General features: G+C 50.8%; 2 protein-coding genes across 3 annotated transcripts; both read right to left on the bottom strand.

The window, feature by feature from the left end:
• Positions 1 to 3,425: 3,425 nt before the first annotated feature.
• kdm5c (lysine demethylase 5C) lies at positions 3,426 to 31,371 on the bottom strand. Of its 2 annotated transcripts, XM_066710164.1 has the most exons (29): positions 30,071 to 31,371; positions 29,481 to 29,626; positions 28,662 to 28,739; positions 28,442 to 28,564; positions 28,017 to 28,187; positions 27,702 to 27,836; positions 26,235 to 26,288; positions 23,990 to 24,113; positions 23,696 to 23,880; positions 23,435 to 23,593; positions 23,199 to 23,318; positions 22,882 to 23,040; positions 22,574 to 22,755; positions 22,256 to 22,418; positions 21,520 to 21,639; positions 20,986 to 21,180; positions 20,576 to 20,757; positions 20,123 to 20,247; positions 19,869 to 20,016; positions 19,642 to 19,726; positions 19,158 to 19,525; positions 18,930 to 19,068; positions 18,629 to 18,808; positions 8,543 to 8,695; positions 6,908 to 7,807; positions 6,773 to 6,827; positions 6,473 to 6,681; positions 4,755 to 4,940; positions 3,426 to 4,422 (listed from the first exon to the last, which is right to left on the bottom strand). In XM_066710164.1, exons 2-29 carry the CDS (start codon positions 29,622 to 29,624, stop codon positions 4,414 to 4,416), a joined length of 4,851 nt encoding a protein of 1,616 aa, XP_066566261.1. In that variant the 5' UTR covers positions 29,625 to 29,626; positions 30,071 to 31,371; the 3' UTR covers positions 3,426 to 4,413. The 2 variants fall into 2 exon arrangements, with proteins under 2 accessions (XP_066566261.1, XP_066566262.1); XM_066710165.1 differs by lacking the exon at positions 26,235 to 26,288.
• A 6,737-nt stretch (positions 31,372 to 38,108) lies between these two features.
• On the bottom strand, positions 38,109 to 63,046 carry LOC136753780 (IQ motif and SEC7 domain-containing protein 2). The gene is made up of 13 exons (XM_066710156.1): positions 62,615 to 63,046; positions 49,207 to 49,456; positions 48,669 to 49,106; positions 47,404 to 48,488; positions 46,241 to 46,402; positions 46,009 to 46,131; positions 45,712 to 45,878; positions 45,157 to 45,296; positions 44,942 to 45,067; positions 44,008 to 44,107; positions 43,655 to 43,816; positions 43,304 to 43,486; positions 38,109 to 38,225 (listed from the first exon to the last, which is right to left on the bottom strand). Exons 1-13 carry the CDS (start codon positions 62,677 to 62,679, stop codon positions 38,212 to 38,214), a joined length of 3,015 nt encoding a protein of 1,004 aa, XP_066566253.1. The 5' UTR covers positions 62,680 to 63,046; the 3' UTR covers positions 38,109 to 38,211.
• Between the last annotated feature and the right edge of the window lie 9,043 nt (positions 63,047 to 72,089).

The following is a 72,089-nucleotide window of genomic DNA, read 5'->3' as shown; positions in this document are numbered from 1 at the left end:
GGAGATTGAGCCGTACGAAGAATTCTTTTAAAGGACTTTATTAAATAAAGAACTTTACAGACTGCGCTGCCCGCCTGTGCCCACCTGATCAGTGGAGTTTTACAGCTGGACAATTGACTAAGTCGACTGCAATACGAAAGTGTTCAGTCATTTAAATAACTATTTGAGTTTTAAGAAACTTGACCCTCGGAACCGAACAGGGCCCTGCTTTCCTCAAAGACTTTGTCTTCAAGTAACTACGGTGGAACCCCTGCTTGCAAAGAAGATTTTGTCCACAACCTTGGAGCCTTCAAACCAGTGGAAAATCTGTTTGGAAAAGACTCTACATTCGCGAAACCCCAACTTCCAGGTGCATCGACTGAGTGGAAGTTCTTGGACAAAGCCGAACCTGACTGCCTTTGTTCCAAACCACACGGACCTCGTGCCGAGTGCTGTTATCTGAGCCCGAAGGCAGAGAGGCCTCTCTGCGACGAAGTTCAGATAAGTTTAACAGTTTGGAGTTCATGATTCATGACATTTGAGAAATCAATTAGAAATGTTATTCTGCGATTCATAACTCTAGAATGTGTAATATTTAGTTTTCTTAAATATAAATGTGTGTTGCATTAAACTGTTTTGTTTGACAATTTTAGAAATAAAATCTGTCAACGCCGAGAAATATCTTCTCATTCCTGTTTAACTGTTTAGTCTGAAATTGACACAAGTTAATAGACACCAGATTATAGGTGGCCCTGCCTATCCTTAATCATTGAACAGTAATCAATTAATGAGAATTGTGGTAACAAGAAATGATATGATTTATTTGACATAAATACTAACCTGCATTAGTTATTTGATGTCCGACTAACAATACTAATGAGAGACTCACCTTCGTCTTACTAACCATGGTCTTTGATTTGGTCACGGAAGTGATTTGTCTTTGATTTGTCTTTGATTTGTTGATCTTGAGTGAATTTTAATTAATTTTTTCCTTTTTGTATAACTAGTGTAGTGCTACATTTTATCTTTGTTTTTAATACATTTGAGAATTTATATCTTTGGAATTGGTGTCTGCGTCCAATAATTGCAGATATTGAGTTAAACAAGATTCTAGGATTCTTGATAAGGTGATACTTAAATTCACTTCTTTAACTGAAATGTATAAGTGTACCTTACCCTACAGCAGCTACATCGAGTTGCCTGGAGTAGCAGAGGCGCAGGACATGCATTGCCAGACACAGCCACCTCGTTGGGGTGTGCAGGTCCACCCAGTGCCGAAGCGGTGGCAACACGGGACGCGCCTGTCAGACACGTTGCATAGAGAGTCGTCTGCAGCCCAAAATGACATCTTGTCATCAGAATAATAATAATAAATCACAATAAAATAATTAAACCGTTACTTTAGCCTATGATTATTTGTATTATAGTAGGCTACTGACACGTTGTAAAGAGGTTTTAAAATGATAAAATACACCTACTTATAAATACAACAGCTTCTTAACATGTAGGAATTCAGCACTTTTTTTATTATAAAATAATGTTTCTGGTGTGACGACCAGACAAGGCTTAAACGCATTGTCTCCTGGACCTCTGCAGAAAAGGAGACACTTGTCTCTTGCTTGTGCTGTCTCAGCCACAGGGAGCCGTGTCCGCCTCGGGTCTGTGACGGGTCCATCATGTCTAAACAACATCCATTTGTACACAAGATGTTATTTCAGGCAGAATTGAATGTACGGGGCCAGAGGAATAAAAAACACTCAACCCAGGCCTCTTGACTGTTCTTGTAACACGTGCTCTTCTTCCACATTTCCGACGTTGTTTGAAAGCACAAGCCAGTTATGCGTGTCTTGGGTTTGGAAGGGAAGCTCACAGACACAGAGCCGGGCATCGAGCTCCGACCTCAGACTGCTTCATGTCCTTATGAGTCACATTAAATACACACAAGTACATTGTGTTAAAATGGCTTTAATATCGGTATATAGGTAGGCTAGTTAGTAAAGTTTTAAATAGCTTTAATACCGATATACAGGTACATAGTAAACTATATCATACGGTAAATATGTTTAATACCGGTACACAGGTACTTAGTGAAATATATCATACGGTATATATGATATTTAATATCGGTACACAGGTACTTAGTGAACTATATTGTACGATATTAATACCGGTACACAGGTACTTGTTCTTCGCTCGGCCAGACTGGCGCCAATTCCGCTGCGCTCGTGTCCTTCCACGTGCACCAATGAGAGCAGGGCACATGCGGACATTTACAGGAGGGCCTATATAGCGCCTTTCACACCCAGTGGCTATTACAATATGGGCCAAGCACCCCTCGGTGCCATATCGGACCCCAAAGAGCCATTTGTTCTAAGAGTGTGCAGCACAGTAATTCAGGAACGCACACTGGTTTAGGCTAAAACATTAAAACGCGTCACAGGCAGTGACGTGTGAGACTTGACTGACGGGGTGCTGCGTACTCACTCGCCCCCTAGTGGTTCTTCTTATTATTGACAGAACATTGTTGCTGCCTCGACTGCTGTGATTATTGGTTTTTAAATCTGAAATACTCCAACCCAACAGCCCGTCAGAAACGATACCACACAGACCAACCCATGCGTCTCCATGCATCACTTCACGTAGACAGTCTAATGCAAGTTAGTCAGTTGCATAAAATAACTGACGAAGACTGAGCCTGAAAAGTCAGCATCCTCAACCCCCGGCTGACTGAGACTTGGAGTCCATCTTTCCATTGAAACTGATGCCCTCAGACACTGTCACTGATGCTGACAGGTGGAGCCTGCCATTGGCTCACACACTCCCCGCTGTACCTCCCATTGGCTCACACACACCCACATCCCTCCCATTGGCTCACACACCCCTCTGTCAATAACCAACTGTTTCTGTCACCTGCGCTTCTGTACTGTTTGATTACACTTTTCCTTGTCGGTCATATCCTGTAAGGCCCCGTCTGCCACTACAGAAATCACACATGTGCTGCATCTGGGTTTTCAGGTGGTGCTCCAGTAGGCTGCTGTTGCTATGCCTGTCACAGAGCACACCGAGCGGGTTGACGTGCATTAGTGCAAGTTTAAGAAAACGGCCCCTAAGTTATATATTTTCCTGCATTATATTTCAATAACTTAATAGATTTTCAGGTAACTGGGATCATCGCTGTTTCAGAGAACCATCCTCCATGTTTTTCTTCAAGTCTTCAACTTCCCAGAATGCATTGCATGATTGACTAAGCCCAGTCTAAGGAGAGACTGTTCTATGCAAGGGTTTCAACTGATTGTCTCTGGTTAGTGTGACTCATTATACTAAGATAGACAGTCCTGGTGCTTAAAGTGCTAATTAGTAAATGTGTATGTTCTGATTTTTAATACTGGACCCATTATAGATTAAACCTTCGCCACAGCTTCACTGACCCACACAGACACGGCAGGGCTGCTAAAACAATTCTGAACCTTTATTTCTAACAAGAAAAAATAAAACTAGGAAATAAAAAATAAAATAAAAACAAAAGGCGACATTGAACTGAAAAGTCTGAACACAAACCCCCCAGAGAGCTGTGCGTCTGTAATAACAATACCAAGAACAACAATAATAATAATAATAATAATAATAACAACAATAATATAAGTCAACGGTCATCAGAAACCAGAACAGGAAATAATAAAGTCAATGATCTGGAGCCGAAGAGGAACGAGAGTCGAGTCTTTGTGAGGGAGAGGGAGACCTGTTAGAGGAGTAAGTAGCACCAAATACTGCACTGCGCCGCTTCGGCAAGCGTGGGGCCCTCGAGCCGCCTGCGCTGCTCACTGACCCGTGAACTATGTACAACATCAACAGACACGGGAATACTGCATCAACACGGGAGTCTGCTGCGCATCATGGCCACACGCAACACGCCTGTCCCAGAGTGCGGCCCGGTGGAGCGTGTGAGTGTCAGTGTGTGAGCATCAGTCAAGTGAGGGGTGAGTGTGTGTGTGTGAGTGTGTGTGTGTGAGTGTGTGTGTCAGTCTGTGCTGTACACTCCCTGTACAGAGTAACACCAAGCCCTCCTGCTGGACACTGCAGGGCCAGTCAGCGACACAATACATCTCCAGCTCTCGCAGGGAGGAGAGGGAGGGAGGGAGCAAGGGATGAGCAGGAGGTTAAGAGATACAAAAAATAAAAAACATGGAGTGCCAGAGGGAGAGAGGAGGAGGGTTCGAGCGTCATTCTCCCAGACGTCCATCCATCGTCCGTCCGTCTCAGCAGGCGGTCGCTCAGCCCCTCGGGGCTGCAAGTCCTCGGGGCGACGGAGGGGGAGGGAGGCTGAAGGCTCGTCTGTGTCTTAGTCCCTGTACTTCTCCGTCCGTCCCTCCCCCTCCCTCTCCTCTTCCCAGGTCTCTGGTCTCCAGAGCCACCAGCACTGCACCCTCCCCTTCATCACAAGATCTGCGAGAGGGAGAGATAGGGGTGAACACACGAACACCGCACTGAGGGGCACACACGCACCCGGGACACAAATGGAAATTGGGCTTCAAGGCATTCAAGACAGAAAACAGGAGACACTTCTTCACACAGAGAGGCGTCACAATCTGAACAAACTCCCCAGCGATGTGGCTGAAGAGACAATTTGGGAACATTCAAAAACAGACTGGATAGGATCCTTGATCACTTAGTTATTAATGGACACCAAACGAGCACAATGGGGTGAATGGCCTCCTCTCGCTTGGACACTTTCTTACGTTAGCAGCCTGTACGAGTGAGGGGGAGAGAGACTGTACCTCCACAGGCTGTGTTTGGGAGGGGGGAGGGTGAGGGGGCTGGGGGCGAGTTTTCTTGGACTCTGATGCGTCGGGCGACAGTGCCAGCCCTCCCCCTCCGCTCCCTCCTCTCTCGCTCTTCCTCTTCCTGCGGGCGTCCTTCCCTCGCCCCCCCCGGCCCGCACTGCGCTGCTCCTGCGCCTCGATCTGAGAGAGGGAGAGATTGATTATGGACATGTTCTCCATGTGTTTCCGGGCGCTAGAGGAATCCAGGGACGATTTTCCACCCACACTTTAGAATTGTAAAAAAAAAAAAACGTTTTACCAGCAGCAGAGCTCTGCTGTGAGTTTTACCCAGGCACAAAGCTTTTCACTGGTTAATGCAACCCGTCTCGTACAGAAGATTGGAGATGGCGCAGTCGAAGTGCTCGCTACATGATCTTGTAAAAGAGTTGGGTGGGGATGTTCTGAACATTTTACTGCTTCTGAGGCCGATAACTTTAAGCACTTTGTTCAGTACTGTAGCGTTTTAATTGGGCACACTGTTCACAGTTCTGACAGCGGCAGGAAGAGCGAAGTTTATCAGGAGCATGTACATGAGGGGTGAAGGTGCAGATGAAGACGTTTCTTGTTCATTTCGAGGGTCAGCCTCAGTATCAAAATCGCCTTTTCAACCAAATTACAGAACTGACACAAATGGCAAAGATGAATAAATACACGGAACCTGTAGTCCAAGATGCATCTCAACACGGCAAACCCCACCGGCCGATCTCTCGGCAAAGATGACAGACCTGCACCGAGCCGGACGCGCGCGGTCACGCATTTATCATCCCTCATGATTACACAGACTGGCAGCAATAACCACAGTGACCGGCACGCTCCAGGTCCTGGAGAAACTGTGTGCATCTCACAGTATGTTTGAGTGCAGTAAGCAGTACGTCTCAGTGTACATGCAGTACTGTAGTAAGTACAAGATACTACAGTATACAGCCGTGTTCTATAGTATATCACCAGTTACTACATATAATATAGAACACGTTACAGGGAATTAAGGTAAACAGGTTGTTGTAGTAGTGAATCATGTGGAATAATATATTGGTTATAAGCCCCATATTCACGTATTTAATGTGGTGTAATTATTATTAGTAGTAGAAGTGATATAGGTATTAGTATAATACAGTATTTTATTGTATGGGAATCCCGGAACAACCCGGACACGTGGAGAGAGCAGCAGAGACAGGGAGGCGGAGTCTGACCGCCGATTGGGCCGTAATAACCAGTGCTGATTGGCTGCTGACCTTCAGCTTGGACCGTGCGCACGAGAATCCGTTCCACCATTGAAATCTGTGCAATTTTGGGGTTTCAATCGATCATAACTCAATAACTATCGATCCCAGCCGTGCACAAAGCACAAGCAGCCTGAAGGGTATCAGGACGAATGAGTATGTGAAGCCTGGTTTGTGTGGAGGACTTTAGAGGAACTGGAGGAGTTTAGAGGAACAGCAGAATAAAGACTGTGCCTGTTTTCACATGCAGACTGATCTGTGCATTCGAAGATGATTTTATATTTATCGACGGGCCGATTGAGGTTGATTTTACCGTCTGCTGGTTTACAGACTGATGCGTCTCAGTGTTTTTGAAAACAGTGGCGTCTGTGGGGAGGAGGCGCAGGTGAGCGGTGAGGGTTCCTCCCCGACACGGCTCCCGACATCACACAGGCCCCTCCTCCCCAGGCCCACCTGTACAAGCTGCTGCAGTCGGCGCGTATCGGGGGGGCTGGCGGCCTGCAGCAAGCGGTGGATGGTGGCGGCCTGGTCCAGAGACACCTCCAGCAGGTCCCCCTCCAGCTGCAGCTCCTCCAGCTGTGCCCGCGCCGCCTCGGACAGGCTAAGCACCGGTGCGGCTGAACCCCCAAGCCCGGCCAGCTCCTCCTGCAGGCGCTCCACTCCTGAGACACAGAGAGGTTAGATCCACACACCGCTGTACACTGCAGGAGAGGGACAGATGGACACAGAGATGGACAGACGGATGGGACTGACCTGAAGCTGTGGAAAGGGGGGGCGTTGTCCTGCTGTGTCCGTTCTCACAGGCAGTCTGCAATACAGAACACACGTCACGCGCAATCACACACGCAATCACACACGCAATCACACACGCGCTCAGGTTCCACCCACCTTGCCCAGCGTCTCCTCCCGGCTTGGGCCGCGGCCCTTGGGGGGGCTGTCCTGTGTGAGGTCGATAACACCCCCCGCGCCGCCGCCTCCCTCGGAGTCCGACAGCACAATGACCGAATCCTCCTCCTCCTCTTCCTCCTTGTCCTTCTCCTCCCCCCTCTGCTCTCCCTCTGTCTTGGCGCTTCGCCCCCCCGGGCCCCGGCGCCGCCGCAGATCCTGCAGACGGTCCAGCGCCCCCCGCAGCTCGGGGGAGGCCAGCGCCTGCCGTGCCCGGTCCTGCCACTTGATGGCGCGCTCCGTCAGGCACTGCAGCGCCTCCCCCTCGGGCAGCCGTACGGGCAGCCGCTGCAGCGCCACCAGCAGCGCCAGGATGACCTCGAGCCGCGGCCGCCGGCTGCGCTGGCACAGGGGGCACAGGAAGCGCGAGTCCCAGTCCCACCAGCAGGGCGGGCGCGAGTCCGGGGGGCTGCCGGCGTTGCCTGTGCCGGGGGGGGGCAGCAGGCTGGGGAAGGGCACGCAGCCCCCGTGGAACCAGTCCTTGCACAAGTCACAGCGCGCTTGGGGGGTCCGCGGGGGCAGGGCGGGGCTCCCACACACGCACACACACTGCGAGGAGGGGGAGGGCGGGGTGGCGCCGTCCACATGTGCCATCTGTGCGCCCTCGACCTCTCCTGCGCCACCCTCGGTCTCTCCTCCTCCTCCTCCTCCTCCTCCATCTTCCTGCCGCCTCCTCCCTTTCTCTCCCTCCTCCTGCTGCTCCTCCTGCTGCTGCTCCAGCCTCCTCTCCCAGCCCTCCTCCCGGTCCCTCCCCTCCTCCGGCCCCGGCTTGGCTAGGTTGGCCTCCTGCAGCCGCCGCATCGCCTCCTTCTCTCGCTTCTCCCCTTCCCTGAAAGCTGACACCTGACAGAGAGAGGGGGATGAAGAGAGGACCGGCACAGGAGCACAGTTTGCTACAGTTTTTATTAAAATAAATATTTAACATTTTATTTAAATGCTGTACACGTGAAATAGAGCTGAAAAAACACCCGCTCATTGTCCTAAAAGTGATGGAGCACTTATCACTTATTTCACGAGTCTTCTGCCTTTTGAATTAACTGTTCAGATGCGAAAATTACAATTCAACATGGTTTCTTTAGTTTTAACATGCATCTAGTAACACTACTTACGTGTAGTTTGTGCTGGTAGTTGTACATTACATTTAGAAACACAAGCTGCTCTGAGCATCACAGGCAGGGTTAACTGTGAAATGGTGATGCGCAGCACGTTGGGCATCAGTTATACATCAAGAAAAGACACCCAGAGAAGAGCAGGGTCATTTCCAGTCATCTAAACGCAATCACTGTTCATTTAGTCTACTGTGCTTCAGTAACCATGCAGACACACAGAAGCACAGTTAATATTTAATTCTTAACAGATGCCTTATATTCTTATATAGGTGTTCATTGCTGTGAGGGTTGAAAAAAAATAAGACTATTCTAATTGATCTCTCTAGTCATTGTATTGTCATGAATAGTGTCTCTCTACAGTGATCAAGTGCATAAGAGCAGTTACTGTAAAGACACGCAGCGCAAAGGACGCGCACGGACGCAGCGCACAGGACGCGCACGGATGTGCACAGACGCAGCGTTCACTCACAATGGCTCCCGGGTCGCGCAGGTCCTGAGCGGAGAGCCCCAGGCTGTCGGTGTCGGAGCGGTAAAGCCGCCCTTCTCTCTCCCGGCGCCGGCCACGGTCCGCCCGGGGCCCCCCCGCTGCCTTCCCGGCCACCTCCACACATGGACACAGCACCTGCAACACAATCACACACTGAGCCAAAGCACAGTAACACTACTACACTCTCACACACACACACTCAGCACAGTAACACTACTGCACTCTCTCACACTCACTCAGCACAGTAACACTACTGCTGTCACACACTCAGCACAGTAACACTACTGCACTCTCACACAGTGCACAGTAACACTACTGCTCTGTCACACACATTCAGCACAGTAACACTACTACACTCTCACACACACAGTGCACAGTAACACTACTGCTCTGTCACAAACTCAGCACAGTAACACTACTGCTCTGTCACACACTCGGCACAGTAACACTACTGCACTCTCACACACACACAGCACAGTAACACTACTGCACTCTCTCACACACACTCAGCACAGTAACATTACTGCACTCTCACACACAGTGCACAGTAACACTACTGCTCTGTCACACAGCACAGTAACACTACTGCACTCACACGCACAGTAACACTACTGCACTCTCACAGTGCACAGTAACACTACTGCACTCTCACACACAGTAACACTACTGCACTCTCACACACAGTGCACAGTAACACTACTGCACTCACACACAGTGCACAGTAACACTACTGCACTCACACGCACAGTAACACTACTACACTCACACACAGTGCACAGTAACACTACTGCACTCTCACACACAGTAACACTACTGCACTCTCACACAGTGCACAGTAACACTACTGCACTCTCACACACAGTGCACAGTAACACTACTGCACTCTCACACAGTGCACAGTAACACTACTGCACTCTCACACAGTGCACAGTAACACTACTGCACTCTCACACAGTGCACAGTAACACTACTGCACTCTCACACAGTGCACAGTAACACTACTGCACTCTCACACACAGTGCACAGTAACACTACTGCACTCACACACAGTGCACAGTAACACTACTGCACTCTCACACACACACAGCACAGTAACACTACTGCTCTGTCACACACACACTCAGCACAGTAACACTACTGCTCTGTCACACACTCAGCACAGTAACACTACTGCTCTGTCACACACTCAGCACAGTAACACTACTGCTCTGTCACACACTCAGCACAGTAACACTACTGCACTCTTACAAACAGTGCACAGTAACACTACTGCTCTGTCACACACTCAGCACAGTAACACTACTGCTCTGTCACACACTCAGCACAGTAACACTACTGCTCTGTCACACACAGTGCACAGTAACACTACTACACTCACACACTCAGCACAGTAACACTACTGCACTCACACACACAGTGCACAGTAACACTACTACACTCACACACTCAGCACAGTAACACTACTGCACTCTCACACACAGTGCACAGTAACACTACTGCACTCACAGTGCACAGTAACACTACTGCACTCACACAGTGCACAGTAACACTACTGCACTCACACAGTGCACAGTAACACTACTGCTCTCACACACACACAGTGCACAGTAACACTACTGCACACACACACTCAGCACAGTAACACTACTGCACTCTCACACACACAGTGCACAGTAACACTACTGCACTCACACAGTGCACAGTAACACTACTGCACTCACACAGTGCACAGTAACACTACTGCACTCACACAGTGCACAGTAACACTACTGCACTCTCACACACAGTAACACTACTGCACTCTCACACAGTGCACAGTAACACTACTGCACTCTCACACACAGTGCACAGTAACACTACTGCACTCTCACACACACACAGCACAGTAACACTACTGCTCTGTCACACACTCAGCACAGTAACACTACTGCTCTGTCACACACTCAGCACAGTAACACTACTGCTCTGTCACACACTCAGCACAGTAACACTACTGCACTCTCACAAACAGTGCACAGTAACACTACTGCTCTGTCACACACTCAGCACAGTAACACTACTGCTCTGTCACACACTCAGCACAGTAACACTACTGCTCTGTCACACACAGTGCACAGTAACACTACTGCACTCACACACACAGTGCACAGTAACACTACTACACTCACACACTCAGCACAGTAACACTACTGCACTCACACACAGCACAGTAACACTACTGCACTCACACACACAGTGCACAGTAACACTACTACACTCACACACTCAGCACAGTAACACTACTGCACTCACACACAGCACAGTAACACTACTGCACTCTCACACACAGTGCACAGTAACACTACTGCACTCACAGTGCACAGTAACACTACTGCACTCACACAGTGCACAGTAACACTACTGCACTCACACAGTGCACAGTAACACTACTGCTCTCACACACACACAGTGCACAGTAACACTACTGCACTCACACACACACAGTGCACAGTAACACTACTGCACTCTCACACACACAGTGCACAGTAACACTACTGCACTCACACAGTGCACAGTAACACTACTGCACTCACACAGTGCACAGTAACACTACTACACTCACACACTCAGCACAGTACAGCACAGTAACACTACTACTCTCTACTACTACTCTCACACACTCAGCACAGTAACACTACTGCACTCTCACACACTGCACAGTAACACTACTGCTCCGTCACACTCAGCACAGTAACACTACTGCTCTGTCACACACAGTGCACAGTAACACTACTGCACTCTCACACAGTGCACAGTAACACTACTACACTCGCATACAGTGCACAGTAACACTACTACACTCACACACACAGTAACACTACTGCTCTGTCACACACACTCGGCACAGTAACACTACTGCTCTGTCACACACACTCGGCACAGTAACACTACTGCACTCTCACACACAGTGCACAGTAACACTACTGCTCTGTCACACACACACTCAGCACAGTAACACTACTACACTCACACACAGTGCACAGTAACACTACTGCTCTGTCACACACACACTCAGCACAGTAACACTACTGCTCTCACACTCAGCACAGTAACACTACTGCACTCTCTCTCACACTCAGCACAGTAACACTACTGCTCTCTCACACTCAGCACAGTAACACTACTGCTCTGTCTCACACTCAGCACAGTAACACTACTGCTCTGTCTCACACTCAGCACAGTAACACTACTGCTCTGTCTCACACTCAGCACAGTAACACTACTGCTCTGTCTCACACTCAGCACAGTAACACTACTACACTCACACACACAGTGCACAGTAACACTACTGCTCTGTCACACACTCAACACAGTAACACTACTACACTCTCTCACACACTAAGCACAGTAACACTGCTACACTCTCACACACTAAGCACAGTAACACTACTGCACTCACACACAGCACAGTAACACTACTGCTCTCACACACACTCAGCACAGTAACACTACTACACTCTCACACACACACTCAGCACAGTAACACTACTGCTCTCACACACACTCAGCACAGTAACACTACTGCTGTCACACACTCCGCACAGTAACACTACTGCTCTGTCACACACTCCGCACAGTAACACTACTGCACTCTCACACACACTCAGCACAGTAACACTACTACACTCACACACACAGTGCACAGTAACACTACTGCTCTGTCACAAACTCAGCACAGTAACACTACTGCTCTGTCACACACACAGTGCACAGTAACATTACTGCTCTGTCACACACAGTGCACAGTAACACTACTGCTCTGTCACACACAGTGCACAGTAACACTACTACACTCACACACACAGTGCACAGTAACATTACTGCTCTGTCACACACACAGTGCACAGTAACACTACTGCACTCACACACACAGTGCACAGTAACACTACTGCTCTGTCACACACACAGTGCACAGTAACACTACACTCACACACAGTGCACAGTAACACTACTGCTCTGTCACACACACTCGACACACTCAGCACAGTAACACTACTGCACTCTCACACACACAGTGCACAGTAACACTACTGCTCTGTCACACACACTCGACACACTCAGCACAGTAACACTACTGCACTCTCACACAGTGCACAGTAACACTACTACACTCACACACAGTGCACAGTAACACTACTACACTCACACAGTGCACAGTAACACTACTGCTCTGTCACACTCGGCACAGTAACACTACTACACTCACACACAGTGCACAGTAACACTACTGCGCTGTCACACACACACTCAGCACAGTAACACTACTACACTCTCTCACACACTCAGCACAGTAACACTACTGCTCTCACACACTCAGCACAGTAACACTACTGCACTCACACACACACAGTGCACAGTAACACTACTGCTCTGTCACACAGCACAGTAACACTACTGCACTCACACACACAGTGCACAGTAACACTACTGCTGTCACACACTCAGCACAGTAACACTACTGCTCTGTCACACACAGTGCACAGTAACACTACTACACTCACACAGTGCACAGTAACACTACTGCGCTGTCACACACACACTCAGCACAGTAACACTACTGCACTGACACACTCAGCACAGTAACACTACTGCTGTCACACTCAGCACAGTAACACTACTGCACTCACACACACAGTGCACAGTAACACTACTGCTGTCACACACTCAGCACAGTAACACTACTGCACTCTCACACACACTCAGCACAGTAACACTACTGCACTCACACACACTCAGCACAGTAACACTACTGCACTCACACACAGTGCACAGTAACACTACTGCGCTGTCACACACACACTCAGCACAGTAACACTACTGCACTCTCACACACACAGTGCACAGTAACACTACTGCACTCTCACACACACAGTGCACAGTAACACTAGTGCACTCTCACACACTCAGTGCACAGTAACACTAGTGCACTCTCACACACTCAGCCCAGTAACACTAGTGCACACTCACACACTCAGCCCAGTAACACTACTGCACTCTCACACACTCAGCCCAGTAACACTACTGCTCTCTCACACACTCAGCACAGTAACACTACTGCACTCTCACACACACAGTGCACAGTAACACTACTGCACTCACACACTCAGCACAGTAACACTACTGCTCTCTCACACTCAGCACAGTAACACTACTACACTCACACACACAGTGCACAGTAACACTACTGCTCTGTCACACACTCAACACAGTAACACTACTACACTCTCTCACACACTAAGCACAGTAACACTGCTACACTCTCTCACACACTAAGCACAGTAACACTACTGCACTCACACACAGCACAGTAACACTACTGCTCTCACACACACTCAGCACAGTAACACTACTGCTCTCACACACACTCAACACAGTAACACTACTACACTCTCACACACACACTCAGCACAGTAACACTACTGCTCTCACACACACTCAGCACAGTAACACTACTGCTGTCACACACTCCGCACAGTAACACTACTGCTCTGTCACACACTCCGCACAGTAACACTACTGCACTCTCACACACACTCAGCACAGTAACACTACTACACTCACACACACAGTGCACAGTAACACTACTGCTCTGTCACAAACTCAGCACAGTAACACTACTGCTCTGTCACACACACAGTGCACAGTAACATTACTGCTCTGTCACACACAGTGCACAGTAACACTACTGCTCTGTCACACACAGTGCACAGTAACACTACTACACTCACACACACACAGTGCACAGTAACATTACTGCTCTGTCACACACACAGTGCACAGTAACACTACTGCACTCACACACAGTGCACAGTAACACTACTGCTCTGTCACACACACAGTGCACAGTAACACTACACTCACACACAGTGCACAGTAACACTACTGCTCTGTCACACACACTCGACACACTCAGCACAGTAACACTACTGCACTCTCACACACACAGTGCACAGTAACACTACTGCTCTGTCACACACACTCGACACACTCAGCACAGTAACACTACTGCACTCTCACACACAGTGCACAGTAACACTACTACACTCACACACAGTGCACAGTAACACTACTACACTCACACACAGTGCACAGTAACACTACTGCTCTGTCACACTCGGCACAGTAACACTACTACACTCACACACAGTGCACAGTAACACTACTACACTCACACACAGTGCACAGTAACACTACTGCACTCTCACACACACAGTGCACAGTAACACTACTGCACTCACACACTAAGCACAGTAACACTACTGCACTCACACACAGCAACACTACTGCTCTCACACACACTCAGCACAGTAACACTACTGCACTCACACACACTCAGCACAGTAACACTACTGCACTCACACACACTCAGCACAGTAACACTACTGCGCTGTCACACACACACTCAGCACAGTAACACTACTGCACTGACACACTAAGCACAGTAACACTACTGCACTCTCACACACACTCAGCACAGTAACACTACTGCACTCACACACACTCAGCACAGTAACACTACTGCACTCACACACACTCAGCACAGTAACACTACTGCGCTGTCACACACACACTCAGCACAGTAACACTACTGCACTCTCACACACACAGTGCACAGTAACACTACTGCACTCTCACACACTCAGCCCAGTAACACTACTGCACTCTCACACACTCAGCCCAGTAACACTACTGCACTCTCACACACTCAGCCCAGTAACACTACTGCACTCTCACACACTCAGCCCAGTAACACTACTGCACTCTCACACACTCAGCCCAGTAACACTACTGCACTCTCACACACTCAGCCCAGTAACACTACTGCACTCTCACACACTCAGCCCAGTAACACTACTGCGCTGTCACACACACACTCAGCCCAGTAACACTACTGCACTCTCACACACACAGTGCACAGTAACACTACTGCACTCTCACACACTCAGCCCAGTAACACTACTGCACTCTCACACACTCAGCCCAGTAACACTACTGCACTCTCACACACTCAGCCCAGTAACACTACTGCTCTCTCACACACTCAGCACAGTAACACTACTGCTCTCTCACACACACAGTGCACAGTAACACTACTACACTCACACAGTGCACAGTAACACTACTGCGCTGTCACACACACACAGTGCACAGTAACACTACTGCACTCTCACACACACAGTGCACAGTAACACTAGTGCACTCTCACACACACAGTGCACAGTAACACTAGTGCACTCTCACACACACAGTGCACAGTAACACTAGTGCACTCTCACACACTCAGCCCAGTAACACTACTGCACTCTCACACACTCAGCCCAGTAACACTACTGCACTCTCACACACACAGTGCACAGTAACACTACTGCTCTGACACACACACAGTGCACAGTAACACTACTGCTCTGTCACACACACAGTGCACAGTAACACTACTGCTCTGTCACACACAGTGCACAGTAACACTACTACACTCACACACACAGTGCACAGTAACATTACTGCTCTGTCACACACACTCGGCACAGTAACACTACTGCACTCACACACACAGTGCACAGTAACACTACTGCTCTGTCACACACACAGTGCACAGTAACACTACTACACTCACACACACAGTGCACTCACACACACAGTGCACAGTAACACTACTGCTCTGTCACACACACAGTGCACAGTAACACTACTACACTCACACACAGTGCACAGTAACACTACTGCTCTGTCACACACACTCGACACACTCAGCACAGTAACACTACTGCACTCTCACACACACAGTGCACAGTAACACTACTGCTCTGTCACACACACTCGACACACTCAGCACAGTAACACTACTGCACTCTCACACACAGTGCACAGTAACACTACTACACTCACACACAGTGCACAGTAACACTACTGCTCTGTCACACTCAGCACAGTAACACTACTACACTCACACACAGTGCACAGTAACACTACTGCGCTGTCACACACACACAGCACAGTAACACTACTACACTCTCTCACACACTCAGCACAGTAACACTACTGCTCTCTCACACACTCAGCACAGTAACACTACTGCACTCTCACACACAGTGCACAGTAACACTACTGCACTCACACACTCAGCACAGTAACACTACTGCTCTGTCACACAGCACAGTAACACTACTGCACTCACACACACAGTGCACAGTAACACTACTGCTGTCACACACTCAGCACAGTAACACTACTGCACTCTCACACAATCAGCACAGTAACACTACTGCTCTGTCACACACACACTCAGCACAGTAACACTACTGCACTGACACACTCAGCACAGTAACACTACTGCACTCTCACACACACTCAGCACAGTAACACTACTGCACTCACACACACTCAGCACAGTAACACTACTGCACTCACACACACTCAGCACAGTAACACTACTGCACTCACACACACTCAGCACAGTAACACTACTGCACTCACACACACTCAGCACAGTAACACTACTGCGCTGTCACACACACACTCAGCACAGTAACACTACTGCACTCTCACACACACAGTGCACAGTAACACTACTGCACTCTCACACACTCAGCCCAGTAACACTACTGCACTCTCACACACTCAGCCCAGTAACACTACTGCACTCTCACACACTCAGCCCAGTAACACTACTGCTCTCTCACACACTCAGCACAGTAACACTACTGCTCTCTCACACACACAGTGCACAGTAACACTACTGCACTCACACACACAGTGCACAGTAACACTACTGCTGTCACACACTCAGCACAGTAACACTACTGCACTCACACACACTCAGCACAGTAACACTACTGCACTCACACACACTCAGCACAGTAACACTACTGCACTCACACACAATCAGCACAGTAACACTACTGCTCTGTCACACACAGTGCACAGTAACACTACTACACTCACACAGTGCACAGTAACACTACTGCGCTGTCACACACACACTCAGCACAGTAACACTACTGCACTGACACACTCAGCACAGTAACACTACTGCTGTCACACTCAGCACAGTAACACTACTGCACTCACACACACAGTGCACAGTAACACTACTGCTGTCACACACTCAGCACAGTAACACTACTGCACTCACACACACAGTGCACAGTAACACTACTGCTGTCACACACTCAGCACAGTAACACTACTGCACTCTCACACACACTCAGCACAGTAACACTACTGCACTCACACACACTCAGCACAGTAACACTACTGCACTCACACACAGTGCACAGTAACACTACTGCGCTGTCACACACACACAGTGCACAGTAACACTACTGCACTCTCACACACACAGTGCACAGCAACACTAGTGCACTCTCACACACTCAGCCCAGTAACACTAGTGCACTCTCACACACTCAGCCCAGTAACACTACTGCACTCTCACACACTCAGCCCAGTAACACTACTGCACTCTCACACACTCAGCCCAGTAACACTACTGCACTCTCACACACTCAGCCCAGTAACACTACTGCACTCTCACACACTCAGCCCAGTAACACTACTGCTCTGTCACACACACAGTGCACAGTAACACTACTGCTCTGACACACACACAGTGCACAGTAACACTACTGCTCTGACACACACACAGTGCACAGTAACACTACTGCTCTGTCACACACACAGTGCACAGTAACACTACTGCTCTGTCACACACACAGTGCACAGTAACACTACTACACTCTCACACACACAGTGCACAGTAACACTACTGCTCTGTCACACACACTCAGCACAGTAACACTACTGCACTCTCACACACACAGTGCACAGTAACACTACTGCTCTGTCACACACACTCAGCACAGTAACACTACTGCACTCTCACACACACAGTGCACAGTAACACTACTGCTCTGTCACACACTTAGCACAGTAACACTACTGCACTCTCTTTCACACACACAGCACAGTAACACTACTGCGCTCTCTCCCTCTCTCACACACACACCCCTGTCTGATCCTGCCCCTCACCTCCAGCAGGCCGTAGGTGCTGTTCTTCTTGAGGAAGGTCTTGGCGGCCTTATCCCTCCAGGAGTGGGCGCTTGTCACCTGCAGCTCCAGCTGCCGCAGCTCCTCCATGCTGACCGGCAGGTCCCGCCCCACGGCCACCAGCCCCTCCAGGTCGTCCAGGCAGGGGTAGTGCTCCCCATTCTGCACAGGAGGGAGGGGTGCGTTAACTTGCGCTCTGCGGTGTGTCGGGCTGGACAGACAGACCGACCGACCGACCGACCGACCGACGCACCAGACCCACCGCCGGGTCCTGCCGACTGACCTGAATTTCCTCCAGGTCGGTGACCCAGGCCCGCGCCCGCGCCAGGCTGCCCTGCAGCGCCAGGATGTTGGGCAGCTGCACGGGGATGAGCTGTGCCTCGCTGACTATGGCCTCCAGAGTGGACAGGGGGTGCTTCTGCCTTCAGGACGGATGGACAGACAGACAGAACCATCAGCGCCATGTCACAGAGCAAGGGGTGTTAGTGTGTCATGTGGCGCAGTGTGTCACCTGTCCTCCAGGCAGATCTGGGCCTTCTCCTCCCAGCGCTCGGCGATGGTCAGCAGCTCCTGCAGCTCGGCCATGGCGGTCTCCACAGCGTCGCTCTGCGGCACGTTGCAGCCGGCCTCCATCAGCCCGCGCAGGACCCCCAGCGTGACGCCGCGGCCCCCCGCGCCCAGCGTGCGCCGCACCTCGCCCAGCCAGCGGCCCTGCTCCTGCAGCCCCCGCAGCAGCGCGCACTCCGGGGCCTCGGCCGCCAGCCCAGCACCCTGCTCCAGCAGCGCCTCCAGCTCCTCGGGCTGGGCCGGGCTCAGCTCCGCCCCCTTCAGTACCGCCTGGGCCCGGTGCTGGAACTGCGTCACCTCCTCCAGCAGGACCTGCAGGGCAGGGGGGCAGCAGCGTCACACAGTGGGACAGCGCAGAATCGCACAATACAGCGTCACAGGACTGTCACGGTGCCACAGCGTCACAGTGTAATAGGACAAGCGCTCACCTTGACCTGCCCCAGCTGGCTGACGACGCAGGGCAGGTTCTGCACCTGATCCACGAACGCCTGCAGCTCCTCCAGGGTCATCCTCCTGAAACACATAGCCGTTACCACACACACTAACTGAACTGAGCATCAGTGTGTCAGTAACTGCTGTGTGTGCGTGTCAGCAGCACCGCACACACGCTCCTGCTGCGCTCCGTGTCAAAGGGTCAATGCGAGTGTGTCAGTACCTGCTGTGTGTGTGCGTCAGTAGCTCCGCACACACGCTCCTGCAGCGCTCCGTGTCAGAGATGCTCGTCTGCAGTTTGTGCAGCAGCTCATTGTTGGGGAACTTCCTCTCGGTCGCCTCGTCACACAGAGCCTGCAGCTCCTCCAGTGCTAAGGGAGGGGGAGAGGGGAGGTCACATACAGGTCACAGGCACTCACACTGCTCTCCCTTACTCCCTTCACTCTCTTGGTGCTCTGCTCCCTCCCCCTCTCTCACCTCTCTTGGGGCTCTGCTCCTGTTCCAGCACCTCTTTCACTCTGTTGGCCCAGGAATCGAAGGACTCTGCTCGAACCTTGAGCCGGTGCAGCATCGCTAGCAGCTCGTCCAGTGTGTACCTGTACCTGAGAGAGGCAGAGGGGGAGAGTGTTAGTGTTAGTGCATGCACACACACACACCCCGAGGCAGTGTCGTTCGGAGGGTCACACACACACACACACACACACACAACGCATGCATGCACGCACCTGAGGTAGTGTCGGTTGGAGGGGCACGCACGGACACGCACACACCTGAGGAAGTGTCGGTCGGAGGGGCACAAACGGGCACGCACACACCTGAGGAAGTGTCGGTCGGAGGGGCACAAACGGGCACGCACACACCTGAGGTAGTGTCGGTTGGAGGGGCACGCATACACCTGAGGTAGTGTCGGTCGGAGGGGCACGCACACACCTGAGGTAGTGTCGGTCGGAGGGGCAGGCGCACAGGTCCTGCGTGTGGTACAGGCAGACCAGCCTCTCGGGACACTGGGAACAGGCCAGCGCCGACAGGAAGCAGGTCGTCTTGCACTTGTCGCACTGGCGCTCGTCGTCCGGGAGCAACTCGAACGCCTCACGCTCCGCCTCCGTGATGCCCTGAGGGAGGGGGAGGGGTGAGCACACACTACTACACCACTAACACTGCGTGCATGCAGCACACTATTTACACCACACGTTCCCTTTATTTAGCTTTATTGGCATGACTGCTTGAGACAATATTGCCAAAGCAACGATGGAACTCCCAGCAGGTTCTCTCTCGGCTCCCTCTCCTCCCTTCCTCCCTCACTGTATCCTCGGCTTCCTCTCCACCCTCCTCTCCCTCACCCTCTCCAGCAGGCTCTTCCTCAGCTTCCTCTCCTCCTGGACGATGCTGAACATCTCCCTGTGAGTGGCGGCCGCCAGGTTGAGGTCCAGCTTCTCGGGGCAGGCGGCCATCTTGCAGGTGAGCTCCTCGTGGGAGAAGACGCAGTACCTGCGAAGCCGCCTGTAGTGCTCAATGCAGGAGCGCCCTGCGGGGAGCTGCAGGGAGAGAGGGGGCGTCAAGAGAGGCTGGGGCAGAGGGGGTATATATAAGGCTGGAGGAAGAGTGTCAGAGGCTGGGGCACAGGGGGTATATAAGGCTGCAGGGAGAGAGGGCGTAATACACAGCTGGGGGGGACAGAGGGTGTCATATGTGGCTTGGGCTTCACAGCTCTATCTCACTCATTACAGTTCTCCTTCTTAGTCATTCAAAGACGACTTAACCGTGTGGGACAGCTGTGTGTGTGTGGGATGGGGGGGGGGACAGGGCAGGGGGACAGCCGTGTGTGAGTGTGTGTAGGGAGACAGCCGTGTGTGTGGGGACAGTGCGTCTCTCACCCAGTCTGCAGTGCAGAAGTTGACGGCCTCTGCGAAGTTGTAGCCCTGGTTGAAGCCACTGTGGTAGGCCCGGGGGAAGGTGATGACGAACTCCCCCGCACACTGGTTGGTTCGCACCACCTGAGGAGCGCAAGACAGAAGGGGTGAGACCAAGCTGGGATCTGCGGGTATCGAACTTCGCACATTTGTAGCGAATCTGAACTCAGTGGAATTCACGGCAGAGCGCTCGTCTACCCGTTGCAACACGCGTGGAGCCGGCCCTCGGCAGGCAGGCGGGGGAGACTATCTTAGACAATGATGCAACTGTGGCCGACGTACTGCAATGACAGCCCGTATGTTTAGTAAGAACCGTAGCAGAACGATCTCACAGTAATACCGGCAGATAAAACCCTCTCGAACTGCAACTCAACACTGCATCTGCATCGATCTGGCGCTTCTACGGAATTCCTGTCCGCTCCGTCACGCCCCTAAGACACGGGCAGGTCAGACCAGCAGCTGGACAGGGGGCTGCAGAGTGCAGTCAGAGGGTCAACTGGGCAGCTGCCTGTGTCTGCAGGCAGGCAGATGGACGCTCAGTCAGCAGGTACGTATCTCAGTGCATGGGCGTGTCAGTGCCCCCGTGCGTCAGTACCACGGGTCAGTGTGAGCGCACCAGTACCGCAACGCCATGCGTCAGTGTGTCAGTGTGAGCACGTCAGTACCGGGATGACATGCGTCAGTGCGAGCGCGTCAGTACCGGGACGCCGTGGGCCATGAGGATGTTGGGGTTCATGATGGTGACCAGCTGGTGCAGCAGGTCCGGCTGGCTCTCGAACAGCTCGGGGGTCAGTCGCTTCATCACCTCCTCCAGCCGCTCCGCCGCCACTGAGGGAACCCCATACCACGTCTTGGGCTCCCCCCTGGGGGGAGAGAGGGGGAGGGGGAGAGAGAGAGAGAGAGAGAGAGAGAGAGAGAGAGAGAGTTAGCCGAGTGGTGTAGTGTGTGAGTAGGGAGTGAGTTACCAGTGCAGGTAGTTGATGGAGTAGCTCCAGTGTGTGAGTAGAGAGTGAGTTACCAGTGCAGGTAGTTGATGGAGTAGCTCCAGTGGTCCTCGATGTGCCAGCAGAATGCAGAGAAGACCATGCCCACGTACAGCCAGGGCACCTTCATGCCCGAGATGTCGGCGTTGATGTGGCACAGCACCGACTGCTCCAGCACCGGCATCACGTTCAGGTTCCAGCCGCTGCGCGCATACTCCTGAGAGAGGCGGAGAATGGGTGAGCGATGGCTCACTCCTGTGCGGCCTCATGCCCATGTGCATTTCTGACACTGTCACTTCCACTCCCTCTGGGCACCTCTCCCGCTCCCTCCCCCTCCACTCACCTCCTCCTCGGGGGTGAGCTGCCTCTTGCCATTGTTGACCGGGAAGCCACTGCCAAACTCTTTGGAGTGGATGTCGGCTCCGTACTCCACCGTCACGTCCTCCTCGATGCTGCTGACCAGCCGCCAGAACTCGCGCTCCACCAGCTCTGTGGGCACCATCTGCACAACAACACACTGGCTCACACACAACACCACCACCATCCGCACAACAACACACTGCCTCACACACAACACGGCGTGTGCTGTGAGTGTTTGCATGTTGTTGGCATGTGCATGTGCTGCGAGTGTTTGCATGATGGTGGCGTGTGTGTACTCACATGGACAGGCATGTTGAAATAGTCTGACTTGAAGGTGTCGGCCATCTCCCCGAAGCTCTGCAGCGTGTACTCACGCGTGGCCTGCTCGAAGCCAAACGCCTCTGGGGGGCGCTTGCACTCCTGACACACACGGGGGGAGAGAAACGTATCAGACTCAGGACAACCAAGTCAGTCTCACCAAGATACCAGACGCGACGCCAGACCGGACATGCCACACACACTTGCTCCGTGCTCACCTCCGCCACACATTTGGGGCATCGCCAGTTGCCCTTGGGCGCGTCCGCCAAGGGGGGCAGCAGGCAGAAGGTGTGGTAATTGTCATCGCAGCCATCGCACAACAGCAGTTTCTCGTCCTCGTCGCCCCGGCCACACATCCGGCACACGAACGAGTCCACCTGAGGGGGAGGGCGCTTTATACCAGCAGCACGTAACCACAAGGCGTCATCGTCTCTCTGCGGGACGACGCCTCCCCTCCCCTCCCTCCCTCGCGCACTCACAAACTGCGTGTTGCTCTGGTTGCGCCGCAGCCGCATGGTCATCTTGGTGCACGGCTCGTCCTGCGGCGGCTCCTCCTCCTTCACCGGCCCGGGAGGCGGCACTGCGGCTCCCTCCCCCACCTCGCCCTCCTCCTCCTTCACCAGCACCGCAGTGTCCCGCACGATCACCGTCTGCGGCAGCTCGTCTGAGAGAGGAGAGGGTGTGTCAGGCATGTTAACAGTGTGTGCGCATACCTTTCTTGCATGGGCATGTGTCTCGGGGGAACCAGGCCTTGTCTGTGTGTGTGTCAGTACCTTTCTTGCGCGGACCCTTGTCTCGGGGCACCAGGCCCAGGCCCATCATCTTGGGTCCGGCTCCGTAGATCTGCAACTTCTTCAGCTCTGGGTTCTTCTCGATATCCTCCTCTGTGGGCTCGGGCTGTGGGAGAGACGGGGGTAATTCACACAGCGGTCACGGACACGGGAGAGACACACGGTTAATGACACTGTTAATGACACGGTACACGGGTTATGTGGTCTGAGTCAGAATAAAAATCTCAAAATATGGACAACTTTGACATTCAGGAACCAGACAGTCTACTGATCAAAACAAGGACATGCGTGTTAGGGTAGAAGCAACACGCGCCGGTGCAGAGCTCAGAGTATCAGGAAATAAACGCTACACAACTATCATCGGATCTGAATTCCCTGCTTTCGATCTCAGCTTTCAAACGATATGCAGATTCGGCAGTTAGACAATAGTGTCTCTACACAAGAGGACTGCGTAAACGAGCTGTAGTGTCCTTGCGCTACTGTTTGTATTATCTTGTGTGTAGTGTGTTACTGCAATAGTGATGCAAATATTTAGTTCTGGGCTTTTGAAATCGGGCCGGTCCGTTTAGCAGGAAAATCCCTTCTTTGACAGTCAGCTTTAGAGGTTAATAGACACTGCGATACAACACCGTGGGGGGTGTGCCGGTGTTGTGTGCGTATCACTCCCACCGCCGTGCTCCTGAGCTTGACTAGGGGGGTTTCCAAAGACACTTGATGCGAGTCTCTGGATCGGCATTCACTGGGCAATTGTGTGTCCAATACAGCAGTCCAGTCAGACAGACAGACAGGCTGCTTTCACACTAGACGGTTGAACCCGGGGTGAAGGTCAAGGTTCATCCCAGGATGGGACCCTGTCCCCAGTGAAGTGGCCTTGTAGAGATCAGGGCTGAGATCCCTACCCACCCCAGTCACAACCTTTATAGTTAATTTGAAATTGTGACAATAAAAAGTAATGATAATGTTGGGAAACAATAACACAACACTCTGACACGAGGTGCACGAGAGTTGACAGGTCTGCTGTTATGATGCCATTTCCATACATCTTCTAATGTATTTTTACATTGATATTTATTTAACGAAGTGGTTGTGTTAGATAAGTATTCATCAACTGCATCAATTACAACGTATTAATTTGTGTTCAAACTATTTGAGATAGAGACATCCATGTTTTGCTGTGCAGCAGAGATTCTGTTGAAGAGAAATGTGTGGTTTGTTCACATCGTGTCTTTGGAAGCGTGCAGTATTGACCAATGGAAAGGACGTTACTGTCTGTCATCATTCCTAGAGATTATATATTTTTTACCCACCACAGACCGTGACTATGAATATCTAGCCAATCCAATGAAATCCTTTTAATGACGTGCAGAGACCCAGAGAATGGAGTAGCACTGAAGAGGAAGAGGAGTATGAAGAACAATGATGTGTCACCATATAACACCCCTTCTCATGTGTTAGTTTAGTGTGTTGATACAGATCCCCATTAGCTGCCGTGTTATTGCATATGTGTGATTAATTTGAAAACGGTGCTCCAGCACAATGTCTCTACTAGCAAACGTTATAATTCAATAGAATGCAGTTTTTGATCAAAGACCTTATAACACTTGCAAATAGAAACTGTGTGGGAGCTTGCATTTCTATCCGGATCCTTTTCCCTCTTTCACACCTGTCTAGTCTATACAGGTGTGCAATTAGCTTTTGTTATTGTAATTGATTAATTACCTGAATAATTGCCACGTTTTAACATGTTCACCACACATTTACGCACCCTCATGCACTTTTGGTGGTGTTTGCCTTTGGCTGGTAAGTTTTTTCCTTCTACCAGACACAGTGGCTAGTGGCCAAAAATGTTAATTTTATCCCCTGGCCACAACCCAGGATTAGACGGGGTAGTGTGAAAACAGACAGACAGACAGGTTGATAGTCAGATGGACAGAGAAAGACAGGAGGGTCAGATGGCGGACAGACAGGCAGGCAGGTCAGACGGGTCAGATGGCGGACAGGCAGACAGACAGGCGGGTCAGATGGCGGACAGGCAGACAGACAGGCGGGTCAGATGGCGGACAGGCAGACAGACAGGCGGGTCAGATGGCGGACAGGCAGACAGACAGGCGGGTCAGATGGCGGACAGGCAGACAGACAGGCGGGTCAGATGGCGGACAGGCAGACAGACAGGCGGGTCAGATGGCAGGCGGGCCAATGGTCAGACAGACAAACAGACAGACAGTACCGCGGGGTGGTGTGGCCCGGTGCTGTGGGGGAGGGGGGGCGAGTCATCAGGGTCCTGCATGGAGACAAGAAGAGAACAATGGACAGGAGAGCACACACACACACACACAAAACTCACAGACATTTGCAGACACACAGAGAGGAGGCAGGAAGTGAGTTCATGGGAGAGTGAGTGACAGGGAGTGAGTGAGAGTGTGAGGGAGTGACAGAGGGGTATGCGGGGGGGAGCATTAAGCCACACAGAGCAGAGCATGCCGAGAGTCCTCCTGCACACACACACTCCTGGGGATTGGCTGACTGGTTTGTTAACCAATTACCTCCAGGGAGAGTAGGGGGTAATTAAGAGTGCTTAATTGATTAATTGACAACACAAACACTGAAGGAAGAACACAGTCCGTCACTTGCAGTCCTGTATCAACTGTACTGGGTTAGAGAGGAGGGGGAGCCGGAGTGTTTACGAGAGAGGGAGTAGAGGTGGGGAGGGGAGAGAGAGAGGTGGTGGGGGAAGAGAGGGAGAGCCAGAAGGGAGGGGGGGGAGAGTGAGAGGTATTGACAGCGGGATGATAAAAGAGAAGAAGAGGGCAGGAGAGAGAGAGAGTGAGGGAGGGGCAGTATTAATATTGGGGTACTGGGGCAGAATCTGGGGTGAATTAGAGAACCACACTGGCCATTATCAGGGACCTGTGTTAAATACAGGTGTGGGGGGGCAACAACAGTCAGTCACAGTGCAGGCATGTTTTGGGTTACAGTGCGCACACACATGTTGTACATATATGGGTGTTCTGTACCGAGGAGAGTGTGTGTGGTGCAGTTCTCACATCAGGCTGTAGTGTGTGCTCACGTGTGCATGTGCCATGTACATGTGTGGCGCAGGGCATGTGCTGTACTCATGGGCTGCATTCACGACATTCTCTGTGGCTAGATCGCCAACTGTTTCTGTGTACAATCATATTTACACTGGGTTCCAATCTACATGAAACGTGTGCTTTATGTAAAACATTCTGTATGTATTATGCATTTCCTTGCCAGGTATGTACATACAGCACTAAAACACATTCTTTTAACTGTCAAATTTAGAGTATTATATTTCTGTTGTCCTTTGCCTTGATATTCAGAGGTTCCTCCGTGGCACTGGAAGGCGATTCCCAGCCGTGACCAGGTGGCGGTGCACACGCAGTGAGGTCTTGTCTCGGGCTGCACACGTCTGTCACACAGCTCGTTTGTGGAGCAGAAGCCAGGCTACCCCAGCACAGTGCCTCTTGAGAAGCTGCGCAGCCTTGTAAGCCTGCGGATGCGAGACTCGGCGATGTCTTTCCCGGCTGAGTTCACAGACGATGAATTTGGACAGGTTTGTCACAGAATCTGCGCAGACTTGGGAATGCCTGCGAGTCGTGAACACAGCCATGTACTGTGCAATGAGCATGTAGACACGTTCACAGGGCGCAGGGTAGACGAGTGCGGTACTCACATCAGGCTGCAGGCGGTTGGCACGGCGCCCGTAGCTGCTGGTCTTGGGGGGCTGCACTGACTGGCGAAGGGGGATGGAGTGAGGCTTGTACTCCTTATCCACCTCCTCACTGTCGTAGGGCTGCCGGGGGCGGCACTGAGGAGAGACACGGGACAGACAGGCCAGGAGATGAGACAACGCAAGAGGGACGCACTGGAACGGGGACCGGGACCGGGCAGACACACGGGGATGGGGACTAGGACGGTGACCGGTCAGACGCACTGGGACGGGGACGGGGACCAGGCAGACGCACGGGGATGGGGATGCGGGGCATACCATAATGCTGGCCCCAGAGTGGAACATCTCGAAGGGGTAGACGATCCGGTCGTAGTGGGAGCGCAGCAGGGAGCCGATGTTCTTGCCGGGAGGGTAACCCAGCCGCTGTGCCACCCGCGCCCAACGCCGCTCCTTACTCACCGCCTCGAACCCGCCCTCCTCCGCCACGATCTGGGTCACAAGATCAGACTCAGACACAGCACCATCTCAGTACAGTAGAAACAGTGTGTGATCGTCAGGATGTCAGTACAGTAAACACAGTAGAGTGTCATTGTCAGGGTGTCAGTACAGTAGAGTGTGTCAGGTTGTCAATACAGTAGACCGAGTGCGTCAGCGTGTCAGTACAGTAGACACAGCAGAGTGTCAGTGTAGTAAACACAGTAGAGTGTCAGCGTCAGGGTGTCAGTGCAGTATAGAGTCAGCACCTTGGCCAGGCTGTACAGATCCAGGATCCTTCTCTCTATGTTGGGGATCTTCAGAGAAGAGCCCTGGATCTCCCAGAACTTGGCAATCCGGTCCAGATAGTTCAGCTTGACGCGCGTCTCCGCCTGAGAGGGACAGAGAGCACGTAGTGAAGCCGCTGTAAACCCAACACAGATGGACAGCACAGTGAACACAGAGAGCTGGACAGACAGGCAGACACACCTCCAACTCGTTCAGTCTCTGGATGCGGGGGGTGAAGCGGAAATTATCCACCTCCACAGCAAATGGGGGCTGCCAGTCCTGAGAGAGAGAGACAGAGAGAGAGATTAAACAGGGCTCAGAGTGGACTGTATAAACACAAAGACCAGCACCGCTCGTGCTGAAATACAGCCCCCGTACAACACGCACGCGCCATATAAACCCCTCCCCCCAGAAATACCAGTGGTGGGTCAGTATGAAAGTGTGTGACTTGGGCAGTGTGTGTATATGGCACAACTAGGCAAACTGTGCAGCTATAACAGTCCCCTCCCTCGTCTGACCCCAGAGTGTCACACAAAACTGCACTGTACTACAGCAACACTGTACACTGCAATGCTACACTAGGCAGCAGTGATGGGGAAACTGGTGTCTCTACTGAGGGGATGCCGAGGCAGATTAGCATATGCAAAAATCAGAGAAACAGGATGTCACATTCTGGATTTGCAACCCAGTCAAATCGTGGGATTGATGGCACTGGGAGATGGGGGTGAGGTGGAGAGAGGAATCGCAGCATACAGACACACACCTGAGTCTGTACCCGGCAAGTGTGAGTGGCCATGGACAAAGGCAGATGGTTACAATACAAATAATAATCATCATCATCATCATCATAATAATAGAGTAATTCTAAGTGTCTGTGCCTGCTGGGATCTGTCCCACACACGTTTCGCCTCTGGTGGACATTTTTAACCTCCCTCTCAACCTGTGGTCTGAGGCCGCAGTAATAACGCCGGGACTGCCAGCCCCTGCCCGTGTGTATGTGTGGGAGAGACCGGCTCTTACCAGCGGTGGGCGGATCTTGCAGATGCCGGACTTCTCAGCGATGGGCCGGATCTTGGCGATGTATCCCAGCGGGTCGGCGAACTCCTCCCAACTGGGCTCGAACACCGGGCACTCCGGCGGCGGCACGAACTCGTCCGTCTCCATGTCTGCGCACACAGAGCCGGTTATCACAGCAGCGGCCAGGGCCAGGCGAGCCGCACAGCGCGCACACACAACATCTACAGCGACCCCCCCTACGAGTGTAATCCTCAGAAAAGCACACGCACAAGCCCTCCACTAAGAACAAAACAGGCCCCGCCACTCGCGTCTGAGTCCTACTGTACAGCCTCCCCTCCCCCAGCCTGAACACAGCGCCCCCTGCAGCCCCGGCTCTGGGGGTCCCTCTCCCCCACCCCCGACCACACGGGACCCCCCGCACACATCCGCCTCAGACCTCACCCCGGACGAGTGAGTTGCACTGTACCAAGCGCACCGGGCAGATGCCAATCATCCTCATCGTCAGTGTGCGTGCATTCACACGCGTGTTTACGGCCCCACTTCCTCATGGGAAACGCGCATGTTTCTAACACAACAACAACACTCATACAGACCTGTCTGCGCGGCTCGGCGAGGACAGGCCGCTCTGCAGTCCACTGGAGACACGGGGCCAGCGGAGAACAAAGGCTCCTCAGGCCGGGTCACTGTGGGGCGGCCGGCCGGCTCTGTGTCCGTCCTGGCAAATATCAATACGAACAGTTGCGCTAATAATACCAATCGTGGTAGTAGTAATAATGAGTGATGGCGTTTAATGCTGTGTGTGTTCAAAAAGTCACTTTTCACTAAAAATAACTCCTTCCCCACTCGGAAACAACACCACGACTGGGTGTGTTTATGGTTTAAGTCCCGGGGATGAGGGCTCGTCTGGTCCGTCCGTCAGGCCTGTCTGTGGGCCAGTACCGAGCTAACACTGCCCCGGTGAGAGTGTCCGATGCAGGGACCGGCACCGTGGGGACGGGGCGCTCTTCCTCTTACTGCCCCCCGCGGTTAATACGCCTGATCCCAGACCCCGCTGCAGCAGCCCGGGTGTGCAGTGCGTGTGAGTGTCCCCTATGCCTCTGTGACGCGGGCCCTGTCGCCAGCTCGGGCCGCCGGTGCAGCAAGAAGGCCTTTTGTTTACGAGCCACGGGAGTCCAGGATGACGAGAGGAGCCGCTGCGGCCTTCGCTTTTCAGCCCATCCCAGCGCACCGCGACCCGCCCGGTTACAAATCGACCCCGCTGTGCGCAGTGCGGGTGTGTGGTTTTTGTTGTGTTACTATCCCGTCGTCCGCCGGTTGTCGAGGCGGGTCGTGTTGTCGGTACTGCCCAGGCCGCAGACCCCCCCTGGCGGACTCACACCTCCTCTCCTCTCCTCTCCTCCCCACCCCTCCTCTCTCTCTCTCTCTCTCTCTCTCTCTCTCTCTCTCTGTTGTTGTTTGGGTTCAGCTCTCCGGGCTCTCGCTCCGTGCCGCTCGCCCGTTCCCCAGCGCCTCCCGATGCCACACACAGTCCTCGAAGCGCCGCTCTCTCTCCACCAGTATCTCCTTCACACACTACTCCGAGTCTGGGTCTCCCGTCGCTGTGCGTCGCCGCTCCGCCGGCTCTCGCTGCTCGCTACAGTGACTCCTGTCCGCTCTGCTCGTCTTCCCGAGCCGCCATCTTGGTTCCATCACGACCTCAGCACCACCTCCCGTCCCCGTGCAGCGGCGCCGCCGTCTCCTCCCTCCGCTCACACACAAAGTAGTCCCCCTTTCCTCCCCGGGGTGCAGCCCGGCTCGGCTCCCGGTGAAAGCGCACGTCTACCCCCGCAGACGCTGGGACCCCCGAGGTATCGATGCTGGCGCCGGTAGAGCCCCAGAGCCCGGGACCTTGGGCGGTGTCGTCGGCTGGGCGTGCTGTGTGGGGAAGCTGGTGAGACGTGCTGCGGATGGATACACACAAAACTCACAGATGATGAGGCACAGCTCTCCGGTGGAAAGTAGATTCGGCTCGCTCGCAGCCTCCCTGTGACGTCACGCCGGCATGGCGTACGTGCAGAATGCCTCCGCCCCGCCCACACGCGTGGTCGTGACTGCGGGACCCCAGTTACTCACACAGCGCGGCTGCCTGTGCTGTAGCTGTTTTTCGTCCTATTCTGTATATATTTGATCATGTCATGGCTGACCCCAGTGCTGTAATGGGTTTACAGTATAGGCCTGGACACTTGGGCAGTCCATCCCATCTGCACATAGCTCACCGTCTCGCTCACTCATTGTGCAGGTAGGTCATTAGTGGTTCAGTCATTTTGCTCTATTCTTCCTTTAATACCCTCAGCAGTCACAATATTCTCACAAAGATGCCCCCCTCCCCACACAAAACCAGCCTACCCTGCATGTCTCTGTGGACCAGTCCACAGCGCTGGTCTGTCCTCACCGCTACCGCTGCACACCACTGTCATTCCCCTCTTCTCTGTTCATCTTCTCCCGCTCCCTGTATCTGTGGAAGGGGCCCCTTCTGCAGCTCACAGGACCACTCGGGGACAGTCACTAGTGTAGGACGAGGCCTGCTCGCTATGGCTCAGTGAGAGTCAGTCTGTGCAGTGCTGTACAGTGCCCGGTCTGTGCAGTGCTGTATAGCGCCCGGTCTGTGCAGTGCTGTATAGCGCCCGGTCTGTGCAGTGCTGTACAGCGACCGGTCTGTGCAGTGCTGTATTGCGCCAGGTCTGTGCAGTGTTGTATAGCGCCTGGTCTGTGCAGTGCAGGACAGCACCAGGGTTTTGATCTCGGTCAAGGAAGTCAGTATTAATATAGTACAGGTCCCAGTCTCTGTCCTCCTGCAGTGAGTCAGTATAATACAGTATAGCATAGTACAGTATGCACTACCATTCAAACACCAGTGAGAACACCTCAATTTTTCCAGTTTTTATTGAAATTTACGCAGATTATTGTCTCAAATATTGAACAAATAAACAATTTGATAACACTGACAAATAATGCTTAGGAGGGTGTAGTAACACAGTATATAACTCTGAAATGTACATTATTGTTCAGTTTTTGGTAACCTACATTTTTGTTTTAACATCTGGCAGTTAACCGCTTACCTTTGTACCATTTCAGGTTATTCACTGGACTTGAACTGCTTACATTTCAATACAATCTGGAAACATGGGGGTGTTCTAAAACTGGTAGTATAGTACAGTATAGTATAGTATAGGGTCCAGTGTCTCTCCTGCTGTATCAGTGAGTCAGTGTAGTATAGTATAGTGCCAAGACTGGAGCCAGCACTGTGTGGACTATAGTACAGTATAGTATTATATAGTATAGTATAGTTCAGTACAGTATAGCTCCCAGTCTCTCCTGAAGTAAATTAAAACTCTTTTAAATCACATCAGTTTCTCTTTAAATAAATAAATCAACACACAGAGTCACAGCAATAACATTTTTTATATTGTCAGAAGCAATAAATATTCACATTTCTCTCTTTGTTGTTTAGTTTTGTTTAAACTTCATATATACAAATAAAATTCCATATATATTTATTTTTTAAAATAATATTGAGAAACCCTTTTACACGTAGAACTTTACAATAACAATTCATTCTTTTTCCCTCGTTTGAATGAGAGGGAGGAAAAAAATAGAGAAAGAAAAAAAACTATAAAAACTAAATAATAATAATAATTAGAATAATGGTTTGGCCCGGAACCCCCCCCACCCAACACACACACACACACCCCTGAAAAAACAGAGACATGGTACAGTCCATTTCATAGTCAATATTCAGTATTTATACTATATAATATTTACATTCATGTCTATACAGCATTCAGCGGCGCAGGTACAGACGGGGGCTCATGCTGGAGGTGTCAATGGGAAGACGTGTTCGAATCGTGACCAGGGACTCAAATGGAAACACACACACACACAGGAAACGGCTGCCCCCCCATCCCTTCCTGTCTTGTTTCTCTCTTGTCTTTCGCTCATCCCTCACTCCGTCCAGGTCACTGCTCCTTCTTCAGTCCCTCCTGTCTCTCCCTCTCCTCTCCCAGTCCCCCCCCCTCCGCACAACAACGAAACACAACAAGGAAAAGGAAATCAACAGAACAGAGAGCTTACGAGAAGGAAGAGAGGATATAATGAGCTATACGAAGGTTTGGAGGGAGAGAGGCAGACAGGAGAGAGAGAGGGAGAGCGAGGCAAAGGGACAGGACAGTGTTACTATACAGAGAGGGACACTATTTCAGGAGTCTCCTCACACCATGAGGATATGCACTGCAGCTCATATCTTATATTAATACATACGTGTGTGTGTGTGTATAAAACACATCTGCCTGTCGCCTAGGAGACCAGCGCAAAGAAAGAAAGAAAGAAAGAAAGAAAGGAAAAGTGAAAACGCAACCACTAAGCATGAAGGGGCAGGCTACCGAGGCAACAGCCAACATCAGAATCCTGTGCAAAGTCACAAAACTTCTCAAAACAGCATCTCACTCACTGAGATAGCTTTAAAACCATATAAACATATACGTGTGTGTGTGCGCGGTCTAGTATACATACATACACTACATTAACTACACACACACACACACATATATTTATATATATATATTTACACCAGAATTAAGACAAAATGAAAAATAAAGCAGTTACATTACATCGCTAGAAACAATAATAGTTACAACAATAATGATAACAATAATAATAATAATAATAGTCGTAATAATAATAATAATAATCATAATTGTCATCATCATCATAATAATCCAAAGATTTCACACGGCAACCACACACACGGCCGGCTCCGTTTACAATCAGTGATCGAGTGTCCGTGCACCGCGATGCTGAGCATCCTGTCCACACAGACACAGACACGGCGCGGCCAGCGCCCAGAGGACGGAGAGCGTCAGCAGCAGTGACACTGCGAGAGCAGCAGGACAGCCACACAGTCTTCACTATTGTCATTAAAAAACTCTGTAACAAATGCATATCAATGCCCCGCCTGCTGGCCCGTCTCTGAACAGCTGGAGTGCGTCTCTGTCCGTCTGTCTGTCTGTATGGAGTCTGTCTCTGTTAGTCCCACTGTGCCACCAGGGGGCAGTGTAACGCCTGCCACACAAACCCCTGCAGCTGTGACACCCTGTGGCGCTCCCTACAGGGCCTGTGTGTGTGTGTGTGTGTGTGTGAGTGCGTGACTGTGTCTATGTGAGTGTGTGTGTGTGTGAGTGCGTGAGTGCGTGACTGTGTCTGTGTCTATGTGAGTGTGTGTGTGTGTGTGAGTGCGTGACTGTGTCTATGTGAGTGTGTGTGTGTGAGTGCGTGACTGTGTCTATGTGAGTGTGTGTGTGTGTGTGTGAGTGAGTGCGTGACTGTGTCTATGTAAGTGTGTGTGTGTGTGTGTGTGTGTGTGAGTGATTGCGTGACTGTGTCTATGTGTGAGTGAGTGCGTGACTGTGTCTGTGTGTGTGTGTGTGTGAGTGCGTGACTGTGTCTATGTGAGTGTGTGTGTGTGAGTGCGTGACTGTGTCTATGTGAGTGTGTGTGTGTGTGTGAGTGTGTGTGTGTGAGTGAGTGCGTGACTGTGTCTATGTAAGTGTGTGTGTGTGTGTGTGTGAGTGATTGCGTGACTGTGTCTATGTGTGTGTGTGTGTGTGTGAGTGCGTGACTGTGTCTATGTGAGTGTGTGTGACTGTGTCTATATGAGTGTGTGTGTGAGAGTGAGTGCGTGACTGTGTCTATGTGTGTGTGTGTGTGAGTGAGTGCGTGACTGTGTCTATGTGTGTGTGTGTGAGTGCGTGACTGTGTCTATGTGAGTGTGTGTGTGTGTGTGTGTGAGTGAGTGCGTGACTGTGTCTATATGAGTGTGTGTGTGTGTGTCTGTTGGGCGGTTAAAGTCCGTGGAGTCTACATCTGCACACCTGGGCCCTGTTCCTGATTGTCGGTTATTCAGACACCGAGTCGGTGTGTGATTGTCATCTTTGTGGTGAGCCTGTCCACTCTGTCCATGCATTTCTCTCTGTCCATCTTGCACTCTGTCCATTGGTCTCTCTGTCCATCTGTCCTCTCTGTCCATCTTGCATTGCTCTTTTCAGCCTCTCACTCACTCACACAACCCTTAACCTTTAACATGTAGTTGTTGGCCTTCCGGTGTGCAGTGAGCGGTGTGCAGTGTCCCCGAGGGGCTGTCTGTGCTGGACACCCGCAAAGACAACAAACACAATGACGCAAACAGGCCGCTCTCTCTCTCTCTCTCTCTCTCTCTCCCTTTCAGCCCTGCTGTCCTTTAAGTCTGTTTCTTTTTTTTCTTTCTTCTTTCAGTAGTGCAGAAATCTTACAGGGCTGCTTCTTCAGCGGAGTCATCATGTGAACGAAGTGCAAGAGAGAGAGACAGACAGAGAGACAAAGACCGAGAGACAGAGAGAGAGAGGGGTTTCTCTATTCCCTTCACCCTCTCTCTCCCTCGTTCTTGTTTTGAAGTCCATGAAAAAAACATCTCCTCTCTCTTCACCTCTCCTCTCCTCTCAAATTCATCTCTCTCTTGGAGATGCAGGGGCTTGCTCTCTCTCTTGCTCTCTCTCAGTCCTGGCCTGGGAGCCACAGATTTGGCACAATGTCTTGACTGGTTTGTTTGGCGTCTTCGCAAAAAAAAAAATCCCTTCCCCCCTGACGGGCAGAGTGATGAGGGTGTAACACCGGGCCGCACCGCCTCCCTGTCCGTGTCTCATGGCTCCTGGCCCCCGGGGGGACGTCCTGCCCCGGGTCTCGGCACTGCGCTGCAGCCACGAGCACAGGGAGCCGTGTGAAGGCCGGGCTCGGTGAGGGGGCCTGGGACGCAGCCGGTTCTGCCCTGGTTCCCTGCTGTGTTCCCTGGTTTCCCACAATGCACAGCACCGCTCTGCCCTCTCAGTGCGTTGCCCATCGCTTCAGTGTGCTGAGGCGCTATACTGTATACAGCCCCCCCCAGGTCTCTGTGCAGCTCACACTTCTGACCATCCCTCCCCCTCCCTGCTGGAGCTCCCCCTGCCAAGTGCATGTGTGTCACTGTGAGTGACTTAGTGAGTGTGTCAGTGTGAGTGAGTGTGTCAGTGTGTGGGTGTCTCAGTGTGTGAGAGTGTGTCAGTGTGTCAGAGTGTCAGTGTGTGAGTGTGTGTGTCAGTTAGTGTGTGTGTCAGTGTGAGTGTGTCAGTGTGTGTGTGCGTGTCAGTGAGAGGGAGGGAGCTGCAGCAGGCCTCTACACCTGAGGGAAGCGGATGTGAAAGTAGCAGAGCCTGAGCAGACTGCGCCGCCTCCGACCCCCCGCCCGGCCCAGCTGCCCCGGCCCCCTCCGACTCCGGCCATGCCCCCCCCCGGCCACCGAGTCAGCCCAGTCCTCGGCCGCACGCACCACGGCCCCCCACCCCCCCGGGATGCCGCGGCCCCTGCGCGCCGCGCCGCGCACCCCCCTCACACCACCGTGCTGATGCGGTTGATAGGCTTGGACTTGGAGCTGCCCCCGGTGCCGGTGCCCCCCCCACCACCGACCCCGCCCCCCCCCGGCCCGCCCTGTGGCCCCCCTCCCCCACCCCCGCCCGGCTGGGGCTGCCCTGGGTGTTGGGGGGGGAGAGGGGAGAGAGGAGTAAGCGGGGTAAGGGGGGAGGAAGGGGGGGGTAAAGGGGAGTGGGGGGGGGGAGGGGGGATGGAGGACAGGGGGGGGTACTGGGGTAGGTACTGCGGCTGGGGGGCCGGCCGGGGGGCGCTGGCGGAGGTAAATACGAAGTGTTGCTGGGGGTGTGTGTGGGGGTGCGGTGTGTGCGCGTGCGCGTGCGGGTGGGTGTGTGCGTGGGGGTGCGGGTGCGTGTGGGGGTGCGTGTGGCCGTGGGGGTGCGTGTGTGCATGTGGGTGGGAGTGCACCAGCGCCTGGGGGGGCGGCTTGGCGCGCGGCGGCGGCGGGGGGCCGGCGGAATGTGGCGAGGCCTGCGAGTGGCCCCCCAGTGGGTACACGGCGCCGTACTGCGGCAGCGGCGAATGGGGGGAGTGTGGAGAAAGCGGCGGGGGGCCCATGACCATGGCCAGGTTGCCGTAACGACCTTGCAGCGCATGCTGGGAGAGCTGCGCCAGCTGCGACAGCTGCGCGAGCTGCTGCTGCTGCAGCGCCGTGGGGCCCTGGGGGGCCCGCTTGGGCAGGGAGCCGCGCTGGATGGTGTGGTGCAGCGGGGGCGGTGGTGCCTGGCCGGGAGGGGGCCCAGAGGGGATGGTCTGGACGTGGTAGCGGTGGTGGTGGTGGTAGGGCGGGGGGGGCTGAGCGGTGCCGGACGCCGCCTGACCCCCCCCACCCGCCGCTACCCCCCCAGGCCCCCCCCCCGGCCCCCCAGCCCCCGCGCCGCTGTGGCAGTACTGTGCGTGCAGCGCCTGGATCTTGGAAGGGCCCCCCCCCTCGCCCTGGCTGAGGGAGGAGGGGGAGTGAGGAGGGGGCCCTCCCGAGGTGGGCGGGGCCACGGGGGCGGGGTAGTGTGGCCCGGGGGGGATCAGGGGGCCGGGCTTGGGCCGCTTGGGTCCGAACAGGGAGCCCAGGAAGGAGCCCGAGCTGCTCATCCCAGAGCCCCCACCCCCCCCCATGCTGCTGCCGCCGGTGCTCCCAGCGGCGTTCTGTTGCCCCGGCCCACCCCCCACCCCCAATCCGGGGCTCAGGATGGGGCGGTGAGGCCGGTAGTCGTCCAGGCCATAGCAGCCCCCCCCCACCGGCAGCCTCTGATGAGGACGGGGACTGCTAATAATGGAGCCCTGAGAGAGAGAGAGGAGAGAGGGGGAGAGAGAGGGAGGAGAGAGGACAAGAGAGAGTGGGGGAGTGAGGTGGAGAGAGAGAGATGGAGAGAGGCAGTGAGAGGTGGAGAGAGGGAGGAGAGAAATAGAGAGAGGGAAGAGAGAGGGGCAGAGAGAGCGAGGACAATGAGAGGTGGAGGGGGAGAGGCGAGGCACAGAGAGGGGATTTGTAGAAAAGAAAGAGAGGGTGGGAGGGGAGAGAGAGGTGCAAGTTAACACACACAAGCCTTGAGTCGCTGAAACTCCACTTCATTAACACAGCCCTGGACACACAATACACAACACACACACAAGCTGCACATGAGCTGAGCATATGCCACACACCAAACCACAACCACAACACGACAGCAAGTCCCCATAACACAACAGCACCGGGGGGGGCGGCTCCGAGTGTGTGTATGAGGGCAGAACTCAGAGTAACACAACGAACACAAACGGACACAAACGAACACCGAGACACGTCCCCACGGACACGGCAGTGAGCAGCGGAATCGATGAACAGTGACACACACACCACAGCGACTCTTGAGTGCAGACACTCTGTCGCGGCATGCAGACTCAATCTGGCATGGGGGGTACAGGGGCCGCATGCTGGGGGCACTGGGACCAGTACAGAGACCCTCACTAGGGGCACAGGGGGCATGGTGGGTACAGGGGCTGCATGCTGGGGGCACTGGGACCAGTACAGAGACCCTCACTGGGGGCAGGGGCAACAGATCCCCACTTACTTCGATAGTGCTGTCAAGAGATCCCGCGCTGTTCCTGCGCCCGCGCTTGCCTGCACCAACCAGGGGAGAGAGTTAGGAAGGGTGGGGGGCGGTGCTATAGGAGCTGTATCTCTCTCTCTCACTCCTGCCCTCCCTCCGCCTGCTTGCTGAAACCTGAATGCTGAACTGTGGCCGTGCGATGCATTGGGGGATAGAGAGACTGGATACGACTCCCCCAACCCAGCAGAAACGCAGTGCCAGCCAGAGGGTTTGCGGTCACTGCGGGAGCCGGTCCTCCTCTCACCCGGGCCACAGCGCCGCCCTAGTGTCAACACTGCACTTCACTGTGGGGTCTAGACTGATGACTTACAAACATCAAGAGAACAGACTGAGACCCCGTTCCCACTGGCCATGTTCAGGTGCCCCTCCGTGTGGCCGGGCTGTAACCGTACACTCTTATCTCGAACAGTAATCATGTTTTTATTTATTTGTACGAGCAAACGGTTTTATGTATAGGTATTGATTTTACTTGCATGAAACATGTTAACCTTCCAGCAAAAGCACCATTTCTATTTTATTCAATACAGAAAAAGTGTGGGACATAGCGAATGTGTGAACACCTTGATGAATACACCCCGGTGTTCAGTAACATTAAAAAATACAACTATACTGAAGTAGTAAATACTACAGACACCGGAACACAGACACCTTGACATTTGGGTTAACTATAATAAAGACTCCCTTCTAGAGTTTGTGTCAACATTATATATTTGTCGGCGTATTATTTTATCATTAATAATATAAATAATAATGGCTCGACTGCAATGAACTCGCAGTTAGTCCACTTGACCCATTAAGCCTGAGAAATGCCTGATCATTTAAACTTAGTTGGTTAAGTGATCCTGGAGATTGATTGGTCCTCCGTGATACCAATTTCCAGTTGCACAGCTTACATTAAGCTGTTTGGGGGTCTGCTGCTCATGTAGCAAATCATTCCACACAGCAGATGTTTTTCGAAACATTTACGTTTCCATTATTACACAACACTTTGCTGTAAAGATGGCGGATAAAGAAACAATAACGCAGAATAGCACCGAGTGTCCACAGGCAGCTGGCAAATGGGGGACAGTGCTCTTTCAGAGGAAGATACAAATATCACTGTAATCGTATATTTTAAAAATACATCGTTTACATGTAGTCTGGTCCAATGCCTGCTGAAGCGACAGTGGCAACCGAGGGTCTCTTTATGACGTTTTGAATGTTATATCCAGCCACTTGTATTGAAGTAATGGCGGTATACAAGTCTAATGTTGTAGTGCAGATCGGCTATGAGGGACGTCTGAAGTGTGGTTTAGTATTGTAACGCTTGCGGGTTCAACAACAACTCGTTGTATATGGATTATGAGTGCAGTATAGCCAGGTCTCAGGCACTGAACACTCCTTCACCTGTTCTCCTCTCCCTGCGCTCCTCCCCACCGCACCGCCTTCAGCCCTTTAACCCTCTACTGGGTGCGGTAATGAGGGAAATAAGTATTTGACCCCTTCGACTTAGTACTTGGTGGCAAAACCCTTGTTGGCAATCAGAGGTCAGACGTTTCTTGTAGTTGGTCACCAGGTTTGCACACATCTCAGGAGGGATTTTGTCCCACTCCTCTTTGCAGATCCTCTCCAAGTCATTAAGGTTTCGAGGTTGACATTTGGCAACTCGAACCTTCAGCTCCCTCCACAGATTTTCTATGGGATTAAGGTCTGGAGACTGGCTAGGCCACTCCAGGACCTTAATGTGCTTCTTCATGAGCCACTCCTTTGTTGCCTTGGCTGTGTGTTTTGGGTCATTTGTCATGCTGGAATACCCATCCATGACCCATTTTCAATGCCCTGGCTGAGGGAAGGAGGTTCTCACCCAAGATTTGACGGTACATGGCCCCGTCCATCGTCCCTTTGATGCGGTGCAGTTGTCCTGTCCCCTTAGCAGAAAAACACCCCCAAAGCATAATGTTTCCACCTCCATGTTTGACGGTGGGGATGGTGTTCTTGGGGTCATTCCTCTTCCTCCAAACACGGTGAGTTGAGTTGATGCCAAAGAGCTTGATTTTGGTCTCATCTGACCACAACACTTTCACCCAGTTCTCCTCTGAATCATTCAGATGTTCATTGGCAATCTTCAGACGGGCCTGTACATGTGCTTTCTTGAGCAGGGGGACCTTGCAGGCGCTGCAGGATTTAAGTCCTTCACGGCGTAGTGTGTTACCAATTGTTTTCTTGGTGACTATGGTCCCAGCTGCCTTGAGATCATTAACAAGATCCTCCCGTGTAGTTCTGGGCTGATTCCTCACCGTTCTCATGATCACTGAATCTCCACGAGGTGAGAACTTGCATGGAGCCCCAGACCGAGGGACACTGACAGTTATTTTGTGTTTCTTCCATTTGCGAATAATCGCACCAACTGTTGTCACCTTCTCACCAAGCTGCTTGGCGATGGTCTTGTAGCCCATTCCAGCCTTGTGTAGGTCTACAATCTTGTCCCTGACATCCTTGGACAGCTCTTTGGTCTTGGTGGAGAGTTTGGAATCTGATTGATTGATTGCTTCTGTGGACAGGTGTATTTTATACAGGTAACGAGCCGAGATTAGGAGCACATCCTTTAAGAGAGTCTCAGCTCGTTACCTGTATAAAAGACACCTGGGAGCCAGAAATCTTGCTGATTGATAGGGGATCAAAAACTTATTTCCCTCATTAACATGCAAATCAATTTATAACTTTTTTGAAATGCGTTTTTCTGGATTTGTTTGTTGTTATTCTGTCTCTCACTGTTAAAATACACCTACCATTAAAATTATAGACTGATCATTTCTTTGACAGTGGGCAAACGTACAAAATCAGCAGGAGATCAAATACTTTTTCCCCTCACTGTATTTCTGCAGTCGGTAACTGTCTACACTAGAATTATCATTATGCTAGTAGTAGTACAGTTACATATTGTTATGTAGTTAGCGATAGTGAGGGTTTACAAATATCATTAAAATATTCGCTTTTCGTGCGATTGATCACATAAAAACATCCCTCTGTTTTTAACATTTTAATAGTTTTAAGAGTGTAAACAGGGAAAGCTAAAAACTGGGACATTTAAACTATTTTGAGAGAATTGTCAAGACATTGGGACATTTAATTTAAATCCAGGACATTTGGTCACCATAGTCTTTCATGTTTGCGTGTATTTATACCAAAACAAGTGAATGTATTTCGTCACGGCACACTATTGCAGACCAATGCAGTCCTTTCTCTGGCAGGATTTTCACGATCTTTTCAAACACTGTTAAATGTCTTTCTGCTTCAAGCAGTTGATCCTGTGTGGCACTTTGCACTGTGCATTAATAAATGCTCAAATTGAATCGTCAGTGGTAAACACACACATTCCTTCTTGGGAAAAGTTTCTACACATCGAGAGCAGCCGCCATGACTGCAGTTACAATGTCAGAGTGCAGTGGTGCTGCGTCCCACTGCGTAAGGGCCATGACAGTGCGTCCCCTAGAGCAGTGCGGGGCTCAGTTGGTACGATGTACAAAACAGTGCCTCCTGAAACCAGTTTGGGCACAAGTGCAGGTGGAAACACCTGGACTGGATCGGCCACGCAGAGGTACAGCTGAGCCTGGTCAGTGGAAACGGGGCATCACTGGAGTGTGCCATTACCACATGCAGTGCTGCTGTGTTGGAGCATGCTCCATGTTGTGCTGGGTGATTGTTACTTGGCACAGTCACACTTCACACACGCTGAGGGAAGGGGTCGCCGTGTTCGCTGTGGTTCAGGTATAAGCATGCAGTACAGGGGGGGTTCGCAGTGTCGCCCCCTGCAGCCCGGCAGTGCATTGAAGATGAGAGAGCAGAGCTGCTGCCAATATACTTTATAAACAGCTTCCAGTTCTTCCACCTCTACGTTCATAAGAAAGACAATGTTGTGAAGCAGGCTGTCTTTGCCGAGGGGGGGTCTTTGCTGCAGTCAGTGTGACTGTGGAGTCTCATTGGGGGGGCACAGGGAGCGCTGCTGTACTGGCAGAACTGCAGTACCGACAGCAGACACAAGGTGGGGCCCCAACATAGCTGTTTGTCAGCAGAAAAGGAAGACCAGGGAAAGCAATCTCTCCCTCTCTCTCTCTCTCTCTAGCTCTCTCTCCCTGTCTCTGTTTATACAGTGTCACTGTGTGTGTGTGAGTGTGTCAGTGTGTGTGCATGTGCGTGTGGGTGTGTTGGTGTGTGGCTGTGTCAATGTCGGTGTGTGGCTGTGTCAGTGTATGAGTGTGTGGCTGTGTTGGTGTGTGTGTGGCAGTGTCTCACCAGTCTCAGACAGGTCTCTCAGGGACGAGCTCAGGGCCGAGCGCTTCAGCCCCTCCCCTGTGTAGCTGTCATCCAGGCTGGGGCGTCCCAGGGTCCCGTTCACCGCCTCGCTCTTCACCCCCCCCACTGGACCCCCGGTCATCAGACTGGGCCGCATCACCCCCTTCTGCTTCTCCAGCTCCGCTGCAGGGAGAGAGAGAGAGAGAGAGAGAGAGAGGGAGAGCGGTAGAGAGATACAGAGAGGAAGAGATGGATTGGAGGTGTTGTCAATCAGTATCCTGTGAGACAGACTCACACAGTCCAGCCCCAGCATTGCCCCAGTCCAGCCCCAGTACTGCCCCGGACACTCACACTCCACGCGGTACTTCTCCATCTCCTGCACCTCGGCCACGCTCTCGCGCAGGTCGCTGGAGAAGCGGCTCCGGTCCTGCTGGCTCGGCGCGTTGAACACGATCAGAACCTTCCTCTCCCCCCCCGGGATCGCTGAGGTCAGACGGATACCGTGGGGGTAGTCTGTGGAGACACACACACACACTATTAACACACTCCAACACACACACAATAGTAACACACAAACACACACACTATTAACACACTCCAGCACACACACACACACATACATAATATTAACATACTCCAGCACACATACAATATTCATACACTGCACTACACACTCATTCACATGACGGGGGCGGGACTCTTACAGGAGTTCTGGAACATGTGCACCTGCATCTCCACCAGTGGGAAGGACTGGCGGAAGCTGTAGGTCACTGACGTCTTCTTCTTCTGGAAGATCTTCGTCACCTAACAGAGAGAGGGAGAGAGGGAGAGAGAGGGAGAGAGAGGGAGAGAGGGAGAGGTAGGGACCCAGAGACAGCAGTGAGGTGTCGGGCAGAGAGCACATTCTGAAAACAGAATCATTGGTCCCTAAACAGTGTGTGCAGTGACAGTGTGTGAGGTGAGACTGTGAGGTGAGACAGTGTGTGAGGTGAGACAGTGTTTGTGGTGAGACAGTGTGTGAGGAGAGATAGTGAGGAGAGACAGTGTGTGTGGTGAGACAGTGTGTGAGGAAAGATAGTGTGTGAGGTGAGACAGTGTGAGGAGAGACAGTGTGTGAGGTGAGACAGTGTGAGGAGAGATAGTGTGAGGAGAGACAGTGTGTGAGGAGAGAGTGTGTGAGGTGAGACAGTGTGAGGAGAGATAGTGTGTGAGGTGAGATAGTGTGAGGAGAGACAGTGAGGAGAGACAGTGTGTGAGGTGAGACAGTGTGAGGAGAGATAGTGTGAGGAGAGATAGTGTGTGAGGAGAGACAGTGTTTGTGGTGAGACAGTGTGTGAGGAGAGATAGTGAGGAGAGACAGTGTGTGTGGTGAGACAGTGTGTGAGGAGAGATAGTGTGTGAGGTGAGACAGTGTGAGGAGAGACAGTGTGTGAGGTGAGACAGTGAGGAGAGACAGTGTGTGAGGTGAGACAGTGTGTGAGGTGAGAGTGTGAGGAGAGACAGTGTTTGTGGTGAGACAGTGTGTGAGGAGAGACAGTGTGTGAGGAGAGATAGTGAGGAGAGACAGTGTGTGAGGTGAGATAGTGTGAGGAGAGACAGTGAGGAGAGATAGTGTGTGAGGTGAGACAGGTTTCTTACCACCAGCAGGTCATTGAAGAGGAACACCTCTCGCTGGTGGACGCCGCTGCGCTGGGGCCGGTTGGGGTCGGGCACCTCATACAGCTGGCAGCAGCACACCAGGCGCCGGTGCGGCAGAGACAGGACCTGCAGAGAGGGGCGTTAGCAGGCTGTGTGCAGTGTGTAGTTTACCGTGTGTAGTGTGTAGCAGTGCCCAGTACAGGGGCGTCACTCACAGGTTTCTTGCCCACGATGACCCTCTCCACCGCCTGCACCTGCGACACGTGGTCATCGTTGGTGCGCAGCTCCCACTTCTGGATCCGCTGGTAGATCCCCACCAACAGATCCCGAGGAATGTCCTGCCCGTTGTCCACTCCTACAGGGATGGCAGGGACGGAGGGACAGGGAGAGTCAACCACAGGGACACAGGCAGACAGACAGACAGACAGACGCACTCATAAAGTCACACTCACACACACACACAGACACACAAACTCCTACAGGGACGGGCAGAGAGGGAGTCACAGTGACACAGGCAGACAGACAGATAGACAGACAGACACACACAGACACACACATGGACACACAGACAGACAGACACACACACACACAGTCACACACACAGACACACTCCTACGGGGACGCGCAGGGAGGGAGGGACATGGAGAGTCACAGGGACACAGGCAGACGGACAGATTGACAGACAGACACACACACGGACAGACAAACACATGTGGACACACAGACACAGATGTACACACACACACACACACACACACACACACACCGACCCCTGAGGTTCTTGATGAAGTCGTCCAGCTTCATCTTGCGCTCCGGCTTCACGCTCGGGCTGTACATGTCTGTGTTGAGCAGGATGATTGCAAACGCCAGGATGAAGATAGTGTCGGGGTTCTGGAACTGGCGCACCAGGGCCGGGTTACACACACAGTACCGCTGACTGCAGAGACAGAGAGACAGAGACTGGGGTTACACACACAGCACCGCTGACTGCAAAGACAGAGAGACAGAGAGAGCGAGAGACAGAGAGACAGACACAGAGACAGACAGACACATGGAGACAGACAGACCTGAAGGCCTCTATGAGCCGCTCCACCTTCTGGGCCTCCCCCTGCACCCTGATCTGGGCCTGGAACTTCCTGAGTGCATCGTCCAGATCCATCCCTGAGAAATCCATCTCATCCACAACACAGCTGAGGCCAGCGGAGAAGGGGAGGGCGAGAGAGCGAGGGGTTAGTAAGTTAAATCTAGACACCTCTTCCTGACTCGTCACCTCCTCACCTCCCTCCCTCCCTCACTCACTCCAGCACGTCTTTGTTGAACTGTTTCTGCCGGTTGCCGAGGAACTCTCCGATCATCTGCCGGCTCAGGCCCTTCCTCTCCAGGATGAAGCGAGCAATGCCCACCGGCGTGTCGGATACGAAACCTCGCTCGATCAGGTACTGGATGCCCTTCTCTGGCTTCCTGAGGGCAGGAGGGACAGGGAGGGAGGGGAAGAAGGGGAGAGAAAGGACAATTAGAGGGAGAAAGGGGACAGTGGGAGAGAGGAAGGGTTAATACACAAATTGGGGCTGTTGCGCTTCTTGCAGTGTTGATTGATCATGGTGTTCTAGCTGCTTTGGTAACAAACAGCTCCTTCCAACACAGACACCTGAACCTGAAACTGAATCGGAATCAGATTCGGAACACGAACCCCAACATGAATCGGAATCGGAATGAGAACCGGAACCTGGACCTGAAACTGAAACTGAAACTGAAACTGAAACTGAAACTGAAATTGAAATTGAAATTGAAATTGAAATTGAATCTGAATCAGAATTTGATTTGAATGTGAATATGAACCTGAAAATGAATTGGAATGTGAATGTGAATGTGAATATGAATGTGAATATGAAACTGGAAATTAATTGGAAACGGAATCAGGACCTGGACCTGGACCTGGACCTGAACTGAAACTGAAACTGAAACTGAATGTGAATATGAATGTAAACCTGAAACTGAAACTGAACCTGAACCTAAAAATGAATCTGAATCTGAAACGGAAAATGAAAGTGAAACTGAATCTGAAACTAAAACTAAAACTGAAATTGAATCTGAATCAGAATCAGATTTTGATCTGAATATGGATGTGAATGAATGTGAATCTGAAACTGAAACTGAAAATGAATTGGAATCAGAATCTGGACCTGAACCTGAATCTGAATCTGAATTTGATCTCAATGTGAATGTGATTCTGAATCTGAATTTGATATGAATTTCAATTTAATCTGAATTTGAATTTGATCTGTGGATATGAAACTGAAACTGAAAATGAAAGTGAATTTGAATCTGAATGTGAATCTGAACCTAAACCTGACTCTGAATGTGAATGTGAATGTGAATCTGAACCTGAACCTAAACCTGACCCTGCCCGTTTTCCGCCGTACAGCACACCACACTGCGACGCCCTCCTTGGCCCCACTGACTTGTTGAAGAGGTTGAGGCCGATGCGGTACTGCCGCCGCTGCACCACGTCGTTGTTGAAGGCAGGCGAGTCCCAGCTGTGCCGGCTCTCGCGCTGGTAGGTCTGCTTGCCCATGGGCGGCAGCGGCTCACGCAGGCTGTCCCGGGACGAGGAGCCCGAGCTGCAGTTGATCGTCTCGTTGGAATTGGTGGTGCTGTTGAGCGAGTCGTTGTCCCCATCGGAGCAGCAGGCCTCGCCAGGCCCTGAGTTCAGCGCTGACATGCTGCTGCCCAGCCCCGGTGCTGGGGGCAGGGCCGGCACGGGGCCTGGCGGTGGCGGCCCGGCGGAGGAGCCGGAGGAGGGCGGGTCAGGGTACTGGTGGTGGTGATGGTGGTGGTGGTGTGGGTGGTGGTGGGGCAGGTGCGTGGGCAGGGGGTGCGGCCGGCTCTGGGTGCGCGTCTGGCCCTGCGCCGCCGAGCGGTTGTTGGCGTTGGGGTTGTGCTTCAGGGTGCCCTGCGGGGAGCCCCCTCCCCCTCCGCCACCGCCCCCTCCCGGCTCCTGCTCGTAGATGAGCTGGCGGGTCAAGGAGCCGCGGTCCGAGCGGTCGCTCATGTCCACCGAGCTGTCGCTGGGGGGCTCAATGGTCAGCAGGGGCAGGTGGGCCCCGCGGAGCCGGTAGTCGCGGCACTCCGTGCAGGGGGTGCTGCGCCGGCTGTTGTTGCTGCCCCCCCCCTCGGTGTCGCGGCTGTCCTCGCGGCCGCTGGCGCCGCCCCCTCCCCCGGTGCTGCCCGGGCCCCAGTACTCGGTGTCGGTGCTGCTGGGGGCGCGGTCCAGAGAGAGGGGTGAGGAGGGCAGCCCGTCGTCCATGTACAGCGTGACGTCGCTGTAGGACGTGGCCGTGCTGTCCTCGTGCATCGCCATGGAGATGCCGCCCCGCTCTCCCCCCCGGCGGGACGAGGGGTTGCCCCCCCAGATGCACTCGCCGTAATCCTCGCTGCCGCCACCGCCCTCGCCGCCACCGCCCTCGCCGCCGCTGCCCTCCCGGGAGTCCGAGCGACTGGGCCGGCATGTCAGAGCATCGTCGATGGAGTCGGCCAAGGACTTCACCTGGACAGAGAGAGAGAGGGAGGGAGGGAGGGAGAGAGAGACAGGACACAGAAAGGTTTTGTTATTATTACTTCCATCCCTCTATACCAAACTCCAACACCCCCTACCTCCCCGCTGCTCTCTGCTCTCCCCACACTTCTCCCGTGCCCTCCCCCTCTCCCCGCACTCCTCCCCTCCCACCTGTTTGGAAAACGAGTCCTCCAGGTCCGTGGCCTCCCCGTGGTAGTCGCCGCCCCCTGGAGGACGGGAGGAGGACGACACGGAGCCGCCAGTGCCGCCGCTGTCCAGCTCGGGGTTGGAGGCGGAGGAGGTGGCCAGCGTGTGGGCCAGGCCGTGGGCGTGGGGGTGGGTGTGGACGCCACCGTGCAGGTGGGGCAGGTAGCCGGGCTGCGTCTGCTGCTGCTGGTGCTGCTGGTGCTGCTGCTCGCGGTCATCGAAGGAGTACTGCAGCCGCATGTTGGACAGGATGATGCGCCGGGACATGCGGCTCTCTGAGGCCGAGCTGCGCAGACGCTGGAAGTTCTTGTTCATGCGGTACTGCCGGAACGCCGTCTGGATGGTGCGCGCTGCCCGCCGGCTCAGGAAGTAGCCCCCGTACTTCCTCTCCAGCATCTCCACCTGGAGATAGAGTGTGATACAGGGCAGTGTAACAGTGTGCAGCACAGGGCAGTGTAACAGTGTGTAGCACAGGGCAGTGTAACAGTGTGCAGTGTGTTACCTTCTTGTCCTGCAGGTCTGTGGAGAGCTCATAGCTGTCAGACAGGGCCTTGCAACGCTTGTTCTCCTCCTCCTCCTGCTTGCGCAGGGCCAGGCTGGCGGGCTGGTGCCGGGTGCGCTGGGCCCAGGTCAGGCTGGGGGAGGGCGCCGTTGGGGGGCTGCTGTTGTAACGCTCAGCCCGGTATGGGGCCTGACTGCAAGGGCTGTCCGAGAAATTGCCTGGCTCCACGCTCTGTGGCTCCCCCTCCACACTAGGAGAGGAGAGAGGAGGGGAGAAGAGAGGGAAGAGAGCAGAGACAGGGCAGGAGAGACATATGAGAGGAGAGAGGAGAGAGGAGAGAGGAGAGAGGAGAGGGTTATTAATTTGCAGTGATCAGGTAGTTCACAGTTGTGATGCAATCTCAGCCCGGCGCAAGGTGCGCGTGTTCTGTGTCGTATTGATTCATTATTTGCTGTGTTGCCTCCTGGCACCGCACACTGAACTACATATCCCAGAAGTCCCTGCTCCAGCCAGCTGGAAACTCTGAGCAGATACTTGTCTCCTGCCGCACAGCGAGCGACTCACTGGAACAATTCAATATGAGGCTGAAAATAGCAGAGACAACACCGGGGGGGCAGAGGCCCAGTGCCCAATCACACATCCTCTCCCCTGCCCTGACACACACACACACACACGTCCTCTCTCCTGCACTGTGAGAAATTCATCCTCCTCGCAAAGAGAACAACTAAACAAAACAAAAACACACTGAGGACAGGAAACCCCGAGCACAGCAAGGCTGTGACTGCGCCACACTGTACCAACACCAACATGTCCCGTACTGTGTGCACAAACACACACACACATCCCGTACTGTGTGCACAAACATACACACACATCCTGTACTGTGTGCACAAACACACCGGAACACACATACACTCAGATGCAGTTATAAATGGCAGGGGTAAAAAATTATTTGACCAAAGATTAATTTGTTTTTTAAGAGTTTGAGAAGGGAATCCCACAACACCACCTCTCTCTCTCTCTCTCTCTCTCTCTCTCTCTCTCTCTGTCCATCTTCACATCTCCCCATCCCTCTTGGCGTGACACTCACATGTACAGTCGTGCCCTGCGCGGGAATCTGTGTCTCCTGGTGGACCACATGGCAATCCGGCGCCGGGCTCAGCACTGACAGGACAAAACACACTGGCACTGACAAACACACACACACACACACACACACACACACACACTGACACTACCACAGACACTACTGTCACTGAAATCCAGGCAGTGTCTGACACACACACACACACACACACACACACACACACACCTGTGTGCCTGTCAGTGTCCCGGTGTCTTATATCCTAGCAGGGAAAGTTACTCAGAATCCAAAGTCCAGATTTTGGAACCATACCCCAGACAGGAACAACAGCAGCTCTGTACACACTCACACACACAGACACCCACACCCACACACACACACACACTCTCTCTCCGTCTCTGCACAGCAAGGAGCCGGTAACTAACAAACACAGTGGCAGCAACCACTCTGGTCAGAATGTGGAGAAACACTAACACAACACACACACATACACACTGACTGTAAAGACAGACACACACACACTTACATGTAGTACAGCACCACACATACACACTCACTCTCACACTCGTACACGGATGCAGAGAGAGCAACATCTCGGAGAGAGAGTCTCACCCACACAAACACGGCGCACGCACACACTGGCAGGCACCGCCCCACCTCTCCCTCTCCCTCTCCCTCCCTCTGTTAAAGGAAACAGCAACAGCCAACAAACAAAACTACACTAAATTGACTCCACTAACACGCCTATCCTGTTCTCTCTCTCTCTCTCTCTCTCTCTCTCTCTCTCTCTCAGCAGTGGAAACACATGCACTGCTGCACTCTCGCTCTCGCTCCCTCCCTCCCGTGTCTCTCGCTGGTGACCCCTTGTGTTGTTATGAAGACGTCCATAAAAAAACAACAGTAGTGGATAAATACACGCACACGCACACGCGGATGGATGAATGAATTGACACACTAGCATGCCGTCATCAGACCAGTGAGCTCAGGACAGGAGGGGGGCCAGGAGAACAGGAGAGCAGCTGGGTATAAATAAACACCACCCAAACGCAAATTAACAAAACAGCCATCCCCTCCTCCTCTCTCTGTCTCCACCTTTCTCAACTTCTCTCCCTCACTCTCTCTATCTCCTTCTCTCCCTCAGTCTCTCTCTCCACCTCTGTCTCTCTGTCTGCTCAGACTCTGTGCAGCTGCAGTTTCCTGTTGTTTGTACACAGCTGAAACACAGAGAGAGAGAGAAAAAAATTAAATAAAATAAAAATAAAAAATATATATATATATATATTTTTTTTTTACTATAATTAATCTCTCTCTTGTTATATATATATATATAATTTACAGTCTGCTTTTTATTCAGTTTGGTTTTTTATTGCATGTTATGTGTAAAAACTGCTTTGGCAACACAATACTACTTCTGTCTGTCATGCCAATATAGCAAACTATAATTGAATTGCATTGAATTGAGTGAATAGATGTGTAAAGCTGTCCTGATGCACAAGTGTTTTCATAGGCTTGTTACACAAATATCAGGGGAAGCAGTGCGCTTTGTGCACAAACACAACAATATACACACAGACAGGCACACACACATATAAATAATACACACATATAAATAATAAAAACTGAAGGGTCACAGTGACACACTAACTCACAGTGACACACACACACACACACTTGAACAGCTGCAGATATTCCTCAGTATTAATCCCCTTTGCTCTTCTGGCAGCGGCTCCACAAGGACTCAAGGGAGAAGTTAATTTCGTTTTTTTAGTTTTCCTGGGATTTATTCTCCGTAATCCCTGATCCTCAGATAAGCCGGCGCGGCCCCTAGAGGCAGGCTCTCCGTGGCTCTGGAGCCAAGGGCTGAACGCACAGTACCTGCCAGCGTGACAACCCTGAGTGTAACAGTCCCTATAGTGACACCGCACACAGCCCCCATAGAGAGCCCTGACACTGTGTGTGTCTGTGTGTGTGTGTGAGTGTGTGTGTGTGTGTGTGTGTTGGCTGTACACGCTGCTCTGTAAACAGGATCCCAGGGCCACGCCCGGACAGGACTGTTGCTCACTGTGTATCTGTGTCGTTTTATTATAAGGAAGCCGGTGGCAGGTCTGTGTGTCTGTGCTGAAGCCCAGCCGCCGCTCAGCGCCAGTCGTTACGGCACAGTGCGGTTAACGGGCGAGCGCTAATTAAAGACCAGCAAGAAACAGTCAGGACAGACGGCCCTGTGACCAGAGACCGTCAGACAACATCCTGTTTAATTAACACAGATACAGAAGGGCACCGCAGAGAGGCACCTCACTGACACACACACACACACACACACACACACACACAAGTCGCAGTCACTGCCACTCTGTCATAATGAGTTTTTGCCATATTGATTGACTGATCTGTTTTTAGAGTCGGCTGTGCAGTGTTGACCCTCCGTGTCCAGGACAGGACAGACAGCCGTGCCCTGCACTCACGGGGTAAATACACACATGACTAATGGCCCGTTGTGTGTTACAATGATATGAAATGTATTCTGATGATATGAAACACCCGCGTGACACAAACAAACTGAAACATTTGGATGTGGGTGTTATAATGGGGGACTTCAATTTCCCAAACATAGACCACATTGACTTGATATTTTCAAATGACCAAGATAGAGTCAGAGGGACACTAGTTAGAGAACCAATGGCAAATTGTGATCACAATATGGTTAGCTTTGAGGCATTCTTTCAAAAAACAAGGTCCAAGTCTAAAACAATGGTCTACAATTTCAATAAATCAAACCTTGAAGGTATGAGGCGGCACTTAGAAGAGGTAGACTGGAGCACACTGGATACACTCAGTTGAAAATGGATGGGTATATTTTAAGAATATACTACTTGAGGCTCAGGAGAAATTTGTACCAAAACTTAGCAAATTGAGGACCAAAAAACACTGGCCAAAATGGTTTAATAGAGGTATGCAAAAAAATATAAGGAGAAAGAAAATGTTGTATAGCGCATACAAAAGGGATGGAGACGAAACAAAATACATAGAATATGTTGAGCTGCAAAGAGATCTTAAGAAAGGGATCAGGAAAGCAAAGATGGAAATAGAAAGAAACAGCTCTTGGAGCTAAAACTAATGCAAAGAGCTTTTTTCAATATTACAACAGCAAGCAGTCAATAAAGGAGGAAGTGAAACAGATAAAGGGCAAAAATGGAGGTATCTTGGAAAACGAACAAGAAGTGGCAAATGTTCTAAATGAGTATTTCAAAAAGGTTTTTACAAAAGAAAAGACAGATAACATGCCACAGGTTAACAATCAGTCCAGTCAAACCCTAAGAGAGATCAGGATAAATGAGGAGGAGGTACTAAAGGGACTAGCAGAATTAAAAACAAACTAATCACCTGGGCCAGATGGGATATTTCCAACAGTACTTAAAGAAATGAGGGAAATTATTTATAGGCTGCTAAGTCAAATATTCCAAATGACACTTAGAACAGGGGATGAGCCAACTGACTGGAAGACAGCAAATGTCATACCAATCCAAAAGAAAGAGGACAAAACTGAGCCAGGAAATTACAGACCAATCAGTCTCACCTGCATCACCTGTAAAATGTTGGAAAAAATTATTAGACAGAAAATAGAGAAGCACCTTAATGAAAACATATTCTTGGAGATAGTCAACATGGGTTTAGACGAGGCAGATCGTGTCTTACTAATTTATTTGAGTTTTTTGAACATGCAACTGCAGCTGTAGATCACATGAAAACATATGATATGATATACTTAGATTTCCAAAAAGCTTTTGATAAGGTTCCACACCAAAGACTGATCCTCAAACTGGAAGCTGTAGGCATTCAGGGTAACATAAGTAGATGGATTATGAACTGGTTGATGTCTAGGAAACAGAGGGTGTCGATTAGAGGAGTCACTTCTAACTGGAGCGAGGTTGTCAGTGGAGTTCCACAGGGATCAGTACTAGGGCCTGTGCTTTTTCTTATCTATATTAATGATCTGGACTCTGGGATAGTTAGCAAACTTGTCCAATTTGCAGATGATACTAAAATAGGTGGCTCAGCAGATACAATCTCGGCAGCACAGGCTATTCAAAGGGACTTGGATAATATTCAGTTGTGGACCGACACCTGGCAGATGAAATTCAATGTGGACAAGTGCAAGGTATTACATGCAGGTAACAATAATGTCCACTATAATTACACTATGGGAGGAACAGAACTAGATGAAGTAACGCATGAGAAAGACCTAGGAGTCTATGAGGACTCCTCACTTTCTCAATCCAAACAATGTGGAGAAGCAATAAAAAAGGCAAACACAATGCTAGGGTATATTGTCAAAAGTGTAGAATTGAGAACAAGGGCAGTGATGTTCAGACTGTACAATGCACTAGTTAGAGCTCATCTGGATACTGTGGACAGTTCTGGGCTCCATACTTCAAGAAATATATCGCTGCTCTAGAGGCAGTTCAGAGGAGAGCAACCAGACTTATTCCAGGTCTGAAGGGAATGTCCTACTGAGAGACTGAGGAACTGAACCTTTTCACCCTGGAACAGAGGAGACTACATGGGGACTTGATCCAGGTCTTCAAAATCATGAAAGGCATCGACCACATCAAACCAGAGGAGCTTTTCCAGATCAGCAGGGACACACGCACCCGGGACACAAATGGAAATTGGGCTTCAAGGCATTCAAAACAGAAAACAGGAGATTCAAAAACAGACTGGATAGGATCCTTGATCACTCAGTTATTAATGGACACCAAACGAGGACGATGGGGTGAATGGCCTCCTCTCGATTGGACACTTTCTTTCTTATGTTCTTATTTAAACAGACTGAACCTCAATCTGAACTCAAGTTGATCTGAAGATAAAGTTAAACTTCATTATTCTGTGTTCTGTGTTTTTAGTTTAGGTTTTATTGACCATGTCACTGTGACATAGAGGCTGGTGACAGAGCCGCTGGGCTGCACAGTCCCTGTCTACGCTGTGGCTCCTGGGGGCCCTGATGGTTTGTCATACAGACTAACAGAGTAAACAAACCGCGCTGCTCACTGGCTCAGACTGCAGCTGACAGCCTGAGAGCAGCAGGTCAGACAGGCACCGATCGATCACCCTGCTATAGGAGACTGATACACACACACAACTCAATAATACACACACCTCAATACACACACACCTCAATACACACACACACCAATACACACACATCAATACACACACACACAAACACACACACAAACACACCTTAATACCAACACACACACAATTCAATACACACACACACACAGGCTGTGAGTTTTGACATCTGTGTGTTTAGTTAAACAGACCTCCTCCAGTAGTCCAGCTAAACAAAGTCTACACAGTCTACAACCACAGTGCAGTGCACAACGGGCGAGAGTGGAAGTGCAGGAGTCAGAGACAAACACACGAACACTGACTACCCAGCACAGATCCGGCCCCAGGACAGCCTTACTCCAGCCGACTGCCCCGTGGAGCGGCATGGGGGGATGGCAATAAGTGTTGCGCAGCCTCTCCTGCTCTGAAGCCCAACACTGGACCAGGAAGCACAGCCTCACTACCTGCCGCCCACACCTCCAGCCTGGCCCTGTAGCGCAGACACACGGGACAGGACCAACTGTCCCCGGGCCGATCTCACAGTGAGGACCTCCGCAGCTCTGATACCCTGGGGCAACACGGAGGCCAGGGCTGGACAAGGGCTGGGGAAAACCCTCTCACAGGACAGCAACAACGAGGGCCTTTCCCCTGGGGCCAGTGTGTCAAACTGTTCTGCAGGGTTGTGTGTTTAGCATAATTGATTCATGCGGTTTGTTGATTTTAAAAATCACACAGCCATTACTAGGAATAAATAAATACATGCATAAACTCGGCTGTATTAAAAGTGTGTGTGTGTGTGTGTGTGTGTGTGTGTGTGTGTGTGTGTGTGTGTGTGTATGTGTATGTGTGTATGTGTGTGTGTACGGCCGCAGGGCGGCACCAGTAATCCCACAGGGACAATACTACAGGAGTCTTGTCAGGAGAAAATAACTGCCAGAGGACTGTCTTTCTGCAAGTGTGTGAGTGTTTGTTTCACAGCATCTGTGTGTGTCACTGAGTGGCGCTCTGGTGGCAGTTGTGTGCACTGCAGCACCTCATGACTCTAATATGTGACGCACCTGTTTGGCTGGTCCCTGTTGGCGCCGTGGCAGTGCCCAATCCAGCGCACACACACGCCCGCCTGCCCCAGGCCGTCTCAGGATCCCATGAAATGTCACACACACGGGTTTAAAAGGGAATGTGTGACTGTAGTGCTGAGCTGAGTGTGCGTCTCGTGCCACCCTGGGGGCCCGACCGGCTGCTCTCCGCTGAGCAGCACAGCTTTCAGAGCAGGCGCAGACAGGAAGTTGTGTGCAACACTGTTTCTAATATTATTATTATATATTTAGGCCCTGATTTACACCACAGACACTTGCATGTTTAAAGGAAGGCTCTGTGGCACCTGCGTAAAAAACAGACCGTGCCGCGTTGAACCTCCACCATCATTCGTTTGTCATGTTTTCTCTCTCTCACCTTTTGTTTTTCCCTGACTGTGTGTGTGTGTGTGTATGTGAGAGAGTCTCTGTTGTGTGGCCTTTGCTCACAGGGCACTCCTCTGTGCTGACTAACCTTTCCAGGAAAATCTTAAAAAACGATAGCCCGGAAAGCAGACCGGTCTATAAATCGCCTCTCCTATCCTCTCCGATCCAGATCCTTATCTTAAGGGACAAAAACAACTACAACCTGAACTACAGATATAAGATCTGCAATGCAGTTGCCTTGTTTTCACTCTTACGTGTTGCGATTGTTTCAACGAATGACACCGATAACAACCGCAGTCATGATCTGCGATAATAAAGTGCTGAGACAGGGGCCGGAAATTCTGCTGACTCAACTGAAAACATGTCTGGACCAAACAACAACAGATTAGTCTGCGGGCGCCAGGTGCCGTGTGTGTTGGAGGGTGTAGCACAGTGTAGTACAACACAGTGACATACGGGTTCAGTACAATATCACGAGCGCTGAGCTGGCGCAGTGTTGACAGCGAGCTCTTCCTGCATGAATCAGCACTGAGTGATGAGAGGCAGAGCGGACAATGCCGGGCCGGGGGGGCAGGAAACCGGGCCGCATTCGTAAGGAAAACACTGTGAAACCTGGAGAGAAAGCACACCAGGCTGCCCGGGCTGGACTGCTCTGAACCATGGGTCACAGGGGGTTCTGGGTGGGGGAGCAGGACCAGCATGCAGTGCGCTGTGGAAGTCAAGGCCAGTGGTGCGCAATACAGTATAATACAGAACAGAACATTGTAGTTTAGTACCGTGTAGTATAGTACAGTATAGTATAGTACAGTAAAGTGTAGTATAGTACGGGATATTATAGTACAGTATAGTATAGTACAGTACAGTGTAGTATTATAGTACAGTAGTACAGTACAGTGTAGTATGAACACTTCTCGGACAAAACTGTAGTAAATTAAAAGGAGACTCTGTACCACACACACACTCCACACTGTACCACACACACTCCACACTGTGTACCACACACACTCTTCACTGTGTACTGCACAAACTCCACACACACTCCACACTGTACCACACACACACTCCACACTGTGTACCACACACACTCTTCACTATGTACTGCACAAACTCCACACACACTCCACACTGTACCACACACACACTCCACACTGTGTACCACACACACTCTTCACTGTGTACTGCACAAACTCCACACACACTCCACACTATACCACACACACTCCTCATGGTATTACAAGAAAAAATAAAAAACACAGCATTTACACCTCCTGGGGTGACTTAATTAGTTTTAAATGAAACATTAACATTAATTGGATGTTAAATCAGCACCCTGAAAGATTTATGTGACACGTGGCTGAAGCTCCTTCTTCATTTTCTGTGTCGAAACAGCTGTGTACCGTCACCCAGAGACACAGATTAATAACGTTTTTGTTTGAAGTATTAAAGTTTGTGAGCAGACAAGAAAAGGAGCACATACAGAGGCCCCGCCCCACCCCGCCCCACACTGCCTGGGAAACGGAGACGAACACCCTGCTCCTGCCCAGAGTGCGTGGCATGGCGCTGGCAGCTGAAGAGCCATTTGCAGAAGGTTTTTGTCCAAATGCAGGTTGTTGTTAAATAATTGAGATATAAATGTTTGCTGAAAGGAACCTGAAGGAAGCTGAGTAGCTGAGCTGCATCCTGGATCTGCTGGGCATCACAGCGACTACAGGACTGAGGGGAGAGCGGCGCCGTCAACCGCACAGACTGGTGTGTCACGACAGCTGCGGTACTGCTGACACACACACTAGTTTACCACACACGTGACTGCACTGTTCCTGCAAACAGCCTTCAATAGACTGGATCCTGGTGGAGCTGCCAGAGGCATTAACCTAACTGAGACACACACACAGAGTCACACCCAGCATTGTGTACATCATATCACACCACATACGCCTGTGTGAAGATTTCCACACAAACACCGCTTATCTGTCCTCCACTTCAGCTCACATTATCTGAGAGAGAGAGTGAGAGAGAGGGAGAGGGAGATGGAGAGTAAGAGAGAGAGAGTAAAGCAGTGGAGCTGTCTGTTGTTGTACTTCGTGCTGCACGGCTGTGCTGTGCTCTGTGTTGTGTTCTGTGCTGTGCTCCGTGCTGTGCTGTGTTATGCTCTGTGCTGTGCTCTGTGCTGTGCTTGGGGCGAGGCTATATTTTCAGGTCTGCACACCCCAACAGGCAGGACACTTTGGAGGGAGCGATCCTCAGCCCTGTCCCATATCAGTGACAACACCCACCCCACACCCACTCAGCCAAAATCAACCTGCTGTGTCTTCTTTCCTTAATTTCCTTCCCCCCTTCCTTCCTTCTGCTCAGAGTAACAAACTGCTCAGACTAATGAATTGGGACTCTAACCCTCTCTTACTGGGACTCTAACCCTCTCTTATTGGGACTATTGCATCATTTTTATACACTTGTGTTGTTGAAGCCACACCAATGATAATAAAGAACTGAAGTTAAAACTGCTGTCCCACCCCCACGACAGGCTACACACGTTCACACACGGATGCAGAGCTCCCCGCGTCCTGCACACACACACTCACACACACAGGCATGCACACACGCACACTGACACACACACGCGGACACAGAGCTCCCCGCATCCTGCACATACACATACACACACAGGCAGGCACACACACACACACACTCTCACACACACACACACACACACACTCACACACGGATGCAGAGCTCCCCGCGTCCTGCACACACACACACACACACTCCCTGCGTCCTGCACAGCTTTGTCTCCTCAGTGATATTTTAGTGTCTGATGCCATTTACAGACTGAATGCAGAAATGGCTCCTCAGCATCTCTGAGAGATAAAGTGCTTCTGCTACAGAGGAGGGAGGTTGAGGGAACCACCTCCCTGTGCATCGCTCACACTGCCAGGAGAGACCTACACACACGCACTCACTCACACACACACACACAGGCATGCAGGCGCACACACACACACTCACTAAAACACACACAAACAGTCACACTGTTCTAAAGAAAGGGATCAGGAAAGCAAAGAGGGAAATAGAAATTAACATAGCTCTTGGAGCTAAAACTAATGCAAATGCAGCTTTTTTCAATATTACAACAGCAAGAGGTCAATAAAGGAGGAAGTGAAACAGATAAAGGGCAAAAATGGAAGTATCTTGGAAAATGAACAAGATGTGGCAAATGTTCTAAATGAGTATTTCACAGAGGTTTTTACAAAAGAAAAGACAGATAACATGCCACAGGTTAACAACCAGTCCAGTCAAACCCTAAGAGAGATCAGGATAAATGAGGAGGAGGTACTAAAGAGACTAGCAGAATTAAAAACAAACAGATCACCTGGGCCAGATGGGATATTTCCAACAGTACTTAAAGAAATGAGGGAAATTATTTATAGGCCGCGAAGGCTGAGACTACAGAGGGACTTGATCCAAGTCTTCAAAATCATAAAAGGCATCGACCACATCAAACCAGAGGAGCTTTTCCAGATCAGCAGGGACACACGCACCCGGGGACACAAATGGAAATTGGGCTTCAAGACAGAAAACAGGAGACACTTCTTCACACAGAGAGGCATCATAATCTGGAACAAAGCTCCATTGATGTCCTGTGGCCCCCGTCCCACTGCTCTGGGTCAGAGGGCTTGTCTGCTCTTGGCTGGAGCTCAGCTATCGGCCCCTGCGCACTGCTAGGGACTTGCAATGTTGCCTGGCTTGTCGATGGCTGGGTTAGGTAGTGGTTATCGGCTCCTACAAATTAGCAGGTTTACCAGTAACAGATAAATACATGAATAAGTAAAGCATCTGTTCTATAACACAATAAAAATAACAGGTTCATAGAAACAGACACGGAAACTCCCCACTTCAGGGAGTGGGAAATGAGTTTGAGGACGGGATCATTCCAGCAGCTGGACGCCCTGGCACGGCTGGCACTGAGCTGAGCTGCAGTGAGGGCACAGAGGGCACTGGGGGTCCCAGTGTCAGGAGACCCCAAGATCACACCCAGGACAGACACTCCCGCTACAGTGTGGTCAAACAGGACCCGAGCTCAATGAATGCCATTCTCTGGTTGTTGTCTGTTTTATGAGGAGAATGCTTTTGATATTTCAATACGGTGTGTAAATACACTGTTCTTATTTGTTTCAATATTGTTTTTTTTAAACAACTTTATGTGCACAGTATGTGCACTTACAAAACTATTCACTCAAACTTGCACTCTCTCTCACACACACACACTTACAGACTTACACACTCTCACTCTCACACACCATTTTAAACCCAACAGAACAGCGGGGATCTCCAGCCCTAGGCCTGAACAGCCAGCCCCCTCCCCGCCCTGCAGGTTTAGCAGCTGTCTTCAATCAGAGCGCCAGAATCACGTTAATCTTGGCCAATTAAACCAGAAATGGGCTCAGTTATGTGGCCGAGTGCGAACTAGACTGGGCGCGATAGTGGAGCACAGCGTGGCTCTCCAGGACTGGCAGAGAGCAGCCCCGGGAACCGGCCTAGCGAGGCAGATTCATGTCCTGCTAGAAAACAGACACACGGCAGATACCAGTGCCAGTGCGGGGAGATGACCCTGCTCGACTGACCCGCGTGAACTCCCACCATGCGGGCCCGCATTGAGAGCCACCAGTACTCACGGCACCGTGGTGCATAGCTTGTGCTCAGCGCAACTTTCACCAGGCAAGAAAGATTAATGCAACCACACATTATTATTATTATTATTAACAATAATAACAACAATAATAGTAATACAAAACATTAACCTGCACACAGCTGCACAATGCGACTTCAGCCTGTTTTCTACGGTAATAAATACTGTGTAGGCGTTACTCCTTAACTGGAGGTGACACAAGAACCATTACAATGTGGAAGCCGTGTGCATGTGTTTAAATATATATTTGTGTGTGTGTATGTGTGTGTGTTTGTTATTTAGGCATTTCCCAATCATCTGTTAGCCACAACCACAACAACACAAGTAGGACCTAGCAGCCCCGCCACGGTGCCGACATCACCAGCTGTATAGCCGGCAGTGTGCGTGTGGGCCGTGGCAGCGGGGATCCGGCCGGGGTGCTGCGGGAGCGTGTCAGAAATGCGCTACACACACACGCGCACACACAAACTCTCACACACACACTCTCACACACACACACACACACACACACACACACACACACACTCTCACACACGCACACACACACACACTCTCACACACACACACACACGCACACACACACACTCTCACACACACACACACACACACACACGCACACACACACACTCTCACACACACACACACACACACACACACTCTCACACACACACACACACACACACACACACTCTCACACACGCACACACACGCACACACACACACGCACACACACACACACACACACTCTCACACACGCACACACGCACACACACTCTCACACACACACACATGCATATTTCATGGGCTGTGCGAGGGGTGGATGACAGGCGCATATGTGCGCGGAGCCGCAAGGGTTAAATCCACGGGAATCCCTGTTTATTGTTTTTCCAGCCGATAATCAAGGAAAGTCCTGGAGATTCGTATCAAACAAATACAATTAAAAACGTGAAAACGGCGCTCGCCATAGCGGTAGGAACACATCTATCAATCGCTGGAGACAGGGACAGAAAGGGAGAGGGAAGGAAGGAGGCAGGGAGGGAGGGAGGGAGGATGGTGCTGCGGATGTCTCACCAGTACACCAGCTTGTTGTGCAGGACGGCCGGCGTCTTCTCCGAGGCGCAGTTGATGCACCACATCGCGCTGTCCTGCCGCTGTCAGCTGGCTGCCCTGTCCTGGCGCTGGCGTTAATTGGCACCGTCGGCGGACCGTTGGCGTTTCATGCGGGTTTAATACGGCGCGTCTCCCGCATCAATCGCGAGGTTACTGTTGTTGTTGTTGTTACATATCATGACCCCCCGCACGGCAGATCTATCAGAGCGACGAGGAGACGCGTCGAAGCCCAGTCCCATCTCTCCATCTCTCTCTCTCTCTCTCTCTCTCTCTCTCTCTCTCTCTCCTCGGCGGCAGTTATTTCTCTCCGGGCGGCTGGAGCGAGCCTGTGTGACACGGCAGCCACGGCAACCACACAGCCGAGCCCACCGCGCTTAACCCCTGACGCGCCGTCCTACACACTCAACACACTCACTCACTCACAACACACTCACTCACACACAACACACTCACACTCAACACACTCACTCACACACAACACACTCACACTCAACACACTCACTCACACACAACACACTCACTCACAACACACTCACTCACACACAACACACTCACTCACAACACACTCACACTCAACACACTCACTCACACACAACACACTCACACTCAACACACTCACTCACACACAACACACTCACTCACACACAACACACTCACTCACAACACACTCACACTCAACACACTCACTCACACACAACACACTCACACTCAACACACTCACTCACACACAACACACTCACTCACAACACACTCACTCACACACAACACACTCACTCACAACACACTCACACTCAACACACTCACTCACACTCAACACACTCACTCACACACAACACACTCACTCACACACAACACACTCACTCACAACACACTCACACTCAACACACTCACTCACACACAACACACTCAACACACTCACTCACACACAACACACTCACTCACACACTACACACTCACTCACACACAACACACTCACTCACAACACACTCACACTCAACACACTCACTCACACACAACACACTCACTCACACACAACACACTCACACTCAACACACTCACTCACACACAACACACTCACTCACACACAACACACTCACACACAACACACTCAACACACTCACTCACACTCAACACACTCACACACAACACACTCACACACAACACAATCACACTCAACACACTCACTCACACACAACACACTCACAACACACACTCACACACAACACACTCACTCACATACAACACACTCACAACACTCACACACAACACACTCACTCACACACAACACACTCACAACACACATACACTCACAACACACACACAACACACTCACACACAACACACTCACTCACACACAACACACTCACAACACACAGACAACACACACACTCACTCACACACAACACAATCACTCACAACACACACACACTCACACACAACACACACTCACACACACTCACTCACAACACACACACATAACACACTCTCAACACACACACACAACACACACACACTCACAACACACTTCAGCTTGCATTATACAGACATAGATCTATACACACACAACACTGTTATTATGATGTGTCGGTTGCCACCTCTGCCCAGTGCATCAACAAAGAACTGTCAAATAGTCACACAAATGCAGTGGCATAACAGGAACATGCTTGGTGTGTTGTACAGAGGAACGCAACACAGCAGGGCAGAGCGACGCAGCCACAGATGTGCAGGACTGGCTGCGTGTCACTGCAGTTCGCATGAATGACTGAGAGTTACACAGTGTCTGTGTTGGGACCCATAGAAGTTCCATAGAGCAAAACAATCACAACGAAATGACAAAGTCCTGATTTCTGGCGAATGCTGTGCAGTGTGGGTCAGTGAGGCACGTCACCACACTGTGGGAGATCTGCCGCCAGAGAAAGCGGAGCTGCAGCTACAGAGCACGTCCACAATCTCACAGGAACGTCAGTCACACACGCACACGCATGCATAGACACATAGATACACAGATGGAGTTAAATGAAGGAACTGGACCTCTTCAGTTCTGAGCAGAGGGGGTTGTGGTGTGTGTTTGTGTGTGTGGTAATTCTTATCACTAATTAAAGTGCAGTTGTATGGAATTTAATAATGGTAGGTACTTCCTTTTAAAATATAAATTAACAAATCTGATAAATATCTTTTTTCTTTTCATTAATGCTGCACAACTGTCACTCACATTATTTTCTCCTGAAGACCGGCTCCTCTGACCTGCTCAGAATGGCAGCCATTCTCCACTGACCAATTAGCTCCTGCCCAGAATGCCCCTCTCTTTCCACTGACCAATCAGCTCCTGTCCTGAACTGTCACTCTCACGTAACAGAACCAAAATCTGTTCCTTCCTTTTTTCATATAAGAGATGTCCATCCATGTAAAACCCTGTAAACCACATTAATTGCCACTCATTATTTCTGTAATGAGGCAGAGAGAGAAAGAGAGAGACACAATACACATAACTGAAATGAGAAGCAAATAAAAGAAAAACTGCATTTCCCAGAGTTCCTCATGACTACATTATCTTGCAAAGGCTGGATATGATCCCCCCCACCCCTCCCACCCCCTCTCTGATGCACCAGCACCTGACTGTCGTAAAATAACACCGCTGGCTGCCATGGAGACTGAGTCATAATCACATCTGTTCTGTACAATGCAAAGCCCGACTCCCTCTGGTCCTGCTGCTGCTGCTGCTACACCTTCAATTTGATGCCTGTTTATTTATTTATTTATTTGCTTGTTTGTTAAGACTTGACATTTTTCAGCAGGCTAATTTATTCTGAAGGGCTAGCTCTACAAACACTACACTGCAAGCACAGGACAATGTTTTAATTGGATATTGATACCACTTACGCTAGAGTCAAGATCTACAGAGTGTAGCCCAGCACTACCAGGTCCAGGGCAGTACCAGATCAGTGCAGTGCAACACTGCGGTGCACGGCAGTGGTGTAACTTTTGTTTCAGAAGTTGGAGGGGGCACATTCTTTGTGAGTCTGACAGTGGTGGTGGGAGTGCGGCCGAGTTGTTGAGCGTTGGGGGGGTTCTGGGAAGGGACATGTCAAAGAGTGTTGAGGAACATTTTATCCATATGCCTCATAAATACTGTCTTTCAGGAAGTGGTGAGGGGGGGGGATTTCACGCATTTCAAAAAGTCCCCTCCCTCAGATTATGCCGATGCCAGTAGGTTATACAGTGCAGTGAAAAGCTGCCCAGACTACAGAAAACACAGCACAATGAGCTGCTGTACAACACACCTACACAGCAAGGACACAGCGAAGAGAATCTGAATCAGTGGCTCTGCAGTACGGGGGCTAATTTCTACTGCTGCCACAGGTATGACAACTACTATAACTATCGCTGCCACAGGAACGACAACTATTATAACTACTGCTGCCACAGGTATTTCAACTACTATAACTACTGCTGCCACAGGTATGACAACTACTATAACTACCGCTTACACAGGTATGACAACTTGTATAACTACCACTGACACAAGTATGACAACTAGCATAACTACTGTCACTACCACTGCCACAGGTATGAACACTTCTATAACTACCACTGTCACAGGTACGACAACTACTATAACTACAGCTGCCACAGGCACGACAACTATTATAACTACCGCTGCCACAGGTACCACAACTATTATAACTATCGCTGCCACAGGTACCACAACTATTATAACTATCGCTGCCACAGGCACGACAACTATTATAACTACTGCTGCCACAGGTATGAACACTATTATATCTATAGCTGCCACAGGTATGACAACTACTATTACTACTGCTGCCACAGATACGACAACTAGTATAACTACCGCTGCCACAGGTATGACAACTATTATAACTACCGCTTACACAGGTACGACAACTTGTATAACTACCACTGACACAAGTATGACAACTAGCATAACTACTGTCACTACCACTGCCACAGGTATGAACACTTCTATAACTACCACTGTCACAGGTACGACAACTACTATAACTACAGCTGCCACAGGCACGACAACTATTATAACTACCGCTGCCTCAGGTACCACAACTATTATAACTATCGCTGCCACAGGTACCACAACTATTATAACTACCGCTGCCACAGGTACCACAACTAATATAACTATTGCTGCCACAGGTATGAATACTACAATAACTACCGCTGCCACAGGTACCACAACTATTATAACTATCGCTGCCACAGGCACGACAACTATTATAACTACTGCTGCCACAGGTATGAACACTATTATATCTATAGCTGCCACAGGTATGACAACTACTATTACTACTGCTGCCACAGATACGACATTGACTATAACTACCACTGCTAACACACACACACTAACGGTATCAGTGTCTTGGTTCCCAGTCACAGTGTCAAATAGAGAAAGCAGTAGAGCATGTGACAGGGGTACAAGTCAATGCAGTTAATCTCTCCCTCTCTCCCTCTCCACATTGCTCTTTCTCTCATTCTGACAGTGGCAGAAGGGCCCAGTCTCTGTCTCTTCACAAAAGGATTTTCTATCTATATCCTTCTATTCCCACTTTTTCATCTTCTCTTCCTTAGCACCCCCCCAGTGTTTAGCCTCAGAGCCATCCACACCCTTTCACTCTCCTTACTCCTTTCCTCTCTCTCTTTCTTTCTCTTTCTCTCTTTTTCTCCCTCCCTTACTCTCTCAGTGCCCTGAGGGGGTGGGCGTTGTGGGGGTGGGGGTATTATGCCTCCCAGACACCCCTACATTATTAATCATCTCCCTCTCTCTCTCCCTCTCTCATTCCCTCTCTCTCTCCCTCTGCATCACTGTGCACCACAGTCTTTTTAAATGCATGACAGTACAGTAAAGAACAGCATAGTAGCCACTTTCTTTACACAAAGATTTGCAGGGGCCTGGCACAAACTATATAGTGTATGTATATGAAACTGGGGAATTGACTGACTTCATACACTGACTGACTGACTGACACATTGACTGACACACTGACTATCTGCCTGTATGACTGACTGACTGACACACTGACTGATACACTGACTATCTGCCTGTATGACTGACTGACTGACACACTGACTGATACACTGACTTACTGTCTAGCTGACTGACTGACACATTTGACTGACACACTGACACTGAACAGTGTAGTTATAGTTATATAATTTAGTATAGTAATCCATTATTATTACTACAGTACAGTGCAGTGTAGTATATTAATGTGCAGTACAGTGTAGTATATTACAGTGCTGTGTGTAGTATACTACAGTGCAGGGCAGTGAGCACACCCTGTTTCCCATACGGTGGGGGCTGCCAGGCTGGCAGCATGGGGAGGCACAGAGCGCAGAGAGGGAGATGGAGAGAGAGAGAGCAGCATCAATAATGAAATGCTGCCCTCTCTTCCCACTCTCCTCTATTCAGGCACCTCAGCCATGTATTATTTATTCTCAAGCACTTCTTGCATTTTTCTCTACCTCCACCCCTTATCCCCCTCCCCCCCCTCTTTCTCTCTCTCTGTCTTTCTTACTATGTTTAGCTGGGTGAAGAGAAAGAGAGAGAGACAGGAGGGGGTTGCTTAGCGACGGACCGGAGTGGGGCGGTCCCTGGTTGCCAGGGAAACCAGTGTGGGTGGGGAGGGGAGGCTGTTACCATGGAGACCTCCTGATGGAGTAAAGAGCGACGTTGCCGTGGCGACCACTATCCCTCAGTGTCTGGGGGTTCCACACCACAAAGGGAACAACTGAGTGACTGTAACACAGAGTAATAATAAATAGATCAGTACTAATAACTACATACATACATTGATTCCTGCCATATTAAAATGAGCAGCCTGAACGTAGTGATAATAAAAGTGTAACACAAAACCTAGCACAATAAGGAGGAGACACCAACACATGCTGGGAGAGCTGTGCTCTATACATCATGCAGAACCTGCCACAGATGCCACATTAATACCACAGGATATGGGACCTGTATCTTTTCTCTTTACATCTCTCTCTCTCCCTCCCTCAGTCTGCCTGATTAAAAGTTTCAGTCCTTCAGCCCCCACCCCATGCTGCTCTCTGTACAGACTGGGGGTCTTAAAATATTCACAGAGACTAGAAAAAAGAAAAACAGAACTGCTTAATAAAGCAAGCCAGCCTGCACTGTGCCCGCCTCACTGCGGGTCTGTTACATAACACAGGCACTCCTCTCAGCCCAGGAGAGAGAGAGAGGAGAGAGAGAGAGAGAGAGAGAGAGAGAGAGAGAGAGAGAGAGAGAGAGAGAGAGACAGAGAGCGAGAGAGAGGAGGGTAGAGAGGGGAAGGGCATGTAAACACAGTGCAATGCAATTTACTGCAGTACTCTACAGCACAGTGCAGTGTGATACAGTACTCTACAGCACAGTGCAGTATACTACAGTACTCTACCGCACAGTGTAGTGTGATACAGTACGCTACAGCATAGTGCAGTTTACTACAGCACTCTACAGCACAATGCAGTGTGATACAGAACTTCATAACACAGTGCAGTGTGATACAGTACGCTACAGCACAGTGCAGTTTACTACAGTACTCTACAGCACAGTGCAGTGTGATACAGTTATCTACAGCACAGTGCAGTTTACTGCAGTACTCTACAGCACAGTGCAGTGTGATACAGTACTCTACAGCACAGTGCAGTTTACTGCAGTACTCTACCGCACAGTGCAGTTTACTGCAGTACTCTACCGCACAGTGCAATGTGATAAAGAACTCTACAGCACAGTGCAGTTTACTACAGTACTCTATAGCACAGTGCAGTGTGATACAGTACTCTACAGCACAGTGCAGTGTGATACAGAACTCTACAGCATGGTGCAGTCTGATACAGAACTCTACAGCATAGTGCAGTTTACTACAGTACTCTACAGCACAGTGTAGTGTGATACAGTACTCTACAGCATAGTGCAGTTTACTACAGTACTCTACAGCACAGTGTAGTGTGATACAGTACTCTACAGCACAGTGCAGTTCACTGCAGTACTCTACAGCACAGTGCAGTGTGATACAGTACTCTACAGCATAGTGCAGTTTACTACAGTACTCTACAGCACAGTGCAGTGTGATACAGTACTCTACAGCATAGTGCAGTTTACTACAGTACTCTACAGCACAGTGCAGTGTGATACAGTACTCTACAGCACAGTGCAGTGTGATACAGTACTCTACAGCACAGTGCAGTTTACTGCAGTACTCCACAGCACAGTGCAGTGTGATACAGTACTCTACAGCACAGTGCAGTTTACTGCAGTACTCTACAATACAGTGCAGTGTGACACAGTACTCTACAGCACAGTGCAGTGTGATACAGTACTCTACAGCACAGTGCAGTGTGAAACAGTACTCTACAGCACAGTGCAGTGTGATACAGTACTTCATAACACAGTGCAGTGTGATACAGTACTCCATAACACAGTGCAGTGTGATACAGTACTCTACAGCACAGTGCAGTCTGATACAGTACTCTACAGCACAGTGCAGTTTACTGCAGTACTCTACCGCATATTGCAGTTTACCACAGTACTCTATAGCACAGTGCAGTGTGATACAGTACTCTACAGCACAGTGCAGTTTACTACAGTACTCTACCGCACAGTGCAGTTTACTACAGTACTCTACAGCATAGTGCAGTGTGATACAGTACTCTACATCACAGTGCAGTGTGATACAGTACTCTACCGCACAGTGCAATGTGATACAGAACTCTACAGCACAGTGCAGTGTGATACAGTACTTCATAACACAGTGCAGTGTGATACAGTACTCTACAGCACAGTGCAGTTTACTACAGTACTCTATAGCACAGTGTAGTGTGATACAGTTCTCTACAGCACAGTGCAGTTTACTACAGTACTCTACAGCATAGTGCAGTGTGATACAGTACTCTACATCACAGTGCAGTGTGATACAGTACTCTACCGCACAGTGCAATGTGATACAGAACTCTACAGCACAGTGCAGTGTGATACAGTACTTCATAACACAGTGCAGTGTGATACAGTACTCTACAGCACAGTGCAGTTTACTACAGTACTCTATAGCACAGTGTAGTGTGATACAGTTCTCTACAGCACAGTGCAGTTTACTGCAGTACTCTACCGCACAGTGCAGTGTGATACAGTACTCTACCGCACAGTGCCGTGTGATACAGTACTCTACAGCACAGTGCAGTTTACTGCAGTATTCTACCGCACAGTGCAGTTTACTGCAGTACTCTACCGCACAGTGCAATGTGATTCAGAACTCTACAGCACAGTGCAGTGTGATACAGTACTTCATAACACAGTGCAGTGTGATACAGTACTCTACAGCACAGTGCAGTTTACTACAGTACTCTACAGCACAGTGCAGTGTGATACAGTACTCTACAGCACAGTACAGTTTACTACAGTACTCTACAAAACAGTGCAGTGTGATACAGTACTCTACAGCACAGTGCAGTGTGATACAGTTACCTACAGCACAGTGCAGTTTACTACAGTACTCTACAGCACAGTGCAGTGTGATACAGTACTCCACAACACAGCACAGTGTGATACAGTACTCCATAACACAGCGCAGTGTGATACAGTACTCCATAACACAGTGCAGTGTGATACAGTTATCTACAGCACAGTGCAGTTTACTGCAGTACTCTACAGCACAGTACAGTGTGATACAGTACTCTACAGCACAGTGCAGTTTACTACAGTACTCTATCGCACAGTGCAGTGTGATACAGTACTCAACCGCACAGTGCAGTGTGATACAGTACGCTACAGCACAGTGAAGTTTACTGCAGTACTCTACTGCACAGTGCAGTTTACTACAGTACTCTATAGCACAGTGCAGTGTGATACAGTACTCTACAGCACAGTGCAGTGTGATACAGAACTCTACAGCACAGTGCAGTGTGATACAGTACTTCATAACACAGTGCAGTGTGATACAGTACTCTACAGCACAATGCAGTTTACTACAGTACTCTACAGCACAGTGCAGTTTACTAGAGTACTCTACAAAACAGTGCAATGTGATACAGTACTCTACAGCATAGTGCAGTTTACTACAGTACTCTACAGCACAGTGTAGTGTGATACAGTACTCTACAGCATAGTGCAGTTTACTACAGTACTCTACAGCACAGTGTAGTGTGATACAGTACTCTACAACACAGTGCAGTGTGATACAGTACTCTACATCACAGTGCAGTTTACTACAGTACTCTACCGCACAGTGCAATGTGATTCAGAACTCTACAGCACAGTGCAGTGTGATACAGTACTTCATAACACAGAGCAGTTTACTACAGTACTCTACAGCATAGTGCAGTGTGATACAGTACTCTACATAACAGTGCAGTTTACTACAGTACTCTACCGCACAGTGCAATGTGATTCAGAACTCTACAGCAC

Source organism: Amia ocellicauda, chromosome 7, assembly GCF_036373705.1.
Source record: "Amia ocellicauda isolate fAmiCal2 chromosome 7, fAmiCal2.hap1, whole genome shotgun sequence".
In the NCBI taxonomy this organism is placed as follows: Eukaryota; Metazoa; Chordata; class Actinopteri; order Amiiformes; family Amiidae; genus Amia; species Amia ocellicauda.
The sequence above is the reverse complement of the archived record's forward strand: the minus strand, read 5'-3'. Positions and strand labels throughout refer to the sequence as shown.

Excerpts from the sequence above, each read along its gene's own strand:
- LOC136753780 (XM_066710156.1), bottom strand. The coding sequence starts at position 62,679 with ATGTGGTGCATCAACTGCGCCTCGGAGAAGACGCCGGCCGTCCTGCAC. Across the intron at positions 45,068-45,156 it reads TCATCGTGGGCAAGAAACCT|GTCCTGTCTCTGCCGCACCG; the intron begins GTGAGTGACGCC and ends CCCTCTCTGCAG. Across the intron at positions 44,108-44,941 it reads TCTTCAATGACCTGCTGGTG|GTGACGAAGATCTTCCAGAA; the intron begins GTAAGAAACCTG and ends TCTCTCTGTTAG.
- kdm5c (XM_066710164.1), bottom strand. The coding sequence starts at position 29,624 with ATGGAGACGGACGAGTTCGTGCCGCCGCCGGAGTGCCCGGTGTTCGAG. Across the intron at positions 24,114-26,234 it reads CCGGGCCACACCACCCCGCG|CCCGAGCCCACAGAGGAGGA; the intron begins GTACTGTCTGTC and ends TCTCTCCCACAG. Across the intron at positions 21,640-22,255 it reads TCATGGCCCACGGCGTCCCG|GTGGTGCGAACCAACCAGTG; the intron begins GTACTGACGCGC and ends TGCGCTCCTCAG.